General features: G+C 39.6%; 1 protein-coding gene across 1 annotated transcript; it reads right to left on the reverse strand.

The window, feature by feature from the left end:
- Positions 1–37651: 37651 nt before the first annotated feature.
- LOC148036791 (ras-related protein RABB1c-like) lies at positions 37652–57802 on the reverse strand. Its single transcript, XM_087675680.1, has 6 exons — positions 57492–57802; positions 57247–57386; positions 56809–56891; positions 56504–56708; positions 56320–56388; positions 37652–38004 (listed from the first exon to the last, which is right to left on the reverse strand). The coding sequence occupies exons 1-6, from the start codon at positions 57535–57537 to the stop codon at positions 37912–37914; spliced, it is 636 nt and encodes a 211-aa protein (XP_087531806.1). The 5' UTR covers positions 57538–57802; the 3' UTR covers positions 37652–37911.
- Between the last annotated feature and the right edge of the window lie 14287 nt (positions 57803–72089).

Below are 72089 nucleotides of genomic sequence, written 5' to 3' on the forward strand. Positions count from 1 at the left end.
ACCTTGATGGTAAAAATTGCACATTTTGGTGGTTACTTGGGGAAAATATTTGACCACATTTAGATAACACATTGCTAGAAGCATGCAATCTAGTGACACAATCTTTGATTACTAAGGTGGACTTTGTCATACCTTTAAAGATAGAGATTCACATACTTATGGTACAATAGATTAATATGCTTGAAACCATGGTCTTATATGTCATGGAAACAATATGACTAGAGGTAGGAGGAGAGCATAGTTTTGTGGTTGTGCACATGTTACTTATTGAAAGAGAGATGGTACATGCCATTGCTATGGATAGTTTGGCCACTTTGAGAGGGAATAAGAGAATCTATGTAGAGAAAGAGGATTGACTTAATGCAAGCATTATATGAGTGGCTAGGTGGATCATTCTCTTGAGGTTATCTTTTGCTATAGAGCATGTGCTTGGATGTATGATAAAATTGTCACAAGAGGATGATTGGTTTTTGGATTGAAGAGCTACAGACTACATGACACCTCATGTTGAATGGTTTACCATCAAATAGATGATGCAAATTAATAAATATGTAGCTATTGATGATGAAAATATGATTAAGATAAATTATACTTGGAGTGTACTACTTCTTACAAGATGATGTAGAGGATTGTGAAAAATATTTAATAAGTTTAGATGGTTCATTGAGGAATCCTATAATGGAATAATAGGAAGTATGATGTAGAGCATAATCAAGGTCAATTATTTTTCTTAGATATAGGAACTTCCACGATTTGATTAAGCATTATTTGATCAAGTATATTTGTTGAACATGTTGTTACCAACTTAAATGCTCCATCTAATATGTAGGCTAGACCTACATAGGTCACCTTTTTACCGTATAGACACATGGACCACATCCAATGTACAAGTCAATGTTTGGGATCACACATGACTTCTCTTTACAAAGGGGGTCTTACAACTTTAAGTTCCATAGATCATTGCTATCATCTTATTTTTCCATTGTATACATAACTTGAATGTTTTTGTAGTTCTCAAGTGTACATCTCTTAATTTTATAATTCTCATGTGTATACTTAGCAGTAAAATGTTTTTTGATTATACCATTGCATTGTTACATAAACAACTATGTTTTGATTACACCAGTTGCATTGTTACATAAACAATTGTATTTTCAAATGATGTCCCATATTATTTGACATTGTGAATCTATCAAGTCATGGGCTATTGTTGGCTTTGCCAAATTACTCTAGACATGTCGGTTTGTGATTATGCTAATTGAATTCTTAAATCATCCACCAAACACAAGAGCTCATCATTTTATTCTTCCAATGCAACATTGTGTGACAATACTTTCTCCACACTTTGTCCTTGGGATGCCAATGTTACTCCTTGTGTTGTTATCTTCATGATGTGCTCACATTCTTCAAGTACCAACACAATGGGTTTCTTTCTTAGTGGTTATGTAGATTGTTCTCTTTGTAGTTGGGCCTTGTTAGCTATTTGGCCTTGGAAAATGTCCATGTTGGTTGTCTTTTTGTTCTAAATTCACACATATTTGTAAAACATAGTGGTGGACATAGCATTGTTGCACAAAGTAGATGGCCATTTGGTTGTTGTTCGGGACATTAGGGAATTTTTGAGGCCTTGAAAACGCTCTCTAAGGGAGTTTGACCTAAAGTATTTGAGGCCTCGAAAATGCTCTCTAAGGGAGTTTGACCTAAAGTATTTGAGCCTTATCATGATTTAAGTTGGGATCTTATACATTAGGTGCTATTATGACTCTTGAAACATCTTCCATGATCTAAAGAAATAAATGATAATTTCCACATGAGTATATTGAGCTAAAATCATCAATTCACTCAAGACTAAGTACATAAAGCAAAATATATCTCAATTTACATTTACTTGACATAAAAGACCAACATATCCAATAAAATAGATAGGTCCATAAGAATAAAATCATGAGGAAAACACAATATGATAGACAAATTTATCATTTTATTAATCATTTTCTAGACATAGCCAATCAATTTTTACACAACTGGAATGCCCGCTTAGGGTGCTATGGACAAAAGTGATAATAAGTCCTTCTTATGGAATTTGCCAAAGAATCATTATCTAAACACATTCTAATAAATGACTAGATCCTTCTCACAAAACCTTGGTTGGTGTTGGTCCTGGGGGGGGGGGGGGGGGGGGGGGGGGGGTGAATGTTGTTATAGCCAATGGACTACATACCTTACATTATACATTTGTGACTTTGGACAATATGAGATTAGCTCTATTGATAGAGAGCACTCAAGATTTTAGTCAAAGGGACTAGCCCAAAGGACTCGCAAAGGATCTAACAATGGAGCATGAGAGCCCTTCGCCTAATTTCTCTTAGGTACTTGATCCTTTAACTCTTGGACTGTGTGTGAAATCCTTGATAACTTTGCTCCCTTCCTTATATAGCCTAGTGCCTACTATGACATTCTCTCTGCCCATGTGCCATGCCAGATAATCTTCACTCCTCCTACATCCATCGGCTCATTAATGCACCGCTAGCAGCTCCTAGATTTAAAGGCCACTACCTACTACCACCTATAATAGCCATTTTAAGAAAGAATGCTACCATAAATAGAATGCTTTGTCTAGAGGTTGTGGGAGGACTAAGTATGGTCACCATTATGCAAGTGTTTATTTCTTACAGAGGTATAAGTTATTTCTCTAGATATGGTTCATCACCTAGAGGTCATCTTTTTTCTATGGAGTATGTACTTGGAAGCATGACACATCCTGCTAGAGAAGATGATTGATTTTTGGACTTAGGAGCTACAAATACTATGACATATAATGTAGAATGGCTTGATAGAATAGCATATTAGAGAATTTGGGAATCTCTCAAGTCCCATTTTCAAATAAGGGGTAAAGATTTGGCCATGTGGCTAAATCTTAGCCCATGCTTCAAAGTGGGACTTGGAAAGACAACCTATGTAGAAATTAGGGTAGAATCCACTTTCAAGCAAGAGAACAAGATTTGACCATGTGACCAAATATTAACTATATTAGGAATTCCCAAATTCCCTAATATAGTGTCATAGGAAGCAAAAAATAAAAAATGAAGAGTATGTTTCCATGGGAGATGATATACTACATAAGATCACTCATATTGGTAGTGTTCCATTAGTTACTAGAGATAGGATGTAGAATAAACTTAGAGATATGTTGTATGTTCTACAAGCACTAAGATTTTGGCATTGGATTGTAGACATAGATTGTTTGCATTGGATGCAAGTACTCCTGTCATACAAAGTTCTATGTATGTGGAAACTAGACATCAATAAGACAAGGATGTTAAGTTATGGCATAGACAAATTGTGTGTGTGAACTTGCAAAGGTTGAAAAAATGCAATCTAGATAGGTTTTTTGTGGTCTTTTTCATTTTGCCTATCTTAACTATGATCATGTATGTGAGGCATGTGATTTTGGCAAGTAGTTTAGACTCCCATTTCCAAAGAGGTGGAGAATTAGCATGTATACTTTGGAAATGGTACATTTGGACATATGAGGTCCATGTCAAAGTATGTCTTTAAGTGGGAGATGTAGATTTTACATTACTTCATTGATGATTTCAACAAGATGACATGGATCTATTTCTTGCAATATAAAAGTGAGGTTTTTGATAATTTTTTGGAATTCCAAGCTATGCCAAAAAAGTAGTTTGGAAGTTACATAAAGTGCTTGGGATCAAATAATGAAGGTGAAAACATGTCAAATGAGTTTTCTAAATACTTGAGAGATCATGGGATTAAGAGACAAGTTACATGTAGATATGTAGTACAACAAAATGATGATGTAGAAAGAAAGAATCAAATCATTGCTAAAGTTACAAGAGCACTAATGAACCAAATGAATATGCCATTGACTTATTAGGCTGAGGGAGTACATACTAAAGTTCATATAATGAATAGACTCCTACAACATTGACTCATCACATGGCATCATATGAGAAGATGTATAGGAGAAGACCAAAAATTGCATATTTTTTGTTTATGCTATGTTCATGTTTCTAATGACTTCATGAGAAAAATGGAACCAAATGCTATCAAATGTATTTTCCTTGGCTATTCAAATGAGAAAAAGGGTTATAAATGTTATGAATATAAGCATAAATGTAAGGTTTAGCAAATATGACTCATGATATAGACCTAAAGCCACAATTGAGATGGATGCTTATGAGAGCAATGATGATGACAATTATGAGAAGAAAATTACAGGAAACAATTCTCAAAGAAATCAACTTATTGAAGATATTTCTAGTCCTCAAGACAATGAAAAAAGTAGTGGGGGTTATAGCTCATGTAGTGACAGGTTGAGGAATGAACAAAACAAGGCAGAAATACCAAAAGGAAAGAAGCCTATGGATGAGAGTTCAGAAGATGATTCTATGGATGACGAGTTTGGAGTACCTCATGTTAAAACTTTAGGCATAAAAAGTGCAAGGAACTATGTGTCATCACATGCAAAAATGGTAGAGACACATAGTGCACCTCAATTGAGAATATGAGAAAGAATAAGGCATCTAGTTGACAAGTTGACACACAATGGCTTTATGAAAATGCATTATGCTTACATGGTATCTTATGTGTGCAATGTGTAGAGCCTACTTACTTTGAAGAATTCATTAAAAATAAGGATTGGAGAGATCTAATGGATGCTTTGATGAAGAACAAGACTTTAGACTTAATCGACTTATATTATGGAAAGAAAGAAATTGGATGTAAGTGGATTTATAAGATCAAATGCAAGTTAGAAGGTTCATTGGAAAAATAACAAAGCAAGATTGGTTTCAAAGAAGTATGCACATAGATATGGATTAATTCTCTCTGGAGCCAGTGTTTTGAGATATCATGGGCTAGTTGTATTATTGCACTCTCTTTGGAGTCACTACAATGAGTGGTCCTCCCAATGGAGTGTTAGAGATGCTCAATGCCCCATCTTTGTAAGGTGCCACCAATGATCCATGGTGCTTTAAGTTGTAAGGCCCCCATTATGAGGAGAAGCTATGTGTGAGCAGAGACATTGGGTGGGTCATGACTTGTATGTCAAATGAGGCCTATGTAATCGGATGGCAAAAAGGTGACCTTTGTGGATCTAGCCTCTCGGTTAGATAGAGTAGTTACATTGGTAGAAACTCGAGGCACAATGCATCAAGTTGCGGGATGTGGGACTTATCAGAGACCCATATTTTGGGGTTTGGGGACCACAAAAGCAACCCCTAGTGGCTGGGCGGGTCTCAAGGGGACATTATCATGCATGGTCGGCCACCACAAGCTTGTTGTACCAAGTTTTTGACTTGCAGTGCAATGGAGTTTGTTGTAGTGAGTCTTGACTCGTGATACACGATCGAATCATCCTAGAGGAATCACTTTCATTTCGGATGGAAGTCATCACCCACTAATTATCTCATATCCCTAACGGTGCCATGTTATCTTGAAAAGCCCATCCTAATAATATATGAGCATGGCAAAATAACTTTATTTGTCAACAAGGAGGGTGTCAATATAATATCCTACTTGGTCAACCTTGGATGAGAAGTGCATGACTAATCAATAATTGGGGCCTATTTTGTTGACGTGGTGCACATGCATTGGCCACTATTCTTTCGCATTAATACACTATCTTTTAAGAAATATTCTCTTGTTCAACACCCTTATTTCTCTCCAATACTTGTGTGCAAACCTCCTTTTCCTCCTCTTGCATTCTTCATCTTGCTGCCCTCCTTCCATCTCCCTGGCTTGGCATCCTTCCAACTTCTCACTAAGGAAGTTACACCCCCTAGTCCTAAGGGTCTTGTAGATGCCAAAATGCAGATCAAATCCTTGCATCTCACCAACTTCATCACCCTTCCATGGAATGCTACTCTAGTCCACCCTAACACCCAAACCATCCTAGACCAGCTCCTTAAGCTCCACTATTCACATCTAGGGCCACAAATGTACACTCTCTACAAAGAGAGTACAAGAGAAGCTATGCTTTCCCAACCATGGTGAAGCCAACTTGCCAACACTCCCCACCCCATTCTCAACAAGGAGTATCGCGGCCAAGTAACCTTTTTGACAACCACAAATGCAAGTTGGATGCCCTTAGGTTCTTACTCAAGGCCCTCTACCTATAGGCCAAGGCATTTAACATCTCCAAGAAGGTAGCCTCTCTTTTCTTCTCTCCTTTTGATACCCCCATCACCTAGGTCCATGTATTGTAGGACCCTGAGGCGAAGTGCCTATCCCACAGGTCATCCTCTATCAAAACCATAAAGGATATGTGTGGATATCACTTCACCATGCCCTTTTTCCCACTTGCCCTTATCAATCCTCCTCACCAAATTTCCCCACTAATGGTGGACATCCCTCAGTCTCATCTTGAGACAAGAACTATGCTAGAGCCCACCTCTAACCCCACTGAAAGCCCCATGGAGAGAATTGAAGACCAAGTCCTCAAAAATAAGGATTAGCACCCCATGGGGAGTGTTGAAGACCAAGTCCTCAAAAAGAAGAATCAACTTGCCAATAGCACTACCCAACAGCCCATTGAACAAGACCCACCACCTGAAGAGCGCCAATCTTCTCAGTCCCCCAAGAAGTCCACCTTTGCCACCAACCTCTCTGTCAAACTCACCCTCCTTAAGTTGAAGGGCCAAAAGGGACAGTGGAAGGTGAAGACCATTGATGACAAGTCCCATGCTCTCACTTCTACCCTCACTAATCCAAATGGCACCTCCTCTCTACGGCCATGCCCCTCCCTACCAACTTGTCATAAAAACTTGTGCTGATTCTATCCAAGTTCACTTGGAAGATGGCTCACCAATCATTTTGCTTCATCAATAGGTTCTTGACTAGGCAGTAGCATTAACAACAAGACCTCACTACCTAGGTGGATTGCCTCAAGTATGCCAACATTGACCTCTCTGATCAACTCCAGCAAAAGGATGCCACTCTCCGCGAACATTGCCAAAGGCTAGAGACATGCCGGCACGTATAGTTGGCCTTTGTCGAGGATGTCAGGAGCAAATCACAACTGTTGGAGTAAGAGAATTTTTTTCTCCAATTGCATGTGATTGGAGTAGAGAACCTAAATGGCATGAACCTGCTCTTCTTTGAGGTAATTGAAGAACTCCATCACAATTATGAAGCGAAGTGGATTGATAGATGAAAAATTCTCCAATGAGAGCTCCCAGACGCCATGACCAATCCCTGCTCCAAGCTTCCCACCTCTTCTTGAAAAATCGGATGAGTCAAACTTTGACACTAAGCCCACACCCCCTACCCACTCTACTCTATCCACACACACACAGCACATCAAGAATGTACTTACAAACTTTTCTCCAGTATTTTGGCATATTCTTTTCAACCACCATCAATGCCCCTGCAACTTCTGCAATATGCCTATTTTTTCTTTTGACAACCCCATTTAGTTGTGGGATATAATTGCTAGTAAACTATGTATTTATCCCATGAGACCTCAGAAAGTCATTGAACTCATTAGAGAGATACTTTCCCCCTCCATTTGCTCTCAAGCACTTAATATTCAATCTTGTTTCTATTTCAAAAGTAGCCTTGAAAGTTTTGAAGTGCTCAAATACATCACTCTTTTCTTTCATGAAATATATCCACAGATTTTTTGAGCAATCATCATAAATTTGACAAAATATTTGCTACCACCAAGACATATATTCTGTGTAGATCCCCAAATATATGTATACACAACATCAAGTATATTTCTTCTCACATCTCTATCATGCAAAAAGGTTATCTTGCCATGCTTACCAAATTGACATGCTTCATAGACTTTATGAAATTCTAGAACTCTAAAAGTAGGCAACCCTTTAGATTGCATTAATTTTAGCCTTTGCACATTTGCATGTCCAATACATTTGTACTATATTTCAATATTTGTAAAACTACTCCTTTGACTTTAGCATACATGGCAACATTCATAGTAGGAATTCTAGCATCTAAGGTGAACATATAGCCAACTTTCCTTCCTCTTGCAACCAATCTATACTTATTGTTAAAATCTTTCACAAAGCAGCCTTTTGTATTAAAGTGAAATTGCAACCCTTGCTCTACCATCTAACCAACAAACACTAAATTCTTTATGATGGATGACATACACAATACATTTGATAGATTCTTTGTTTGACCATCATGCAAGGACAAGGAAACCTTTCCAATATTTAAAATTGAGTGATATGAATTATCATATGTCTACACATAACTTAGATTTTGTAAGTTCTATATCTCTCCAAACCATTTAGCATGATTGGTCATATGATTAGATACACCTAAATCAACATACGATATATCATCATGTGTCGCCTTTCCTATAACAACATTCATTATATGCTACATAACCAAAAAATGCTCATTTTTATCTTCATTATATTGTGAAGACAATGCATAGTTTCTTTACTATAATTTACAATTGTGAATATCATCCTTCTTAGCATAACAATGGGCTGAAATATGACCATAATAATGACAAAAAATACTAGAATTGTAAAAACCTTTGTTCAGCCATCCACTTCTTCCTCTAGAGCTCCCCTTGTCTCTCTAAAGCTTCCACATCCTCTTGAAACTTACATTTTACCAAACTGTTGATTTAACTTGTTTTGTTGATTATCACCAGCACATCCCATACTAAGGCCTCTAGGATCTTCCACATTCCCCTTCTTGAACTTGAGTAAAATACTTGGACCTCTTTACTACTTATTTTTTATGATTCACCCTACATGTTCATCTTTAGTGATCATGAGAGAGACCAACTCATCAAAAACTGGAAATAGCTTCCGTTTATATACAAAAGTGATAAATGATTTTTAAGCCTTCTCATTATTGAGGCCACCCAAGGTAGATGAAACCAAATCATCATCATCAGATGTTGCATCAATAGATGCTAAGGCATTTACAATGCTTCTCACTTTCAAAACATACTTATTTACAAATATCTTCTCTTTCTTCAAAGTATTCAACTCTTGCTTGAGTTCAATATTCTATGCCTTTGTATTTACTAAAAACATGTTCTCAAAAATTGTCCAAGCTACATGTGAAGCTTCTATATTTATTATATGCCCTGGCATAGTATTATTAATGACTGCAGATAGCCAATACATCACCTTTTTTTCTTTTACATTTCATTCTTTTCATGCCTTTAATGCAGTTGTAGTTGTAGAGTCACTCAACTCTAGCTCTCTTTTTTCACTTGAAATAAATTGAAAAATGTATTTTCCAATAAGGAAGTTTGTCATATAGAACTTTCATGATGTGTAGTTGTACTTGTCCAGCTTCTCAATGATCAGTTTTCCACTATTCTCTACCATTATCACAAAATTGATGCGAAATGGTATGTAAGTCTTCTATAACCTTAACCTTTTACAACAAGTTCACAACAATACACCAAGCACCCTTTTCCACATTGACTACTCAATAGTATATGTAATCTTCAGCCTATTTTGCGAATAAAACTTGTGCCTACTTCTTGGTAAATACCTCAAGACTTACAAATTCAAAATCATTGTTTGAGAGGCCCGAAAAGCTAGTTCAAGGGCATTTAAAGGACATAGTTTCAATCTATTCATGCTCTTGTGCACACACTTTTGGTCAACACAACTGAAATCATAGTATATCCTAAAACTATTGTTTGCAACCTTGTAGCTCTAAAATGGGGCCTCAAATGGCCAAAAAAGCAATGAAAAATCCATAAAGGCCTTATCTACAGAAAACAAAAAATCTCATAGCAATCTAAGATGCTTACTCTGCCATGCTTTTGGTGCCTCCATAGGCTCTATCCAAGAGAAAGAGTGGAAGAATGGGAGAGCTTCTTAATTGTTTCTTGCTTGCTCGAATCCTTGCTTCTTCTCCTTCACTTCAACCTTCAAAACTAGCCTCTCTCAGTGGCTACTCTCTGATCCAGTGTTATGAGTTGCATGGTAGGGGGACTTGCTTGAGCTTTTGCACCAAACACACACCATACACACAAGAGGAATCTAGCTCAATAATATAAGAAGAGAGATGAAGGCCAAAATGTTTTCTTGGTGGTTTCTTCTTCTTCTTTTTTTCTCACACAATACAATGTACACAAAGTATAGATATGATACAACATAAAAAAAAGTGGCCTACTAATTCAAACAATGTGTAACTAACTATACTACTTGAATAGTGCTATAACTATGCCAGTTGTAGATAGATGCATGGGGGAGATCCCACACATCTTGGTGTAGTACACCAACGTGATACAAACATAGAGACACTCCTCTAGTTGAATGTCGTGGCCCACTACAGCTCTCCTACACCTTGGGGATTGGCCCCTCAATGCGCTGCTCTAACATAAAGCACATTACGAACACACTTCTCTCTTATATATTTCAAACATTCTAGGATATATTTCCTCACTTGACAATTTCCCAAAGATTTGATCATCTAGCCTACAACTTAGGTTTCCTCACAACTTAATGTAGGTCACATAATTGACAATCAATTGCTATGCATCCAAGAGTTACTATGTGATATGTATAATGCAATTGTGGATGACACACCTCATGCTCAAACATTTTATGATAAAAGAACAACAATGTGAGGTGCAAAAATAATCATTTAATGATTTCCAAACTACTCATAATTGCGGCATTGCTAGAGACTAGTACCAGAGTTTCCTCGTACTACCAGTCTCTCTTAAATTTAAATGGTGATTGGCCTATATGCTATGCATAATCAAATGAATCATAATTTAAAACATTTTCAGCTTTTTACAACCCCTCTTTCCTCCTACCGTTTAGGTTTTGCATTCCTTGGATAGGTGTGACGTTCATTTTTATGCAGTTTTTCATGTAAAAATCTATAAAAATATACTCTAACATAGAAAAAGGATTGACTGAGGCTTATCCCTCATGCTCTAGCCTTGTTATACATTCACAAACATAAAATATATTTTTTTCCTAATTTTTTAGGTGTAAAAAGTAAATTTTCTCTATTTTTTCTCATTTATTTGTTAAAAAATATGGTATTTTCTAATTTATGTGTCTTGAATGATCATATTGACTGAACATTGGGGTTTATCAGTTTTTTATCCCATATGAACTTCATTCCCCTACCTGAAATGAAAGAAACCCTCATTTTCCCTCTTGAAAACTACATTTCGAGTTTAAAATTATTTATTACAACTATGGGTTCTGCATTTTATCATGTGCAGCCCTCAAACATACTTCAAACATAATTGATTTAAATTTTCTTTGCATGCACACATCATTAAAGCCATCAAACATCAAAACAATGAAATTTTCTTTGTAAAAATTGAGCATACCGCTTATTTGCGTATTGCGTGGTTTTCTAAAATGGTTTCGGGGCAGCCAACGGACTCATCATCAATTCCCCAATAGTGCTGGACATTGCCTCTTAGCATCCTTTTGATCTTGTAGCAATCTGAACAAGCATCCTTCATCCCCCTTCCTTCTTGATTCTTTGCGTGGATTAGCCTCTTAGAGGAGAGAGGAGGAGAGAGAAAGATTGATTTTTAATCTCTGCAATCGGGCAACCATTATGTGAATAGAGACGCGGGTGAAGAGAAGCAAAAAAATGGGGGAATCCATTGCCTAGATCTATTATAGGGGTTGCTTTTAGCCAGCATGAGCCCCTCTCCATCAAATCGATGTGAATTTGGGGGGCAGCAGTCATGCCATTTAAACCCCCCCCCCCCCCACAAAAAGAAAATTTTAGGGGGGCCTAAGGCCTCCCCTTAAAGGCCCATGCCCAAAGTTTTAAAACATTGGCCCTTTTTTCCCTTCTTCTTTCCAGCTTGCGAATCTTGCCCACCATCCGTTGTCCAAATAGAGTGCTGAAAATTTCTACCAATTCAGTTCGTCTTGAGTCCCGAACTATCAATCACTTGCTCTAGCTCGATTCAATGTTTGGAAAAATTATGAAAAATCCACAAGTGCTCTTCGAAACCACTTTCAAATCATGTCTTTCGTAGCTTGTGAAAATTGGCAAATCCGTCTTTAGTGCTTCCAACGAGGTTCAATTCCCGCCTTAAATTTGCACTTCTCTGCTTCTTTTTTACACTTTAACAGGCTTTAAATTCCACTCTCATAAGCCTTATGTTCCTATGAGTAACTAATAAAAACAACCTTCAATGCTTTTGGATCAAGTTTCTTCTATTTTTCATTAGGTACATGCACATATGCAATGCTACCAAATACTATTAAGTATCTAATGTTAGGCTTATAACCATAAAGCTGCTCAAATGGTGACTTCTCATGTATGCTAGCTATAGGTGTTCGATTCATGACATAAACAACAAGTAGAACTGCTTTAGTCCGGTAAGAAAGAGGCATATCTTTCTCATTCAACATTGCCTTGTGACTGCTTCCATAATGACCCTATTTCTCCATTCAACCGCCACTCCATTTTGCTATGGAGTATAATTGCATGTCAACTACCTCTTGATTCCATGCTTAGTCAAGTACTCGTCAAACTCCTTTAACACATATTCACCACTACCATCAGACCATAAACATGATACATAACAATTGAACTCTTTTTCTACGTGACATTTGAAATCCATTGAGCTGTCCAAACCTTCATCTTCATATGCTTTAGAATGTATGCCAAAGTATACCTATTGAAATCATCCCCAAAGGTCACATAATATCGAGGCCCTCCAAGAGATACATTATGTGCGGGTCTCCATACATCCAAGTTAATAAGCTTCAAGGGTCTATTGATGTTCCATGTATGTTTGACAAAGGAAAATCATGCTTGTTTTCCAAACTGACATGGTAAACATATCTATCCCAAATCAAAATATTTGGATTTTGGCATACCCAAACCGATCTCCTTATGTCGCATATTTTTCAACCTTTTAAGATTGATGTGTCCAATGTGTTTATGCTAGATATCTATGTCTTTGACACTTGCATTATCATGAGCAAACATTGCAGTTTTCAGCTCAAGAATATTTGCATCTAATGTAAACATTCTACCATGTCTTTTACCCTTTGCAATTAGCTTGTAACCTTTGCCATATTCCTTTATAAAACAGCCATGTTTGTTAAAGCATACCTACAATTTTTACTCACAATAGATAATAAATTCTTCGTGATTGATGGAACATGCAAAACATCATATAGTTTCTTCTTCTTACCATCAGGCATGACCAATGGAATAACTCCTATATGAGCTATGCCATGTTAAGTGTCATCTCTAGTGCATACATAGCCATTTGTACCTACTTTCATTTCATCAAACCATTCTCCATGTGGTATCATGTGATTTGATACTCTTGAATCAATATACCATATGTCATCTGATTTCTCTTGTTGAGTAGCCTAGATTTGTACATAAGGATGGCAAATAACATCTCAACACTCTCATGCTCTACATGACTGAACAAAGCATAGTGACCCTCCTATCTACCTCTTTGATTGGCTTGCTTTTTCCAACATTCTTTAGCAATGTGACCATATTTCCCACAATATTTTCAATCCTTATCTTTCTTTGCATTATCATGTGTACTCTATGACTGCGAAGATCCTCCGTCTCTAGAGTTGGATCTCCTCCTTCCTTGGGAGTATCCACCGCCTCTAGTATTATGAACTTGCTGATTTTGTATATGCTAAGATGCATTTTGTTGGGTCCCTCTACCATAGAAGGAATCCCTACCACAATTTCCACCACCTTTCTAATTAGAGTAGAAAATTGCATCCTACCTTTCGAGCTACTAGAGCTAGTAGTCAAACATGAATAAGCAATAAGACTAAACTCATTAAAGTTTGGCATTTCAAATCCCACTAAGATAAATGTGTCAAATGACTGATATTTAGGTTCTAAACCATTCAAGCTCATTGCAACCAAATCCTCATTCTCTAGTTCAATTTTGATAGTTGCTAATTGATCTACAATGGTTTTAATTTCTATTACATGCTCTTGAATAGAGCATTCTTTCCAATCCATATTATTGAACGTCTATTTTAAATGTATCTTTCTTGCACTGATGGTAGTACCATAGTATCACATCAGGATAGTCCATGCATCTTTTGGTGTCTTGCAGTTCATAATTTGCATTACCATGGCATCTGAAATACACAATGATAGCCAGTGTAAAGCTTTGCAAGACCTTTACATCCAAGCACGATGTGCTCTCAACTGTTTAGTAGTTGGTTAAGTCTTTTTAGAAAGCTTGGGCTTAGCTTCAACACCTATCAGTAAATCCCAGTAGCCTTTCCCGATGAGAAAGTTCTCCATATGGAATTTCTAGATAGCGTAGTTGTTATTATCCAGCTTCTCACCCAATATATGAGTGATATTGTCTAACCTTTCAACATTTGTTATAATGATAGCTCTATGTATTCACTGTAGTCTTAAACTATTAGTCCTTGACTCCCTACAAGAAAAGTAAATCTTCCATTGATTAAGATGCTTGTGTAGCATCCAAACAATACAAGTACATTAGTTTGCATTGTCGAGACCTAAAACAGGTCCAAAATTGCCTCTAGGGCTCTAACCGAGCCTCCTATACTCACCAGACCACCCTCATGGCCTCAGGGCCAGAAGCATCTTGAGGTTACACACTACTCTAAATCTCGATTCACATACACAAAGAGCTCCCTCCAGTAGAATGTTATGGCTCCTATGACTCTCCTACACAAAGAGCTCCCTCCAGTAGAATGTTATGGCTCCTATGACTCTCCTACACAAAGAGCTCCCTCCAGTAGAATGTTATGGCTCCTATGATTCACATACACAAAGAGCTCCCTCCAGTAGAATGTTATGGCTCCTATGACTCTCCTACATCTTGGGGATTGGCCCCAGGATGCACCTTTTACACATAGAACACAAATGCAATAGAACACTCTCATAATATAAATGTAACGATCTAGGAGATTGTATATATTCCTCACTTAATTGATTTCCTAAGATATTGTACTACCCTACAACAAACAGAAATTTTACACTCTCAACATTGGTCATCACCTAAACATACAATTGTAATGCGTCCAGCCAATGTGAAGTGCACAAACAATCTTTCCATGGTTTTCCTCTACTAGTGTCGTACGTTGTGTTGCTAGGGAACAGGACCGGGCTAACCCATGCTACTGAACCTCTTAAAACTTATATAAACCATGGCCTATATGCTAAGATATGGAAAGAAATTAGCAACTTAATCAAATATCTTTCCATTGTAGCCTCACACCCCCTACCGTTTAATTTAGATTGCTTCCATAAAAGTAGGGAGATTTCGTAATAATTTTCTATTAAAATAAGCTCTTAACATGCACTTTAACATATAAATAAAGGAAAACTGAGGCAAACCCTCATGCTTTACTTTCATTACACAATCACAAATATTTTTTTGATTTTTAAATAATTTTTAACATACAAAACTCATTTTTTCTTAATTTTCCTCTTCATTTGACTACTTTCCATGATTTTTTCCATTTATTTAAACATATTTTTCTTTTTTTGAGTTTTTTAATTTGTATGCCTTATGTGAAGTGTAATCCATTAGTATACTTATTTTCATGCCATATGAACATCATTTGATCCCAAAAACTCTGAAGAATGCCATTTTTTCTTAAATCCCATGTTTTAGATTTTGCGATTTATTATTTTTAATGTCATAACAGAAAATGAATGAATTTCTAAAATTGTAGATATCAACAAACATGTTTCAATCAGTTCCAATCATCTCTCCATCATATACCCTAACTATTCATTAAAAATTAAATAAGAGTCACTTACTCAAAAATTTGCATATGTGCATCTCGTATTTCGAGAAATTAGAGTTGTTGATGCTATTTTCCAATCGTGACATATCCAAATTACCCGATCTATGTGCCATTACACTTCCAAATCATCATCCATTACTAATTCATCATATCAACCCTCCCTCTCTCTTATACGTAGCCATATGAATAAGGAACACAAAGGAGAGAGAAACATGAGAGAGAAATACTGAAAATAGATCTCTTCATTTGCTACATCTTTTTGCACAATTTTTGGAGTGACGGCTAGCAAAGAATTGATGAAACTCATAGCTTGGAGGATGGAGAAGATTGTTGTAGTTCTAAAAATGAAAATGTTTAATGGAAGGAACGGGTACCAAAAAAATGTGCCCCTTTCCCCCCTCCCCCTTGCGCCCCCATCTCATTTTATTTTTATGAGTTGTGTGGCCTTAAACCACTTAACCACTAACTTATCTAGTTCAAATTCAACTTTTCACTCTTGACCCGAAGTGGTTTTGAGTCCGTCGAAGGGGCAAACAGCCTTGAAATCGCGATTCAACTGGATGAGTGACTTTTTGGCATTGAAATCTATCACCATTGTCAAGAATCACGTGGTGGGGGGACTTGCTCAAGTTGCTGCGCCGAACACACACAAAATGCACAAGGAGAAGCTCACTCAAGAGACAAGAAGAGAGATGGAGGTCAAAACGTTTTCTTGCTGATTTCTTCTTCTTCTTCCACTCTCTTTTCAATGTACACAAAGTATAGATAAGATACAACATAAAAGGAAAGTGACCTACTAAGTCAAACAATGCATAATCAACTACACTAGTTGACTGGCGCTATAACTATGCCAGCTGTAAATAGGTGTAACAACCTGAATATAATAAGTAATGAGTCAGTGGTCATGTGAGAGTTATAATGACCACCGACGTGCTAAGTGTAGACGTGTGGACCCATCTAACTAGGTGGTCCATCATCAATGTCCGCATGTGTTGAGCTTGTCATCTCAACACTCCCCCTCAAGCTCAACTGCATCGCTGCAACTCCAAGTAAGCTTCGAAACTTTTGAAGCTTCTCTGTACCCAATGCCTTCATGAAGATGTCAGCTATCTGATCCTGTGTGCTGACATACACCAAGTCAATCTCACCTGCTAGTACCTTCTCTCTCACAAAGTGGTAGTGTACCTCAATATGTTTTGTCCTGGCATGGAACACAGGGTTCCTAGCCAACTGTATACTGCTCATTTTGTCACAATAAATGACAACTGGACCTTCCACCTGCACATCCAAATCAACCAATAACTTTTGCAGCCATACTACCTCACATGCTGCAATAGCAGCACCTCTATACTCAGCCTTTATACTCGACAAAGCAACTATAGATTGCTTTTTGCTGCTCCAAGCAACCGCTGCACTACCAAGAGAGAACATGTATCCGTTGGTAGATCTTCTGTCAGACATACTACTAGCCCAATCTGCATCTGTGTATCCAAACACCTGTACATCTGTACCTGCCTCATAGAAAAGTCCATAATGTAATGTGGACTTCACATATCTCAATATGTGTCTGACTACATCCAAGTGTGGCTTTCTAGGTACTTGCATAAACTGACTCACAAGACCAATAGCGTAGCTCAAGTCTGGCCTTGTAATGGTCACGTAGATCAAACTCCCCACTATCCTCCTGAACATAGTTGGGTCTTCTATCTCATCCCCAACATCAGCACTCAACTTTACATTCTGCTCCAACGGAACTGAAAGTGGTTTGCGTGCTGTCATACCATACTTGGACAACATATCCAAGCCATACTGTCTATGGGACAGCCATATACCATCATCACATCTGATCATCTCAATGCCAAGGAAGTATCTTAGCTCAGCTAAATCCTTCATCTCAAACTTCTTCTTCAAAGAATCCTTGACTTTAGCAATCCCACTATCACTATCACCTGTAATAATCAAGTCATCCACATAGATGACTATGATGACCAAACCTGCATCTCCCTTTCTCACATAAAGTGAGTGATCAGCATCAGGAACATAAAAGCCAATATTGACAAGATATTCTCTGATCTTGTCATACCATGCTCTAGGTGCTTGCTTGAGCCCATAGAGCGCCTTCTTCAACCTGCACACATACGTGGGATGCTCTAAATCTTCATAACCTGCTAGCTGATCCATATACACTTCTTCCTGCAAATCACCATGCAAGAAAGCATTCTTCACATCCATTTGCTACAACCTCCAACCTTTGACTACTGCCAAAGCAATCACACATCTGACAGTTGCCATCCTAGCAACTGGACTGAAGGTTTCATCATAATCTATGCCATATGTCTGGGCATAGCCTTTTGCAACTAGCCTAGCTTTGTACCTACTAATAGAACCATCTGTATTGTGCTTAATCTTATAAACCCACTTACATCCAATAGCTTTCTTGCCCTTCGGCAATGATACTAGATCCCAAGTCTTATTGGCCTCTAATGCAGCCATCTCCTCATCCATTGCTACATCCCAATGAGTATGACCAATAGCCTCCTCAAAGCATGTGGGCTCAACATCCTCAACTAGTTTCACCATATAAGCATAATGGTGAGCTGCATAACCTTCAAAACCAAATCTTTTAACAGGGTATCTCACCCTGCTAGACCTGCGTACCACTGGATCACTCAATGGAGTCTTTGCATTAACGCGTGCTCTCTGCACACCTGGAGTCCTCACTGAAGGAATGCCAAGCTCATCATCCAAGCTCTCTGAGCCACTGGAGTCTCCATCAAGAACTGCATCAATGCCTTCTGACACTTTATTCTTTCCTTTGTCTTTACCTGTAGTGCTACTAGATGCACCCGAAGATGTAGAGGTACTCCTTAGTCTCCCAGACCAAGGACTACCAGATGATGTCTCTGGTTCACTAAGAGTTTGTGATTCTTGCTTTTCAGCTTGCACATGAGTGTCATGATCATCATCATCATCCAATGCATCACTACTAGATGCATACCAACTGCTCATTTCATCAAAGATGGCATCCCTGCTCACTCTGAACTTACATGTGACAGGGTTATAATAGCAATACCCTTTCTGCTCTAAAAAGTATCCAATAAAGACACACTTTTCAACCTTTGGATCCAGTTTCTTCCGCAACTCATTTGGCACATGAACATACGCAATGCAGCCAAACACTTTCAAGTGTGAAACATCAGGCTTCTTACCTGTAAAACATTCTTCGGGAGTCATACCATGAACTGCAGCTGTGGGAGTTCTGTTCATAATATAAACAGCAATATGAACAGCCTCAGACCAGAAATGCTTAGGCATATTCTTTTCAGCCATCAAGGCACGTGGAACTTCTGCAATATGCCTGTTTTTCCTTTCTGCAACCCCATTTTTCTATGGGATATACCTGCATGTGAACTGTCTCTTTATCCCACGAGACCTCAGAAAATCACTGAACTCATTTGAGAGGTACTCTCCCCCTCCATCTGACCTCAAGCACTTTACTTTCAAGCCTGTTTCTCTTTCAACTGCAGCCTTGAAAGTTCTAAAGTGCTCAAACGCTTCACTCTTTTCCTTCATAAAATATATCCACAGCTTTCTAGAACAATCATCAATGAATGTGACAAAGTATGAACTGCCTTCAAGAGATACATTTTGTGTAGGACCCCAAATGTCTGTATGCACAACATCAAGGATATTTCTGCTTACATCTCTATTGTGTGAAAAGGGTTGTCTTGCCTGCTTACCAAACTGACATGCTTCGCATACCTTATGAAATTCTGCAACTCTAAATGTAGGCAACCCTGTAAAACCAACCCTTTGGACTGCATTAATTTCAGCCTTTGTACATTTGCATGTCCAATGCGTTTGTGCCAAATTTCGATATCTGCAACAACACCTTTTCCTTTAGCATACATAGCAGCATTCATAGTAGGAATTCCAGCATCCAGAGTAAACATACGTCCAACTCTACTTCCCTTTGCTACCAACTTACACTTGTCATTGAAGTTTTCTACAAAGTAGCCCTTTGCATTAAATCTGACTTGCAGCCCTTGCTCTACCATTTGACCGACTGACACCAAGTTCTTTGTAATAGATGGCACATGTAAGACATCTGAAAGACTCTTTGTCTTACCATCATGCAAGGACAAGGGAACTTTTCCAATGTGTGAAATTGGGTGGCATGAATCATCACCCGTCTACACATAACGTGCATTCTGCAAATCCTACATCTCTCCAAACCATTCTGCATGGCTGGTCATATGATTGGATGCACTTGAATCAACATACCAAACATCTTCATGTGTTCCCTTTCTTGTAATAGCATTCAGCATATGCTGCATAACAAACAAGCGTTCATTTTTGTCTTCATTCTGTCGTGAAGACGATGCATAGTTTCCTTGCTGCAACTTACCACTTCGAATATCATCTTTCTTAACATAACATTGGGTTGCAATATGACCTGTTTTGCCGCAGTAGTGACACACAATACCAGAGTTGTTAGAACCTCTGTTCTGCCATCCACCTCTTCCTCTAAAGCTCCCCCTGCCTCTAAAGTTACCACGACCTCCTGAAACCTGCATATCGCCAAATTGCTGATTCAATCTGTTTTGCTGATTGTCACTACCACGTCTTGTACCACGGCCTCTTGAAGAGAACCTGCCACGTCTCCTTCCTGAACTAGAGTAGAAAGCTTGGACCTGTTTACCACTTCTTTCAGATGTCTCACTCTGCATGTTGATCTCTTCAGTGATCATAAGGGAGACCAACTCATCGAAATCTGGAAATGGCTTTCTGACATATATGGAAGTTACAAAAGACTTCAAAGCCTTTTCATTATTAAGTCCACCCAAGGTAGACAACACCAAATCATCATCATCGGGCATTGCATCAATCGCTGCCAATGCATTTGCAATGCTTCTTACCTTCAGTGCATACTCATTGATAGACATCTTTCCTTTCTTTAAATGTGTTCAACTCTTGCTTGAGTTGAATCTTTCGTGCCTTTGTATTTACAGAAAATATACTTTCAAGTATGGTCCAAGCTGCATATGAATTCTCTGCATTTCTGATATGTCCCAGCATATTATTGTCAATTACTGCTGATAGCCAATACATGACCTTCTTATCTTTTGCATTCCATTCCTTCCGTGCCTTTGTCTCTTCTGGCATTGGAGGATCACTCACCTCCGGCTCCTTTTCTTCACCTGAAACAAACTCGTAGAGGCCTTTTCCAATAAGGAAGTTCGTGACACAGAACTTCCATGAAGAGTAGTTGTTCTTGTCGAGCTTCTCAATGATGGGGCTTCCATTGTTCTCTGCCATTATCACAAAATTAATACCAACAGCAAGCAAATCTTCTGCAACCCTCGACCTGTAGTGCACAGCAATACACCAGACAGCCTTTTTTACTGTCTGCTCAACAATACATGCAATCTGCAACCTGTTTGCAGATAAACCTTGTGTTTACTCACTAGTAAACACCTTTGAACTTACAGATCTGAAATCTGTAACCTGCACACCCACTTTCGGTCAATACAGTTGAAGTCACAGTGTACCCTGAAACTGCTGTCCGCAACCTTGCGGCTCTAAAACGGCCCTGAAACGGCCTCAAATGCCCAAAATAACTGCGAGAAACCCCTAAAGGGCTTAATCTGCAGAATACACAATGCTCTTTGCGCACACCAAATCTCACTGGGTTACCAAAGCAATGTGATGAGGAGGCAAATATAGTTGCATATAGTTATAAAGGAAGGATATGGACATTTGGTAAATTTTCTCACAAAACGGAAGAAATATGGGATGAGGTCAAAGTGTTGGGACAAATAGAGTCAACTATTGGGTTGTTTAAGATGGTTCTATCCTTATTAAGAGTGTCTTTGACAAGGATGGGCTTGTTTCCTGTGTGTGGTTATTCTAGTTCTTGTAAGGTCAAGAAAACTCTTGTGAATTCTTCAAAAATGCTTGAAATATCATTTCATATTCGAAGCTCTTCAAAAATTTGAAATCCCAATTACTTTTATACCTAGATATACCATTGCATGATAGAATCCATAATCCTTACCCATCTTCTTACCATCATTATAATAAATTGTTACTCGGTTGGGAATCTTGGTTGTTGATCTTGAAAAGTTGCTTTCTTGGTCAAGAACTTGATCTGTCGAGGTTGTAAAGATCTTTACTTTGTATCTTTGGTCTCCCTCCCTCCCTTGCAAAATAATAGCAAGCTTCCCAGCTTGGAAGAGAAGGTCACAGTGTGTGCTGAATGTTTTTAATTTTTAAGGTCCATAGTTTTATTGGTATGTAAAATTGAAGGAGTGGTTTATTTATGTATAGTGGGAGAAGGTTCTAGAATCCACCAACCATAAAAGTTGAGGTTATACTCTAGGTTGGTGAGAGCATCCAGATCAACCGATCAAGGATGAGTAACTCACAAAGATATAATGTGAGGCCATCCAAGAGTAAAGGTCAATTGAATCAACTTGTGATGTGTAGCTCTTCCTTGATCAACAACTTGTCAAAGAGTGGTGATGTAGTAGCTATTTTGGAGGCATCAATGCACGAGATTCAATTATCGCCCATAATGAAGATATCTTACAATGTCGTGTCATATTTCAAGAGTTTGTTACAATCTTTCTATGTTTAGCAATGGTGACCACTTTGCTTCCTAACATGACAACCTCATAGAAAATTGTTTACCATTTTTTCAAGCAGCAAGTGGCCGAGTTGCAAAGTTGTTGTAAGCTATCGACATAGGAGTCTTTAAGGATTCGAGTTGGTACATAAGGAAGGATTCGGCATGCTTCTAATTTCTTTGGTGGTATCTCTTGAGCCAATTAGTCCAAGATTGTGAGACTTTTATGGAAGAGGTACTAGTGTTCTCCCTCTGGTGATGACCATCATCCTCCTCTCCATTGCAACTTGCAAAACACAACCATTTTTGCCTTTCTGTTACATAATCAAAGAACATTTCCCTCTAAGATCTCTTCATTAACTAACCTAGAAATTCTCACCATTTACATTGGGTTCTTGACACCTATGGCATGAGTGCCATGGGATTGGCACTCTACTAGGAAGGCTACAAAATGTTAACAATATGAAGACATAAAGAAAGAAGAGAGTATGGAAGAACCACAATTTTAATTGGTATGTTTTATCATTTTATTGAAAGATGTATCGAGAGTCACGCTCCATGTCGTGCAAATTGTATTGATAAATGAGTAGCAGTTGAGTTAAAGACATGTAAATCAATAGCTCCATGTCATACAAGAAGGAGTGACCAATCATTTTGCCAAAAAGAGAGCTGGAATATCCAAGGGGGATAGAAAAATTCTAACCCTAAACACTTGTATAAAGAATGGAACACACTATTCTTGTGTGTGCTAACTTTTGGCTCTTGCATTCTTGCTTTTGTCTTGTGGGAGAGAGAGTGAGAGAGAGGTGTTGAGATTGAGGGAAAGAGAGTGAGAGTGTGTGGTGAGGGACTAAGAGTGAAGGCATCATCTCTTTGGGTATACCCTCTCATGCCTTATCCATGCTCTCCTCTTGCATGATGAAGGTTGTAGAGGATTAAAGTATCTAAGGAGTGCACCTTGGATCATGGGGTGTATAAGAGTGTTCTTCATGCATGGAGGTATACCTTGCACATTCACTACAACCGGATGTTGATTCATATGCAAGAGACTATATGAAAGGTAGTCATCAGCATAGTGGTTGAATCTCTTGAATCAATAAGAGGGTGTTGAATGTCCCAACATTGAGTGTGTGGTGCCCAATAACACACGTGCATACGTACATGTGTATGTGTGTATGCATATTGTGTGTGTGTTTATAGTATGTGTGAATTTGTGGATGTTTTAAGAATATGTATAGTTTTAAGAATATGTAAACATTACATGCACATATTCAGCCATTAAACTATATTCTCATCCCATATGTTCAATCTAAAAGAAAACTCATCTCTCCCTTTCATGTGAGAGAGAGATGAACAACTTTTCACAGACTTACCTTTCTTCTTTTAATCATCATATCATCCTTCAAAAGAAACCCCTCTTTACTTTTTGAATAGCAAACCTCTCTCTGTCACTTCCTACAAAAAAGGATATATATATATATGTACTTTCTAAAGACTCACCTTTCCTCTTTTCCTTATTATATCACCCTTCCAAAAAAGCCTCTCTTTTATTTCTTCACAATACCAAACCTCTCCTCCTACAAAAAAATTATATGAATCTTTTCCTTATTATATCACCCTTCCAAAAAAACCTCTCTTTCATTTCTTCAATACCAAACCTCTCCTCCTTGTACCACATAGGCTCAAGATTCTTCTAGTTGGTTCAAGATCCCTAAGGTAGAGCTCTAAATAATGTATGGTTTAGATAAGATCACTTATAAACTAATTTCTCTAGTTCTTAGCAAGACAAAAAATCACCCTTGTTCTTATGAATCCTAGTCGACAATACTTTTGAGAACCACATTGAAGTAGCAAACCAACACTTTGTTCAAGCCACTCAATAGTTGTATAAATCCAATCTAATTTTTTCCCAATTACTTTGATTTGAGACCTATGATTCAATCTCATAGCAATCAATCTTGACTCCTCACTCCATGCTCCAACAGTGCTCACAATGTGATAAAGAGTGAAATATTGAGGGAGGAGGAGATTGAGATTAAGATGGGTGAGCTGAAAAGCACAATAGTCTACTTTGTTTTGTTCATTCTTCATTCTCAAGTCATGATTCTTTCTTGTATACGTAATAGAGATGCAAAAAGATGATAATCATTTCTTGTTGACTTCTATCCTAAAGTACATTCACACTCAATGCTCTTTCTTCTTATTCATAATACTCATAATAGTGTTGGTAATGGTGGCGGTGGTATTGACACTAGTAATGTGGTGATAATATCAACCATATCCAAATCTACAAGCTTAAGGAATTTCTTAAGGACCAATTGTAAGAGAAAGAACAAGCTTTATTGTAACATTTGTGAAAGAGTTGGTGTTGATGATGATCAAACCTATTGGAATAATGAAAAACCACAATGTAGTTAGTGTAACAAATACGGTCATATTGAGGATACAGTATTTGAGTTTGAGCTTAATTTGTAGTTGATTCTCAAAATGAGGACATTGCATACACTCTATGTGGAATAACTAGATAAAGGCTAAGAAAGTTTCTTTTTTTGGGGGAAGAGAGAGAGAGAGAGAGAGAGAGCATGAAGGTCATGTAGGAGTGGGCCTTCCAAATATTGCACCCTAGGAGGCTTCCAAATAAGCTTCCACATGAGGGCACCAAAATTTGTGGACTAATTAATGGTTCTAGTGCAACAGCAACACACAACTCAAACTTAAATATTGCACCCCCAAGAGGCTTCCAAATAAGCTTCCACATGAGGGCACCAAAATTTGTGGACTACTCAATGGCTCTAATCCAACAATAACACACAACTCAAACTTAAATAAAGATTATGCCATGCATTTCAACCTCATAAAGAAATGGTTCCCTAGATTTTTGAACTTCCAATTAAAAAGCACCCTAGTTAATGCAACCAAAGCTCATCTCCTTGAGGTGAAGGATTCAACAACTACCCCCTCCAAACCAATTGGTCATTCTTGTAACCAAAGTCAATGTGCTTCATTGTCTCCATGATATTTTCAATACTCTCATGGTTGCATCATCTATTTAAATTGTCATTTCAGTCCTACCATTGATAATTAATCACAAGAAGGATAGCTTATTTGACCACCACATGGGACATGTGGTGCTACAAGGAGAATGGAGATTGACGAGAGAGAGAGAGAGAGAGAGAGAGAGAGAGAGAGAGAGAGAGAGAGAGAGAGAGAGAGAGAGAGAGAGAGAGAGAGAGAGAGAGAGAGGACACTATGTTTGTGGTGCCTCCAAAGAGCTCTATTATGAGCAACCCCTTATTGCCTTATCACACTCAAAGAATAAAGAATAAGTGTATACATTGCCATTAGGGTTAGTGAGAAAGATGGGCGACCATCCACATTAGCCTTTACCCCAACAACTTCCAACTTAAGGGCCATTGTGCCTTTAGGTAAATATATATAAGTAACCTTACCCAATAACCACCAACTTTCTACAATGTGAAAACTTTTCAGAGAACATACTCTTAGTGAGAGAGTTTACAAGTGCTTTCTTTTCACATGAAACACAAGATTCTTGGCCAACATGATGGCATTTTGACTATCACTACGTAACAATGGCATGTCTTTGCCAAGGCAAGTCTCATAGTAGAGACAAGTTAGCCATATGGCTTCTTTGTATGCCTCTATGGCTACAGTATATTCCGCTTCAGTGGTAGATAATGTCACATATTTCTACAAACGAGAAATCCATGAGATTGCACAAACATATCTTGTGGTTGACTTGCTACTGTCAATATTCTTGCATTCACATATGAAGCCAATGGAGTAGTAACTGACTCTCCCCGTCCATATTGAAATGTTGCAACACTTTATTGATGAGAGAGAACTCCAATACAAGATTGTTTTGACTAAATACAGTGGGCATACCACTCCTTAGCAATGTAGATAAATGGCTACATTGCAAAATTATGATTTTGGCATCACTCATATCAAAGGCAAGGATAATGTTGTGTCCAATTATCTCTTTAGAATGTGGGCATGCAGGGTTTTAGCTATAACTAAGCTTCATGGTGATTGGATTAAAGAGCTCCAAGGTGCCTATTTGTTGGATGAATAATTCAACTATGTATTTCAAACATTATAGCAAGGGTTAATGGAGGAAAAACCTCAATTTCAGCTCTAAGATGGCCTTTTTGTTCCAAGGTAAGATTTAATCCCCCTACACTTCTCACTTCAAGCAAAAGATAATGGAGGAGGTACATTCTTTGCCTACAACCGGTCATCTAGATGTCTTTAAAACCTATGATAGAGTCTCTAAAAGTTTTCACCTGGAAAGGCCTATGGAATGATGTAAAGGACTTTGTTTCTAGATGTGTATGTACTATATCAACAGAACAAGGACAATACTCTTGAGTGAGGAAGTTTGTTGCAACAAATTTCTAGATGTGTATATACTATATCAACAGAACAAGGACAACACTCTTAAGCTAGGAGATTTGTTGCAACAAGTATCCATCCCTGGAGACAAATGGGTGTATATAACCATGGATTTTATTACTACCTTATCTACAACTAAGAAGGGGTGGAACAATATATATGTGGTGGTGGATAGACTCATCAATGGATCCCATTTTAATCTCGCAAAGGCTTAGTTTGCAGCATGTAGCCAATTAGTTTAGAGCATATGTTTAAGTTGCATGGACTACTCCACATCATAGATCATGACAGGGATACCAAGTTTATGGGAAAATTTTGGCATGAGATTTTCAGCTCAATGGGGACAATTAGCTCCATCTAAAGCATATCTTTCCCAAACTAATGGGTAGACAAAAAGGGTTAATAAATGGCCTTAGATCTACCTCAGACAGTTTTGCCATGATGTGCAACATGCATGGGATTTATAACTCTGTTTAGCTAAGTTGGCCACAACCATTCTACTCATTCCAACATAGGAGTTTCTCCCTTCAAGCCTTTATATAGGTATAAGGTGCCACTTCCTACAGTCATGTTCAATGAAAATATAAAATCCTTAAGGAAAAGAAGAGTTGGATCATATACAAGCCCTACTTCATCAATGTAAGGTGAATCTTAAGAAATCCCTAGACCAAATAAAGCTTTAGACTAATGAGAAAAGGAAACCCATGGAGTTCCAATCAGTTGGCCACAACAACTCTACTCATTCCAACATAGGAGTTTCTCCCTTCAAGCCTTTATATAGGTATAAGGTGCCACTTCCTACAGTCATGTTCAATGAAAAGATAAATCCTTAAGGAACAGAAGAGTTGGATCGTATACAAGCCCTACTTCATCAATGTAAGGTGAATCTTAAGAAAGCCCTAGACCAAATAAAGCTTTAGACTGATGAGTAAAGGAAACGCATGGAGTTCCAATAAGGAGAGTGTACTTTTGAATGTACCCATGTCATGGTATTCTACTCTCAAGGATAGCTCAAGCAATAAGTTAGCACATAGGTTTTATGGGCTATACAAGATCACTAAGTGTATGGATGACTTGGCTTGTTGCTTAGAACTCCCTTCCTCCAAGATTCACAATGTTTTCCATGTAAGTCAACTCAAGCCTTTTTTTAGGACTTAACTGGATTATGTGGAAGAGTTGCCACCCATAGATGAAGAGGGAATTATTCAATACATTCCTAAGGGAGTCATAAGACAATGTAAGAAGAAGCTTGGACTCCAATCAATCATTGAGTATTTGATTAAATGGCAGGGTTCACCCTTGAAGTAGCCTATAGAAAGTTATTTCAAATTTGATTCAATGGGGTATGTACTAGACAACAAGTTTTCTATTGCTTATTGCAGTGTCCTTTCAAGAAAATTTGATGGCCAAGACTTCAATTTAAAGATTTCCATCTGGTGTATATATAAGAGGTTTACTCTTTAGCTTTGATTCCAATCAGACTCTTTCATATTCCCTAATATTATTTGTATCTTTGTAATGCTAAAACTGAGTAGTACTCTGTCATTTCTACAACTCATGCCATTGTAATAAATCCCTTCTTTGTTTTTTAGGGTAAAAATCTTTAGGTGGGAATGTGATGCCAGGAGGCATATTCCATGGTGGATTCTGTGAGGTCTTTTTGTAGTGGATTCCGTCAACTTATATTTATTTTCCAGGGCTCATACACAAGGTGGATTCCTTGCGCGAAAAGTCGATGGGGATGCCTCTCCTTTTCGGGAGTCTCATTAATTTAATGTACAAATGGGTGATTCCATAGAGAGTGATTCCATAGCGAGTGATTCCGCAAAATACATATTTAAATTAATGGATGTTTATGAGTTTTGAGTACGCACTCGTAATAAATTAAGGTTAGGACTGAGTTTTAACCTATTTATTTATTTTGTAGTTGAAGATTGCTAGGTATTCACTTTTGTCAGTTTAATTTTATTATTTTTAAACAATTGTGAATGCTTCAGTTGATGTGTAGAGCAGGTGGCGGTGGCACTGGGAAGCACTGGGCGATAGCATATATTCAAGCTATTAAGAAGAAATTATCATTTTTTATGGACGTACATCTTAAGCATGGTGCCAATATTTATTTTGACGCGCTTATTTATTAAAGCGCTCGACATATATTTATTATTTTGTATTGTATGCGCATGGGCGCACGATTTAAATATTCGTTATTTGACATTATATTTGGGTACAGCCCGACTCTTTGGACGCCCAACCGCTTTATTCTTTATTTGGACAAAAGCAAACACAAAAGCTAAAGCGTGGTAATTGTAAATTTGGGCTATTTTTTAGCTTGGAGATGAATAATATATTAAATACATGCTTTGTGGAGCGCTCACACACGGCATGGGGGGAGATTGTACCCAATTAGTCTTCTTGCTTCATGTAGTGCAAATTTTCTCTCTTGGTTTTTGAGCAAAAAGTAGAGTTCTTTGTTCTTGGAGACCTTCCGACGCTCACTACGTACGCATACAACATCCGATTTGCGCATCAGTGGTATCAGAGCGAAGCTAAGATCGAGGGCTTCCAATCGATTACCATCTCGCGCGAAGGAGAAGCTCCTGGAACGATTGAGCTCTACAATCAGTCTCGCAACAATCCGTCAATACCAGCGCATTCTTGGCGGTGAAGAGCCCCCTGCTACACACTCATATCACGAATAACCAACCTCTACAGGTGGAGGACCACCAGGGAAGTTTCTTTGAAAAAGTCATCTTTCTTCTCAGAGACAGAAACTTAAGAATTTTATTAATACTAAGCTTAAGACTTAACAAAAGCTTAAGCGTCCCTTTTTCACTCTAAAATTCATCATCGACAGCGAGAGTATGGGTTTACTGCAGTCGATGTTGACCATTTCATGCCACCGTCCTGTTGCGTTTATTTCAAGGAGATCATATTTTCTTTTCTATTAAAGACTAAGCTTTACTAAGCTTACTAAATCTTAAAGCTTAAAGGTTACTACTTTCAAATTTTCTTATTAGCCGGTGTTCACACTGGTTAATCCTGAACCGGTTTTCAACCTCCCTGTAAGCTCCCATTTGCACCTGCACTCTGGCAGAGCCAAAATCCCAGCACACATATTGCTATACGCAGTCTAAACGAACGAAGTATCCTCTTGGAAGAAGGTCGACATTAATTTCCATAGCCGTGAAGAAGAAAGATCATAAAAAGCCACTTTGTTTTTTAAAAAAAGCAAGCCTTGTAATCCCGAACTTGAGCTATGCTCATCCCACTAACAGGATTTCGAGTGTGTGAGGTTGTTTGAAATTTTGCAGGATGACTGATCAAAATATGGAAGATTTTATGGTCGAAGGTGATTTACCGGAACCAACGATGGAGCAAAAACTGGACCTAATTATGATGCAGCTTCAAGAGGAACAAAGAGCATGTCAAAAGAAACAAAGATAAGTAAAAGAAATTTCAAATTTCGTACTTTCAATGGGTCACGCAATGGAAAGACTGTACTTGCTTTTATCAGCCAGTTTGATGATTATTTTCATGAACAGTATGCTGAAAAAGAAAAAATTAAGTGTGTCACTAATCATTTAGTGGACAGAGCATCCTTATGGTGGACTGTTGTCCGCAAAAGCATTGATTGTCCTACTACTTGGGAGACTTTCCAAAAGAAATTTTTGTAGAATTTTCTTTCACCCCAATTCCACGAAAAAGCAATCAAACAGTGGAATCTTCTGCAACAAAGAGATCGCGAGCCTATTTCCCAATATACCGAGCGTTTTTGGAATACTTTATTGCAACTATGAATGCTCGAAGATATACATGAGGCGACTCATAAGTGCAAGTTTATGTCTGGGTTACTTGGTCACTTCTATGCAGAAGTGAACATGTTTAAGCCAACGACTCTTGAAGATGCAATTTCCTTGGCCCATGATACTGAAGATAAGATTCGAGGACGAGAGAAGCGACCACACCAATTTTCAAACAATGGTAACTTCGGTACAAAATAATTCAATTCTAATTTTCAAAGATTCAATCAAAACCATTTCCTTCCATCTTCATTTCGTAAATCTTGGACACGGCCCCCTGCTTTACCATCAAACACAAATCCAAATCCTAACCCATCTCTTCAGTCAAATCCCAACATTCCTAAACTTTCCGCTATTACCAATAATGTGTCTAAAGCCAAATCCATAGTCTGTTACAAATGCCATCAATCTGGACATCTAGCGGCAAATTGTCAATCCAAAAAGCCAACTGTTCACATCAACTATTTGGGAGTAATTGAAGATGAAGACCATGAAAAAATGCCAAATTTCACGGAAGCCGATGACGATAACAACACTACTTCAGATACTTTACCAAGTATACCAAATCCCCATTCTTTATTAATAATGAAATATTTTGTGCATGGTAAAGGAAAGACTGTTTTACATTATAATGGGAGTACACACGACTTTATTTCTGTAAAATTGGTCAAAGAATTGAAATTACATATTATTTCTACTCATTATCGCATCAAGGCTGCATTCTTAGGCACTAGATACAATGGAACACAAAAAGTATATGATTTAGAAATTAAAATTGGTGATTATGTTGAGCGTAGAAATTTCCTAGTTATGCCTTTGCAATCTAGTGACATTATTTTAAGAATGCATTAGCGTCATCAGTATAATCTCGATATAGATTATTCTATGCATTCAATGAAGATTCATTCTCATGGGAAACAAATCACATTGCCTGGTATGCATACTTTTGATAATTTTCCATTGCTTAGTCATACACAGGCTAAACGTGTATTAAGAAAAGATAGCAAATCCTATTTAATTTGGGTGAATGAAATTGAAGTTAAGAAAAATAAGATGCATCCTAGGCACACACAATTTCTTTCACAATTTAAAGATTGTTTTACTATTGACTTACCACCTAGTTTACCACCCATACGACCTGAAGATCATAAAATAGACTTAATTCCAAGTTCTCAACTACCATGTAAAGCACCTTATCGACATAATCAAATTGAATAGAAAGAAATTCAAACTCAAGTTGCAAAATTGTTAACTCGAGGACTCATTAGACCTAGTAGTTCTCCATTTGGTGCATTGATTATCATGTCCTAAATAAAATCACTATCAAAAATAGATATCTATTCATATTCGTTTGATGTACATTGATTATCAAGCCCTAAATAAAATCACTATCAAAATAGATATCTAATTCCTAGGGTAGACGATCTTATGGACAAACTACAAGGGGCTGCAATATTTAGCAAAATAGATCTTAAATCTGAATACCATCAAGTACAACTGGATACATCTGACATTTTCAAAACTGCATTTAGAACTCAATTTGGACATTGTGAATTCCTAGTTATGCCTTTTGGATTAACTAATGTACCAGCTACATTCAATCGTATGATGAATCGCATCTTTTTGAAGCACTAGCGTTGTGTCATTGTGTTCTTTGATGACATATTGGTTTTCAGTAAGAATGAGAACGAGCATTATGAACATTTATCTTTGGTTTTCAAATTACTGAAAGAGAATCAATTATATGCTAATCCTGAAAAGAGTGAATTTTTTCAAACACAAATTAAATACTTATGACATATTGTTTCATCTGAAGGTATTAAAGTTGATCCTAAAAAGATACAAGCAATTTTGAATTGGCCGATACCTAAAAATATGCATGAATTATGTTCTTTCTTAGGTTTTGCTAGCTTTTACCAAAAATTTGTGAGAAATTTTTCATTGCTTGCATTACCTTTGACAAAATTATTAAAGAAAGGTATTGTGTATCATTGGTTCGAAAATCAGCAAAAGTCCTTTGATTTACTGAAACGTGCTTTAACTCATGCTCCTGTATTGCAACTCCCTGACTTTACTGGACCATTTTTCTTAGTAGTCACTGATACTAGTGAATCTGGAATAGAAGCTGTCCTTATGCAAGATTCCCATCCCATAGCTTACTCCAGCTGCAAGCTTAAAACATCTGAACTAAAGTATTCTACCTATGATAAGGAATTGCTACATGTAGTACAAGCTTTACGTCAATGAAAACACTATTTAATAGAATCTGAATTCATGATCAAAACTAACCAACAAAGTATTAAACATCTCCTTAGTTAGCCACAAATATCTGACCGACACATTAAATGGACTGCTTTTATTCAAAGTTTTCATCTACTTATCCAATATCAACCTGAAAAAGAAAATGTTGTTGTTACTGATGCCTTAAGTAGAAGACCAGTTATTCATAATATCTCGATGATTGATTCTCTTATCCCTATGAAAGATATCTATGACCAAGACCCTAGTTTTCAAGATGATTGAAATAAATTAATTACCAATAACTGAATTCCAATTGATTCATTGTCTTATACTGATGGATTTATGTTTTATGAGAAAAGGTTATGTGTAACTGTTCCATTTAGATCCTTTTAGTTGCACGAAATTCATTGTCCCCTATATCAAGGCCATTGAGGTATTATTTCTACTTTACGTACTTTGATTGAGGATTTTTATTGGCCACAAATGGAATCCAATATTTCTAACTTTGTATCTGAGTGTCTAATTTGTCGAAGAGTTAAGTGACACCGTGGTAAGCAGTATTGTTTCTTAATTCCTTTACCAATCCCTGAAAGACCATGGGAGCATATTTCAATGGATTTTATTACTGGTCTGTCTAACACTCAAGCTAATCACGATATGATATGGACTATTGTAGATCGATTTAGCAAACAGGCATATTTTATTCCATACAAGAAAACATTAACTGTATCTCAAGCTGCTCAATTGTTTCTAAAAATTATTTTCACTAACCATGGTTTACCAAAAGTTATTATTTCTGATCGAGATTCTAAATTCTGCAACAATTTTTGGACTACTTTGTTTGCTAACTTAGAAACGATATTGATTTTTCATCTACGTTTCATCCTGAAATAAATGGGCAAACAAAAGCTACAAACAACACAATCTTAGATCTTTTATGTGCATACACAATTTCAAAACCACAAACCTGGGATACACACTTACATTTACTTCAGTTTGCATACAATAATACACCACATATAGCTACACGAAAAGCACCTTTTGAAATTATTTATGGATAGAGATTGCCTACACCTCTTACTTCATTCTCAAACAAAGTTAAAGCTGCTGATTATATTGCCCACATGCATGCTATTATTTTCGATGAAGTTAAAGATATGATTGCAAAAGCCAAGCAATCATATACTAAACAAGCAAACAAGAAAAAAAAAAGCTATGAATTTTACAGTTGATGATTATGTCTGGTTACGAATTGAAAAGCGAAGACTACAATGTGTTGAGAAACACCCTGTTGTAAAGTTAGCTCCTAGATTTTATGGACCTTTCAAAATCATTCACAAAATCAATGACAATGCCTTTAAACTAGAACTACCCCAACACTGAAAAATCTACAACACTTTTCATATTAGTTTGTTACAACCTTTCAAAGGCCAATTACCTGTCTATCCTGTCTATGAAAATTCTCCTTTGTTAGAAGAAGAAACTGAAATCCTTGAACCTGAGACTATTCTAGATACCAACTTTATGACCACTAGAACCGGCCGTAAATATTCTAGATATTTGGTGAAATTTAAAAATCATCCCGTTGAAGCTAATAGCAATTGAGGACAATTGCTATCCCATCCCAGGGGTATGATGCCAAGAGGCATATTCCACAGTTGATTCCGTGAGGTTTTTTTGCGGTGGATTCCGTAAACTTATATTTATTTGCTGAGGCTCGTACACAAGATGGATTCCTTGTGTGAAAATTCAATGGGAATGCCTGTCCTTTTCGGGCGTCTCGTTAATTTAATGTGCAAGTAGGTGATTCCATAGCGGGTAATTCCGTAAAATACATATTTAAATTAATGAATGTTTATGAGTTTAGAGTGCGCACTCGTAATAAATTAAGGTTAAGATTGAGTTTTAACCTATTTATTTATTTTGTAGCTGAAGATTGCTAGATCTTCACTTTTGTTGGTTTAATTTTATTATTTTCTAACAATTGTGAATGCTTCAATTGATGTGTAGAGCAAGTGGTGGTGGCATTGGGAAGCACTGGGCGATATCGTGTATTCAAGTTATTAAGAAGAAATTATCATTTTTATGGGCGTGCATCTTAAGCATGGCACCAATATTTATTTTGACGCACTTATTTATTAAAGCACTTGACATATATTTATTATTTTGTATTGTATACGTATGGACGCACGATTTAAATATTCGTTATTGGACATTGTATTTGGACACAACCCGACTCTTTGGGCGCCCAACCGCTTTATTCTTTATTTGGACAAAAGCAAACACAAAAGCTAAAGCCTGGTAATTGTAAATTTGAGCTATTTTTGAGCTTGGAGATGAATAATATATTAAATGCATGCTTTGTGGAGCGCTCACACAAGGCATGGGAGGAGATTGTACCCAATTAGTCTTCTTGCTTCATGTCATGCAAATTTTCTCTCTTGGTTTTTAAGCACAAAGTAGAGTTCTTTGTTCTTAGGAACCTTCTGGCGCTCGCTACGTACGCATACAGCATCCGATTTGCGCACCAGAATGGAATGTAAAGAGTAGAAATACAAGTAGAAATAAGTATTTTTTTCTTCGTAAAAAATAATAAAAATACTAGTTATGCTCGCTTAGTATAAAAGGTGTAAAAGACTTATTTTTTTAAACCATTTAGTAACAATACAAGTCTCTTCATCTTCAACTCCTTGTACATAGCTCCCATGGCTTGCATGGTTGTTTTCTCTCTCTTCTTTCTGTCTTTCTCTTCTTCTACTCTCTCTTTTGACTTTTTCTCTCTTATTTCTTCTCTCTCAGTTTGTTTCTTGACGGTTTCTAAAAATATGTCACTGATTACCAATGTAGTAATCTATATGTAATGTTTCTACACACACTTTTTTTTATAGTGAACATTGTGAGCCTTAACATTTTTTGGAAGTTCTAAACAACTTATTCAAAATTATAGAAAAAGACAAAATAACCTATGCAATACTTACAAGTCAAAAATGGAGCATTAAACAATCTTAGATTAAAGTAGATCGTGAATGTCAAAACCCAAGAATTTGTCAACCTCTTAGTGCACGTCAAATCTCATCTAAAATGGAGATAGTGAAGATTTCTATTGGTAACATTGATTGGAGACTCCCACTTGCTCTAATGTGAGGTGTTAGAACTACAAGAGAATGCATATCACACACACGCACACGCACATACACAAAGAAGATATGTTTGTGGTGCCTCTAAATAGCTATATTGTGAGCATCACCTTATTGCCTTATCACTCAAAAAATAAAGAATGAATGTGTGTGTATATATATATAGTTAGGGTTAGTAAGATGGGTGACCAACCACATTGAACTTTATCCCAACACGTCCAAGAGAAGGTACAATTAAAAGGCTTTGTGATGCTCTACTTTACCCACTGTCGAATCCTAGTAGGTCTTCGCTCATCCTAATCCTCCTTTGAAATTTACAAGTTTGTCTTTTGGTATGGGGACCAAGAAGGTTATGACCCTCGTAAGCTCTCATAACCCCACCAGAATACGTTGTCATGTTTTCACCTTTTCCATTGACATTGTTGGCTAGAAATTGTTAGAGAAACAACTCCTTGATGAGATGTGTTAACTTTTTGTTATCCTTATAGTCGTTTTATCTTACCTAATATTTTTGCACCAAAACATTACATTCTAATCCATCAAACCTCACAATAAAGTTTTCCCAACTCTTCTACATTGCACTCATGATTATTAATAGAAACTGGCCATCCACATCATAGCCAAGGAAATAGATAGAATCATAAGCATTGTGTTGTTTTCCATGCCTTCTATTAACACTTTTTAAGGCCAAAGGCCTATTACAAACTATAATTGAATGAAAAGAATGAAACTTTGCAAGACTTACTAGAGCTCGAGAATCCATGTACATGGTGAAACTTGTGGACCACCAGAGGGGTGCTTTGTGGAGTCACAATAGAGACTTCATTTTAAGGAGAGAGAAAGTACTTCTAGTAAGTGGCATGTATCCATAGCTATCAAGATCACAAGATCTCGATAAGTGATGAGCCAAGTAGTCTGAGGAGGACTACTACTACTGCTACAAGGTATGCTAGCTTGTAAGTCTAACATAGCTATGGCCTTTTATTATGGTTTCCTCTCCTTGATGTATGTGCTCGTGAATCTTTAAAAGCATCCAAAACCATGTAGTCCTATTTCCACTATTGGTTTCTCTCTAAGACATCAAAACTCTATCACAATAAACACAAGATTTTAGTAGCCTAAGAGCTCTAAGTGAGACCCAATTCATCTCTAAATAAACAATTATATATCTCTTGTATCTCATAGTATTTGAAGTCACCCAATACTATGCATTATTATATGCTCTCACGGATTGCCTCCGCTCAACCAACCTCAATCCTCTGCATTTGCCCTAAAGCCTAAGAGGGCTACTCCAGCACCTTACCCCTACTACGATATCCTTCATTGTAAATTGAGCTTTCTAAAGCTAAAGCTGGCCAACCATGTGTAGAAATACACAAGCGAGCAATGAGGTTGCGCCAAACATGTTATCAAAACAATTGCACGCAGCTGAGGTGAATTATCACTCCCAAAACTACAATCACTTCACAACCTTTGTAGAAGGGGGTTGCAAAATCCAAATTACCTGGCATAATGGAATGTTCGACCATATTATGTGGGCTAAGCACCCACATATTCATTAAACAGTAGAAAATAAATATAGTCGTTTTTTTATTGTACGGAGTAACTACAATCGCACAGCAGGCTCGCATCCATATACACCAGCAAAATTTACAACATTAAGTACCATATCAATAAATGGACTACACAATTTACAATTTAACTCTCTTTTTCGAGACAAGCCAAGAGTCCATTAATACTTGAAAAAATGCACTATACACTGTTGGGGCGTCCAATGCTATAAGATTAATGCTCAATGAGAGTCAAAGGGCTGCTGATGCCGCATCATCAATCATAATTGTACAAGCAATCTCCATTAGACATTTGCACACATTCACAGGAAAAACGATCTGTAATCTTCCTTGCTGCACAGTAATTAAGAAAATTAATTACACCCAGCAACCTCCTCAACTGCAACAGCCACTGCTGGGCACTATAGAAGTGTCGCCCCTTCCACCACCGCCTGGGACCCCTCCAGGTCCAATTTTGATCCCGCAAGTCTTTACATAGCAAATCCACACAGCATTTTAGACAGTTGCTCAAAGCCACAACCTCTCTCTCTCTCCACTGGATGCTACATTACATTATATCCCGTCATACCCACTGGATGGAGTTACTAGGGAGGTGCTCTTGGAGATAAATTAGATAAGTCTTGGACTTCTAACCAAACGACACAGGTGATGTTCAGGCATACTATGAAAGAAGCACATTAGAAAACACCCCAAATGAGCAAGATTAATTTCTGCAAGTGTGGACCCCCCAAAATGTTTTGTACCCATTACCCCACTTCTTGAACAGCAGCAGGTACTCTGCTCAGGGTTCAAAATTCAAATCCAGGTCAGAAAATATCTTCAGTGGTGCCAAAATGTTAAAGACTATTTTGAATTTATGTGTTGGTGAAGGATCCACCCAGTGAGAACTACTAAAAATCATCCAAACGGGCAACTTCACGAGAAGCTTGCTTTGCAGCAGAGGCCTCCATGTGCACTGCTTTCAAAGAACAACTCTTTTGGGGTTATATACAAGTTCAACAAGCTCCATAGAAATAAAGGATGCATGCATACCTACAAACTCACACAGACAGAGCTGATAATAATAGAGGGAGAAAACTAATCTGAAGAGTGCAGAAAATGAGCTGCAGAAGAAAGGAAGACAAGTTCAGTAAACTCCATGGAAATGAAGAATCACCAATGCACTGCATGCGGGTGCACACATCGACAAACTCCATACCCAAAGAGAAATGACTCCATCTTGTAGGGTGGATCTTCCAGCTAGTTGGAGATCTCCCTCCAAACTGCATGTACAGCTTTCAAGAGGGAAAAAACTTATCATTGCAGTTAATAGCCTAGAAATCAGGCTGGCACAGCAGAAAACTATACCACTAGCAACATGCAGCTCTCAGATGCCCCCCTTCCCCCGAACCAAGGGGGAAAGAAACACTGCACACATGCACATACTCTTCCAAACAATCCCCTTCCTTAATAATAGAAAACTCTTGCAGCTCATAATTGAGATTGATATGTCGGATTCAATCTCTCGCCGCATAGCGGTCAAGGAGATGACTCCAATTATCAGATGCTAGGGGCAAGTGCTATAACCAAGAGTGAAACTCAAGAAGTAGACCCTACATTACCTCCTTGTTGACATCCTTCCCCCTAGAACACTAAACAAATTTTGGGGATATATATGAAAATAAAATAAAAAGCAAAGCCCATAAAGAATAAAGTACTAGGGCTCATGAGGAAAGATAACAACCCCTTTGTAGTCTCTGTAGGTTCTTGGGCAACTAACGTGCATCCATTTACAAATGCCCTGGCTACTTTTGGGTGGAACCTCTTGGGGTATACTAAACTTTCTAATCACCTCTATAGTCCTGTAGGCTAGTGGGCAGCCAACGTGCACCCTTTGTCCAATGCCCCGGCTGCTTTGGGATGAAACCTCTTGGACAAGCTATGCTTTGTGGTTCTCGAGTTGAGATGGGGCGTTTACCTACAAAAGGTCCCCTTTTTCAGCTCATTAAAATATCCCAAAAACTCAATATTAAATGTCCCAAAAGTATCTAGACACCCACATTTGATGCACCCAAAGTGTTCGAGCGCCAACGAGAGTGCCTGGGTGCCACCCTAGACAATTGGGATCTAGGCAGCCACTTTGCACATCTTGCAAAAATCATTCTACAACTATTGCACCCTCATTCTTACTCTCCACCTATTGCTGTCAACTGCTCCATCTGCCACCAAGCCAACTACCTATTGAGCTAAAAATGCATTACAAACTGACTAGCTCTTTAAAAGACACCCAAAACATGTAAATTACCAAAAGTTTCATTAAACAGTACATCGTCTTAGAGTGTTTCCAAGTCCCACAAGTAAAACCCTAATTTGGGAGGATCCTTCTACATCTATAAATAGACGAGCTGCCCATCATTCAATCTATCTAGCAAGTTTCAGCCATCAGCCCTCTTCCATTAGCTGTCCAGCCCCCAACAACCATTGCTACATGGTCTACAGCTATCGCCCAACCTCCCACTATTGCCAATGATCAACTACCATCATCTTCAAGTGGTTACATTGCTGCATTTACCAGTTCCAATCCCAAAGACTAGGGTAAGGGAGCTAGTTAAAAAACGGGTACCAATAAGTTGACACTTTTTGGTTTTGAGGAGCTCTAGTAACGTAACATGGATGTTTGGTTTTGTGGCTTATGTTCAAGCTTTAGAGGTTACTGATTTGAGTACACAGGTTCAAATATTGTCATGCTTCTGGGGAATAGTTGTTTTTCTTTCAAAGTGCCTTACTGTGACCTTATAAAATGACTTTTTTGTTAGTAGCAATTTTTCTTTTTGCATTTGCCATTGTGGCATAAAGCATTTGAGAGAGAAACTTTTTGTTCTCCAAGCGTGCAATACATGAGCGGCACTGCTTAGTGAAAAAAAATTGTCGTTTGCTATGGATTGACAAAGAGTGATGCATCATTACTTGGAGTGTCACATAACTTGCTCCGCTACCCTACTGCATTATGATTTTCAGCATGCTGTCCTTCCATTTCCAGCAGTGGCCTAATTTGTGTTTGCGTTTATAACAGGTCGTTTTTGTGTTTTCAGCACTTTTCTTCATCAGCCTCTACTCCGATTGGTGGTTGCTAAAGTCAGGATCCATCTCCAGTGGACGACACATCGACATCTCCCTCAACCCGCTCCCACGAGAGCAAGCTCTTCTTTTCTCTCTCCATGTTCGTGTTTCTCTTCCGTTACACACTCAGAATGGCAACATATGGCACATACTTCCATATTTTCTTCATCACTGGCACCTATGACTGGAGGTTGGGATAGCTTTCTGTTTTGTGATGTAGGATCCCACCATCGTTTCTTTTTTCCCATGGACACAGATACTAAAAGAAGAAAACAAACAAAACACCCCAAAAAAAAAGAAAGTTCAATGCAATTTCATTGTTAGCAGTCATGTGCATCATGCACAATCATCTCCTATCTATGAGCCTTAATCTGAGTCAAACAAGGACATTAGGAGCTCTAACACTCAATTTATCATGTGTTTTGATGGAGGAGACAACTCTTTCTAGAGTATGCATTATAGTGCATTTCTTTTCTAGTGAGTTTCAGGTGTGTTCACATTGTTAGTAGACAGTTTCCAGCCCTTGCATTTTTTTCAGTGGTTGGAGGACCTATTCACAATGGATAGGTGGCGATTCGATCGTACAAGCTGTGTTCAGCATTTCTTCTAGCAATCATTATTTTATCCTCCAAATGCAAGTTGGTCAGCATTTTCACACCCTCTTTGAACAGGTCTACCAGTTTTGGGCGATTTTCCCTATCTATCACAGGCCTAGTCAGTTGGCTAATCATTCATAGGTTCATCCTTTGCAAGTTTCAGCGCACACCCACATATAGGGACTCTTCTCCATCTTCCAATGCTAGAGGAGACTCTTGTTTCTTCTCAGAAGGGCAGGCAAGGACAAGGCAAGAGACCTTAAGATCAAAACCAAAGACAAAACCAAGGCACTAATCCTAGTAGCATGTGGGATTGTTTTGCTTGTTTTATGAAGGTAATAGGACTATCAATCCTTATTTTCTCATACTTCGAGGCACAATGGCTCAATGGGACAAACACTTGTTTGCAACTCTCAACTTAATGCTAAATCTTTTGAACAAATTACACCAGAAGCCCTCAAAAATAGTAATAATAATAATAATAATAAAAGAAAAACACAAAGTCCACTGTTGATTCCATCCACCTTTGTTGAATGTGGTAGACCCCTGGGCAACCAACGTGCACCCTTGGTCCAATGCCCTGGCCTCTCTTGGGTGATCACTTGGACTCCCTTGATAAGGTAATCATCGTCTCTATAGCCTTGGTAGGTCACTCGGCAGCTAATATGCACTCTTTGCCCGATACCCTCGCTGCTTTGGGGTGGAATACTTTGGGATAAAAGAAAATAAACATCAAGGGCTTATTTCTCATAGCTAAGTTTTAGGCCTCAGAGAAGGTATTGAGCTAAAGATGCATTAGCTTGACTTAAACAGCCACAAAACACACTTAATTAATGAAGAAACCCTCTTATTTTAAAAAGAAACATGATCCTAGAGAGTTACTATGTCCCACATGCAAAACCCTAACTTGGGTGTCCCAAACTTTCTATAAATAGGCATGCAACCCACCACTCTTCTTCAATCTCGTTTTTGCATGTTTCAAGAGCTGTATCTCTATTGGCCATTGTCGCCATCAGTCTAGAGTTTTCGCCTTGATCTTCTCTCTCCTCCATAGGCTACATTTGCACATAGCAGCTGTCACCCAATTTTTCTCTCTCCTCAGGTACCTGCGTTTTTAGTCTTTCTCTATCTTGCATTGCCGTTTGCATTAGATCTAACCTTCCTTGGCTGCGTTTGCTAGTATATGATACACGGTGTTGGGAATAAAGGCTCACCGGGCCTTTTACAATGTTCGGGTGTGAACGCACCCTTACACTCTTGTACTTTATATATTATCAAAACCTAAAAAGTGGTACACTCGTCTATGTACCGAACATCCATTGTGTCGTGCTTACACTACTCTCTACCGATCTCTACTCTGTGCAATATTTGACGCTCTCGCCCTCAGCTCACTCACTTCAAATCCGTCAGGTTCCCATGAACTGGTATCAGAACGAGTAACGAGTATCAAAGCCGCAAACAGGCGAGTAGGAGGAGTTGCAGGTGTCGCAAGCGAGCAAGAGTTGCACGTGTCGCACTGCATGTCAATGTTGTTGCAGGACTCGCATGGTCGCAAGCACACGACAAGTCACGCAATAAGTCGACAGGGGGTCAGGCAGCTGACGCACAGTCAGGTGGACAGGACCGGCGACCAGGACCAATCACCATGAGATTAGTATGCGACGACTAGTCCACGGTGGCCAAGCAACGACCGAGCGACAGTCAACGTTTTTTTAAATCAGAAATATTTTTTTTTCCCTCTCTACTAGGCGTTCACATGCAAAGGCATAAAGTGAAATTCTTTCCAAGAAAATTGGGGCTTTTCTCCAATTTGGAGATCTCACCAAGGGACAAGACAATCCGACTCAGAAATTGCACACGTGGTACACATCTGCCCGAGAAATTTCGGGGATTCTCACATTTTAGTGGAGTTTCTACAATTTTACTAAAATGTGTGCACTCTGAATCCATAAAATTGGGGCTTTTGCAAAATCCCTTCAATCTGTGCAACAAATGTTTGGTGCATGCACTTGGGTACATGTATTGATGCAATCTAGAGAGATTACGCTCTAAAATTTTGGAGCTTTTGATCAAAATTGTCAAATTTGTGCCCTAGAATGCCTTTAAAGCAGAAATTGCAATGAAATTTTGGAAATTTCACATGTAACTGGTGGCTTGGTCTCTAAATGTGTCAGTAATTGCTTGAGGAGTGCAGTAATAAACACCTTTTAATTCTGAAAATCTATTTGCATATTTGAAATTTCTGCAATCTCCGGAATTTCATTGCTGGTTGGTACTTTTGTGTACCGTGGTTACTTGCGTCACATTTGGGCTTGCCTTTGGTGACTAGTTAGCCAATTTGGGACTGCAAATTATGGCTAGAAACAATGACAGCAGTAATCTTTTGCACATAAAGAAGCTTGAGGGAGCACATAATTTTGCAATTTGGCAAAAACAATGCTACAATGTCTTGGTGCAGAAGAAACATGTAAAGCCCATCAAAACAAAGGGAATCAAACCAACAGACATGAAACAAGACGAGTGGGATGACTTGGACAAGCTTGCTCGCTCTACCATTGAGCTCTCCGTGTCAGACAACTTGCTCTTTAACATTCAAAAGCTGAATTTGGAATATGCGATGTGGCAAAGGCTTGAAAATTTGTATGCTCGGAAAAGTGCAGCCAGCAAGGTTTATTGACTGAAAAAATTAATGGACTTTCACATGAAAGAAGGTATAGCCATGTTTGTACATTGAATGAGTTTAACTCAATTTTCAGTCAGCTGACAGCTTTGGATTTCCATATTGATGAAGAGTTCAAGGCTACTTTCTTGCTATGCACTTTGCCTGAAAGTTGGTTTACTTTCAGGACAGCTTTGAGTAATTCGAATGCTCAGTTGTTATACTCTGATGTGGAGAGTTCTTTGTTGATGGAAGAACTCAATAGGCCAAATAACTCAGCAAACAAGTCTTCTAATGCATTGCACACTAGAGGCAGATTTCAGCACAAGGGCAGTTCTGAAAATAGAGCACAAAGCAAGTCTCGTGGAAAAAATGTGTAGTGCCATCATTGTAGCAAAAAAGGGCACTACAAACGGGACTATTTTCGATTGAAGAAAGAGAAGGGCAAAAACAAAAACACTAAAGACAACAAGGCTGAAAAAAAGGACAGCTAGCCTGCAAAGAAGAGCAATGTGAAAATAGAAGAGGTTAATGTAGTCACTCATGATACTGACAATGATGGTGATGTACTTCTTGCTTCTTCTTTGAGTGCACATGCATTGATTGCAAATTTTGAGGATGATATGCACACTTGGATACTTGATTCAAGTGCGTCCTTTCATGTCACACCACATCATGAGTGTTTCTCTGACTACAATAGTGGTATACATGGTGTTGTACGCTTGGGGGATAACTATGCATGTAAAATTGCAAGCATTGACAGTGTGAAATTGGAATTTCAACATGGCTCTGTATTTGTTTTGCATAATGTGAGACATGTATCTCAGCTCAAGAAGAGCTTGATAAGCACAGGGCAACTAGATGATGAAGGCTATCACACCACCTTTGGGGATAGCAAATGGAAAATCTATAAGGGCTCTCGCATTGTAGCCAAGGGGTCCAAAAGTGATACCTTGTATCCTTTGCATGTATCTAGTGTGCATGACCATGTAGTCGCCATAACTGAGCATTTAAATGCCTTCGCTCTGACAATGGTGGGGAATATGTATCCAAAGACTTTCAGGACTTTTGTGACAGCAAAGGGATAAATGGGAGCTTACTACCCCTCATAATCCGCCCCAAAATGATGTTGCAGAGCGTATGAACAGGACCATTCAAAACAAAGTCCATACAATGCTGTCACAAGCTACTTTACCCCATGGATTTTGGGCAGAGATTGTTATGACAGCTATACACTTGATTAATCGATCACCAAACAAGTCTTTTGGGGGGGGTGTCCCTCAAGAAGAGTGGTCGGCAAAGCCACCTTCGTATGCTCAATTGAGAGTGTTTGGCTACGAGACATTTGTGCACATTCGCAAGGAAGAACGCAACAAACTTGAGCCAAAGTCCTATAATTGTATTTTCCTAGGATATGGTGATGAAGGTGAGATGGGATATCGATTATGGGATCCCGAGAAAAGAAAAGTAGTACGCAACAATGATGTTATCTTCCGGGAAGATCGCATGCAAAAACAACTCGAAAGAACAAAGGAGGTTAGAAGGGTTGTATTCCGGGAGAATGTACCAATAGGACAGCAAAGAATGCCCGTTAGACAGCAGCAAATACCTGCTATAAATGTCCCTGAAAATGCAGGGAATGATGCTGAAAATGATCAACAGGATCTTGCCCATGATATCCCACAAATTCGGCAAGACATGTGCCTTTGGAACAACCTGAACCTACTGTACAGCATGCTGAACCTGCAGAATACCAAGCTATTAATTCAGATTTGCAGGTTGAACAGCTAGCAAATCTTGACCATTGGGTCCGTAGGTCGATGGAGTGCAAAAACAGCCAAATAGATTTGTTCCTGGTATAAACTATGTGGCTGATTATGTCATGTTAACAGATTGTGGTGAACCGTCAAGCTTCCAAGAAGCAATGGACAGACAGGATAGTAAGAAATGGCACAAAGCAATACTATCAGAGATGGAATCCCTCATGAAGAATGACACTTGGAATTTGGTGCATTTGCCAAAAGGACAAAAAGTGCCATCTTGAAAATGGGTTTACAAAATGAAAGTCAATTCTTGTTCTTTGCCAAAGTACAAGGCAAGCCTAGTTGCTAAAGGGTACAAGCAAGAACATGGAATTAATTTTGATGAAATCTTTTCTCCTGTACTCAAAATGACTACTTTGCGAACCATCTTAGGCTTGGTTGCATTTGAAGACATGGAACTCATACAGATGGATGTAAAAACCACTTTCTTACATGGTAATCTACATGAGGAGATCTATATGTGGCAGCTTAAAGGTTTTGCTACAGATGGAAAAGAGCAAATGGTATGTAAACTCAACAAGAGTTTGTATGGGCTGAAGCAGACACCTCAAGAATGGTATCATAAATTTGATACATTCATGCAATCTCAAGGATTTCATCGTTCTCAAGTTGATCACTACTTATATACCAAGAAGGCAGTAGATAGCAACCTTATTCTCTTGGTTTTATATGTGGATGACATGTTGATTGCAAGCAAGGATATTCATGCCTTGGACTCCTTGAAGTAGAGTTTACACAATAGCTTTGATATAAAGGATCTTAGTAAGGCCAATCACATTCTTGGCATGCGTATACTCAAAGATAGATCAAAGGGTTTTCTTTATCTGTCACAGCAGGAGTATGTCACTAAAGTTTTGTAGCGTTTCAATATGGAGGTGGGGAAAGTTATTAGTGTACCATTGCCTCCATATGTGAAACTTAGTGCAGATGACAGCCCTGAATCAGATGATGGAAAGGCTGAAATGGCCAAGATACCTTGTGTCTCGGTTGTTGGTAGCTTGATGTATGCTATGGTTGCTACATGTCCTGACATTGCATTTGCGGTGGGAGTGGTTAGCAAATACATGGCATATCTAGGCAAAAAGCATTGGAAAGCAATGAAGGATATCATAAGATACCTTAAGAGCACAAAGGATTTGTGTATTTATTTTGGTAAGCAGAAGTCATTTATTGTTGGGTTCATGGATGCAGACTATGCTAGCCATCCTCACTGCAGGAAGTTTACTTTAGTATATATGTTCATGTTCATAGGTGGAGCAGTCTCTTGGATATCTAGGCTGGAAAAGTGTGTCGCATTGTCTAATACAGAGGCAGAATATGTGGCTGCCACTGAGGCATGCAAAGAGGCTTAATGGCTTTCACATCTGGTGAGACAACTTGGTATTACAGAGGTTCCTATCCTCCACTGTGACAGTCAAAGTGCTATCATGCTAGCACAGAATCTTGTCTTTCACGCAAAGACAAAGCACATACAGGTGAAGTATCACTTTATTAGGGATGTACTTGACAGCAAGGGCATTGAGCTTGTCAAGGTACATACAGATGATAACCATACAGACCTTCTCATGAAGGGTCTTCCAACCGACCGGTTTGCTCATTACCACCAGATGATGGGGATTGGATAGTATATGTGTCTTTTAGCTTTGTACATACATAGACTTAGTTGATTCTTTTCTCTACCTTCAAGCACATTCCCTTTAGGTGGGAGGTTGTTGGGAATAAAGGCTCACCATGCCTTTTACAGTGTTCAGGTGTGAACGCACCCTTGCACCCTTGTACTTTATATATTATCAAAACCTAAAAAGCGGTACACTCGTCTTTGTACCGAACATCCATTGTGTCATGCTCACACTCCTCTCTACTACTCTCTACTCTCTGTGCAATATCTGACGCTCTCACCCTCAGCCCACTCAGTCCAAATCCATCAAGCTCCAACACACAGGCTTTCTTTGCTATGATTCAGGATCCGTTAGGAGTACAACACACTCTATAGCTCATAACCTCTACCTTGATCCCAAAGATATGAGAGTTCGAGGTTCAACATTCACTGCATAGTGTGTTTGTTGCATGAGCACTATATATTAATTATACATTCACTTTATAATTCATTGTATTCACTGTCTCTAAGTTACCCTAACCCTAAACCTGACTGTGCTCTGTGTTTATCAGTCTATGCTTCATTGTACAATTGGTTTTGTGTTTTCTGCATTTAGAGCATTTATTCATGCGTACTACCTGCCACATCACCAAGACTGCTACATTTTGGAGTTTTTTATGTCGCTTGCCTCCGTACAGCTGCCACATCATCAGCATACATGTGTTTTGCTGAGCTACCCACTTTGCTGCCCATCTCACTGCTTGGACCTTCGTAGGCTGCATTTATTAGAGATTGACATTCCCTAGACAAGCAAGTGCAACAGGCAGTCCATGTGGCAGCTGATATCAGTAGGCGACAAGCTAGGTAGGAGACACGTGTCAGGTCGGATAGTGGGGCTGCAGTCAGACTGTGTAGGTCAAACAGTTTTTTATCCAGTTAGGTGCATTTAGCGCAGCCGGCCTGCATTATTAGCTGTATTTTCTATGGCCTATTTATTAGGCCCAATTTCCACACTCTTTTACACTTGTGCGTTAGTTTTCAGGCTGCAGACCGTGGAGACTGCCCTTGGGGTTATTGGAGAGTGAGATCTTCGAGGTGGAGATATACGCAGACATTCTCTCTGCATCCATGGATATATCTCCATCCTTATACAGCATTCTTCACTGCAGATTTTCTGTGTCTCTCTCTCTCTCTCTCTCTCTCTCTCTCTCTCTCTCTCCATTCTTGTCTTGGTCATACACTTCCGCACTGCTTCACTCTGACATGGTATCAAAGCATTGAAGGATTGACCAAGGACCTACCTTAAGAGGAGATTTCAGCACGACACAAGGCTGTGTTTTCAGCGTTCAAGAGCGAGCACGAGGGTTGCGCATTAGAACAAGGCTGAGGCGAGCATGGGCATGCGAGAAAGGACAAGATTTGATGAAGCTGCTGCTGTTTTTTTGCTGTTAGAAAAGGAAAAAGGCTGTGTTTTGGGCCTTCAAGTGCAGATTTTACCTTTTTATCCCCTCCGACGAGTGAAGGAGGAACAGGATGAGCGGTGAAGAGCCCTAGCAGGCTGCATTCACACACTCGGAGGGGGCTACTTTTTGTATTTTGTGCAGGCATTGCAGCTTCTAATGCCGCATTGCCGGCCCCATACACTGGAAAGTGGATTGTTGACAATGGTGCCTCACGGCACATGACTCTTTCTTGCGCAGGTGTTGCTCATTTGCAGCCTCATATGGCCAAATTCTCATTGGTGATAGTTTGTCTATTCCTATTCAGGGACGAGGTGACCTGCATCTTATTCCAAATGGGTGAGGTGGTGCCTATACAACGGAGGTGCTTCATGTGCCGGCCTTGGGATACCATCTACTTTTGGTGCACAAGATTTTGCCCTCGACCTCTTGGTCGAATTTGATGTGGATTCTTTTCAAATTCTTAATCATGGTGCGGTCTTCTTCTACCTTGACCTCTCTTCTTCTTACATCTTAAACTCAGTCCAAGCTTTGGCATGCTGGGTTTGGCCACCTCGACTATGACTACCTTCGAAAGGCGTCTAAGGGATAGCTTGTTCGAGGTTTGCCAGATATTGTGGTGAGCTAGCAGCCTTGTGTATCCTGCATCCATGGGAAGCAAACTCATAATGCTATTCCTAGGAAGGCTTCTATGCGGTCTTCAATACCCTAGGAGCATGTTTCTACTGATCTTTGTGGACCAATGAGGATGGAACCCCTTCGAGGAAGCTTGTATTTCATGCTAATTGTGGATGATTATAGAAGGATGACATGGGCTTATTTATTGAAGCTGAAGTTGGAAGCTTTCTCCAACTTTACAAATTGGTTACTCTCTGAGGAGAACCAATCGGCCCGGAAACTGAAGACCTTACGATCAGATAAGGGCGGAGAATTTTTTTCTAATGAGAGTGCTCGTTTTTGTGCAAATCATGGTATTCACTAGGAGTTTGCCAATACAAACACCCCTCAAGAGAATGGCATATTGGAGCGGAAGAATCACAGTGTGATCGAGATGGCCTGTACCATGATGGAGCATCATCAAACACCTCAGTGCCTATGGACTGAGGCTATGGCTACTGCAATGCACATTCTTAATCGATCCCCTACTTTCATTGTTATCGGTATGACCCCTTATGAGGCATACTTTGGATCTAAGCCAGAAGTTTCTTATTTCAAGGTTTCCGGGTGTGATGCCTATGTTCACATCCTAAAAACACAACATGACTAATTTGAAGCAACTTCCAAAAGACGCATGTTTGTGGGCTATAGCTCAGAGTCTCAAATCTACCGATTGTATGAGCCCATTAAGCAGGATGTCTACACGAGCCATGATGTTCGGTTCGTGGAAGTTCAGAGGGGGGTGAGGAACACTCTATTTTTGGAGATCCGAGTGATAGTTGGACGCCAGCAACTATTCCTCTCTGAAGCCTGTGCCTCTTCAGGACTCTTCTTCAGATGAGCAGCTCGGTTCTCAACCACCGGACTCACCGATTGCACCCCAGCCCCGTCGGTGAACCTTCCAAAAACTTCAGCAGATGGTGAGCGACAAGGCGAGATCCGACCTCCTTGTTGGGCTTGTAACACTCTTCATGATGCAGGGATTGAGGGGGCCCTGAGGAGTGGCAACCGCAAGATGGCCCACTACGTTCTTAACGAAACCAGGCATACCACACCGAGCTTATTTACACTAATTACTATTTGATGACTCGTATCATGCAAAATCAAGAGCCCACCTCCGTAAAGGAGGCTTTATAGCATGATCATTGGCAGAGAGCAATGGAGCAAGAGCTAGAGTCGATTGAGAGAATTGGCACTTGGTATCTTGTGCCAAAGCCTCCTCATAAGAAGATCATTAGAGTCAAATGGGTCTTCAAGACCAAATACTGCAATGATGGCATGTTGGACAAGCACAAGGCCCGCCTTGTTGCTAAAGGTTTTGCACAGTGCCCAAGCATTGATTTCCATGATTCTTTTGCCCCTGCAGCTCGGATCGCTATTATTCGCGCAGTTCTTGCCTTGGCTAGCCATAGGAGATGGCCGGTCTATCAGTTGGATGTACAGTCTGCCTTCTTGAATGGGGAGTTGAAGGAGGAGATCTATGTTGCTAGCTTCGGTTCTTCTAATGGTAAGGTGTACAGGTTGTAAAAAGCTCTCTATGGCCTTAGGCAAGCTCCTTGTGCTTGAAATGAGAAGATTGACTCATTCCTCCAAGAGAAATTGGGGTATCAACGTTCCAAGGCCGACCCTCAACTTTATGTTCACACCTCAAGTGGAGATCATATATTGTTTGTCCTCTATGTGGACGACTTGATTGTGACAGGTGACCATACTCAGATGGTCGAGCAGACAAAGGTAGCACTTCATGAGAAGTTTAAGATGACGGGTATGAGACTTTTTCACTTCTTTCTAGGTCATGAGATCTATCAAAATTCGAGGGAGATCTTTATTTCCCAGCAACGGTATGTACAAGAGCTCTTGACTACGTGTGAGATGGAGGGATGCAAGTCTCTTACAACACCTATGGACCCAAATTGGAAGGCTACAGCTCATTCCGATTCTCCTTTGGTGGATACTACCCAATATAGGCAGTTGGTTGGCTCCTTGATCTGGCTTCTTAATACTTGTGTTGACTTATGTTATGCTATAGGTTTGCTAGCTAGGTTCATGAGTGAACCCAAGATGGTGCATTGACAGGCTGCTCAACGGATTTTGTGGTTCCTACTGTGAGAGTACGCAACGGAAGAAGCAACTCGAACACAGAGGAAGAGAGAGACAATCTGCAGGAGAAGAAGAAAAGAAACCTGCACTAAACAAGGAACAAATGTTGAATATAGAAGGAGGACTGATCAATCCCTACAAGCAGCCCACAGTGTCAACGAGGGCACCAAATCAGGCTAATGATGACAGCAACGCCGAAGATGGAGGAAGATGACATAGTCGGAGTGTGCACCTACCAAGGAAGGAGGGAAGATGATAATCTAATTGATTACCAAGTGGGAAATGGCTATAAAAAGTAAAAAATCCCAAAAACTCGCCGATCTGAAATTTGGGGCCAAAAATATGTCCGACTAGCATTTAATGCTAGGAAAAATGCCAAAAATGCTCAAAAAAATGCTGAAAAGGGTGGACAATGTTCGACAGGTGAGGCAAGCTGAAGAATGTAGAAACTGTCCTGGGAAATACAATAAAATCCCGACTAGAGGAGAAAATGCACTGAAATACAATAAGCTAAGTGCTCTAGAATGAGTTATCTCCTCTATCAAAACAAGTGATAGACAGGTTAGAGCTCCTAAAGTCCTCGTATGACTCAAACTGAGGCTCACATGCAAGAGATGACAAGGCATGACAAACATGACTGCTAACATCCCCTCTCAGATCCTGGATGTGGCAGAAGGCCAAGGGAGAAACGAATCCTAGGGTGGCAAGAGAAATGCCAATGTCAAGGAAGTCCATCCATAAAGACTGTCGAAGAAGAAGCTCCTCACGATCTTGGGAAGCCCCCTCTAAAAAAATAGGAGCTAGAAAATCCATAGTCGCATCACTGAGATCGTTCCCCTCTGAAAGGGATGGGGGTTATGAGGGAACCACCAGAGAAGAGGGTGGAGGATGGGAAGGAACCTGTGGAAAAGAGGGTGCACAAGAGGGAACGGGTGTAGCGATGGACAACTACCTCAAGGAGGACACTGCATAAGAAAAGGGAAATGGAGCCTGTAAAGCCCGCTCTCCTACCAACCTATCGTGATAATATAGGCTATTAACAGCCCCTATAGAAGAATCCTCAATACAAACGGCCTGCTCATTGAAGACAGCCCGAGTACCAAGCCTTGTAAGGCCATAAACTGAGAGGAATGGAAAGCCCAAGTCTGTAACATAAAAAGCTTGTGAAAGGGAGCTCAACGCGCAGTCGGTAAATAAAGGCAAAGTGCCAATACCACAAATAGGCACCGAAACAATGTCACCAACAATGATTGAACTCTCAGAAGAGTATAGATTCTGTAACAAATCACCTCGGGGAGTCCTATGACTAGAACCTCCACTATCAACCAACAAAGGCCTCTCATAAGATGAGGCAACCACTGAAGAAGGCTCCTCCAAGTCAACAATATAAAGAAAAACTGACTCATGGGTAACCGCTGGAGTAGAGATAGAAGACTCGCATGTTTTAGCTCCATCCTTCGCTCCCGGACGAAGGTGAGGGCACTTCTTCCAACATTTCTCCTTTGGATGTGTCCCCTTCCCACAGTATGGGCATTTAGGCTTCTCCAAGAGTCGAAGTCAGAACCTAAAGAACTCTCCTATCTTTTAGCCTGTGACTTCCCTTTCTCCTGCGTCCCCCCTCCCGAACTGGCAAGAAAAGCTTTGGTGGAGGTGGATCCACTAGCTATCTCTTTGGCGCGCTTGTCATGCTCCAAAACAAGCAAGGCAAGCTCCTCCCATGGAAGCTTCTCACATGTCCTCGATGTAAGAAGATTGGTGTAGAAGACATAAAACTAGGGAGATGGCAGTTGAGTCAAAAGAATCATGGCCGTATCCTCTGAGGAGATCATCCTGCCAAGGGACGCAAGCTCATCCCTCATATTGTCCAACTTGTGAATATGGTCCTTCATGGAAGAAGAATCATTAACAACAAGTATCCATAATTTCTTCTTGAGAGTAATCTGATGGGCAAATGTCTTCTAATGGTACAAAGAAGCAAGCTTTGTCCACACTTCTGCTACTTCAAGGACCGGGGTAGAGTATATGAGTGGAAGAGTGTGTTGTACTTTGATGGATCTTGAAATGCAGTAGGCATCCTTCATATGTGTACGAAGATGTCTTACCACTAGTTCTTTGTTGATCATAGGATGAGGTTTCTGTTCCTTCCTTTGAGAGACTGAGAGATTTTCGTGCTAGTTTATGTGAGGATCAAAGGTCACCTAGCCCGTTTTTATGAGATCCCTCTCCTCCTTGTTCTCTCCAAGTTTCACAGAAGGCTCGTTTTGTTGGCCTTCATATGCTTTCCATGGCACCCTCTGTATAGGTGCGCATACTTCCTTCTTTGCCCAAAGAGGACTGGCTTGATGGTTCCAACTACTTGCTTTGGTTGTGTAAGGTGGAGTGTATCCTTAATACCTTCGATCTTTGGGAGTTTGTTACCCACCCTATTCCCTGCCCCGTAGAGGATCCCATTGTTGGATCATTGATGGATCGTGTAGCCTTATGGGATCGACTTAACTCGAGAGCTCGATCTTTCCTCTTTATAAGCTTACAAGATTCTATCCTAGTGCATGTTTGCAGGTTGCGGAACATGGGAGTTTGGGTTCAATTGTCACCTTGCATATTGTGTTTGCTGCATTGAGCATTGTATCGACTCATTTATTATTCAGTTTCTTTATCATTTGTGTTCATTGTATATGTACCCTAACCCTAACTATGTTTATTTATCAATCTATATGTTTGTCATATGATTGTGTTTGTATTCTATAGACGAGCATCTCTTTACAGGGGAAGTTCCTAAATTTTAGGATGTCTCTAAATTTTAGGAGCCACAAATTGACCTAAACATGCTAATCCTCAAGACAAAGATGACATTTTGAAAGTAGTAGATTTGTGTTCTAACAGTTCTTACTAGATTTAGTTGTTTCTATAATTATTGATTATCCTCAATCAAAAAAGGAAAGACATAAATAAGAGCCAACTATGAGGATACTTGACATTCAAGCTTCCAAGTATCCCACTACTTGTCTCACTTCATGACATGTGGCTGGACACTTATCTTGTGCTACTCTACTTTCCCTCTTTGCTTTAAGTCTAACTTTCTTCTATAAAAAGAGTTCATTACCTCCCATTCTACGTTAGATTTCCTTACTCTAAGCTCATGTACAACAGCTGCAGTAGCCAAAGTTATCCAGTCTCCACCATCATCCTCCACTTCATCATCAAGTCTCTCAATTTTTTTCTATTGTTTTGACGGGACAGCTTCATCTACAAGGAAGGGATCCAAGGATTAAGTATTGCATAGAATCATGAAGCATCAATTAAGGCAAGTGGAAAAATATTACACAAACTATGCTTTCATAGTTTTGGCCCTTTTCCCATCGTTAAAAAGGTCAATATGACTCATGAAGCTTCGACTTCCACCTAGTTGAAGATGCATGATGTCTTCCATGTATCCTAGTTGCCACTTGAGGAGATTCCTAATGAGCCCCAATTAAAGATAGTCGATGTGATAGAAGTTATTGTTTGCATACCTATTACAATTTACAACCCTAAACCTTCTATGAAATCCTTTGCTACTTTGGCCTTCAACCACACCCAAGATCTCAGAGGGGGTGTTAGCAAACATGTTTATCTATGTCTATGTCCTTGTCCATCTCCTACTTATGAGCCTCAAACCAAGTCAAAAGAGGACTTTTGGAGCTCTAACACTATCTTTGTCCATAGGTCCTCTCTATTGATAATTGCCTTTATCGTATGCATATCAAGTGGAGATTAGTTCTCTAACCTTCCCATGGCTTCCTCTGCCCTATCCTGCATCTCATGCAACCTTCTTTGTTCTCACCTACAGCAGGCAACACTTTCTTCTCTCCTGTTCATTGGCATTCTATGGATGGGCGGACAGTTGTGGGCATCGGGGCACTTTTGAAACAGGCAGGACAGTCAACCACTTTTGTTGACTTGTCAATCTGTTTCAGGGGTGTTTATTGCTTTGTCAGATGTGAGCTTTTTTTTCATGGATGCTTGCTGGAGTGTTCACGTTCTCTCTCCTTATTTTTGGCTACTTTTCTCCTGCTCCAGCATTGAATGCAGCCTCTTCTTCAGCCTCTCCTGCCATCGATCATCTTAAGCCAGCTGTCATCTTCTCTCCCTCCCCTCCATCTCCTGCCTCTCAGAGTTCAGTGCCCTCACTGACATACCAAGATGCACATGTAGGAGCTGCTGTATCAGCATTCTTTCCTGTTTGTTTCAGTCAGATTTGAGTTCTCCTTCCTTCATCATATTCTGCATTTTCTTCTCCCTGTATTCCTTACATTGCTTCCTTACCACAGTCACACTTATGTGGCAGGCAATTAAACTTGCAAAAAGAAGATCCACTGAGTGTTCTATTGGGTTGTTCCATGGATATAGATTCAACATTTGTGACGAAATTTGTCTAAAGACAAATAGCCCTACACACTAATCTTTGCCACCTAAAGAAATACCTATTCAGGATCACACCTCTTTTCAGATCATAGAAGATTAAATAGCAGCATGTAATAAAGATTACACTCGAAAATCTGGCTGCTATTTGCACATAGGGGAACTCCAATAGCCTGCAGGAAAGCTACTAGCACAGCTGCCTGAGACCTCCCAATATTTTCTTAAGCCTTTAACTACTACTAATAACTCCAAGACATTAGGAAGGAGAAAGCAAATAAGCTTCAATGCCATAACTAAGAAGACCCTTGTTCCAAAGGGTAGTCAATCCAAGAACATGGGAGCAGAATATTGGTTAGAAAGAAATGAGGAAACTAAGCATGCAGGGACTCACGTCATTGGATACGTCTATCACACCCTCTTCAATTTTCTGATAAATCCTTCCTGCTGTATTGATGAAAGCCTGCACAAAAAGGACAATACACTGAGCTAAAATGTGCAAAGCTGACATATCAATGGAAGCTGGCAAATAAAATATCATGCATTAAAAGAAGTCAGAAGAGGGAACAAGAACATACTTCCTCAACATTCTGAGCAGTCTTTGCAGAGGTTTCAATAAAAATCAATCCATTTTCCTTTGCAAACTGTGCCCCTTCTTCAGTACTCACAGCTCTTCTATGAGCAAGATCACACTTGTTGCCTATAAGCATAATAACCATGTTTGCAGTAGCGTGCTGCCGAGCATCCTCTAGCCAACTTGTGAGATGGTTAAATGTTTCTCTCCTGAGGTTGGCATCAACCCCACAGAAGCATAATCAAATCAACAACTTTAAATGAAAATTCAACATGGTTGAAAAAAATTCAAAGCAATCATGTTTTCCACCTGGTGATATCATAAACAAGCAATGCACCAGCAGCTCCTCTATAGTAAGATCGTGTGATGGAACGAAATGATTCTTGTCCTGCCTGAAACACGAGTAAGAATGAAGATCAAAGCTCTGTGTAAGCACTATGTTTGGAAACTAAATCTTCAGGGCCACAATTGTCGGTGAAAATTAATTTCGCTTATAAGCAAATAAAGTCAAAACCTTCCTATCGATGCTCTTCCCAACTTGACACTAGCTAATATTCATCAGAAAACCAATTACTACTCATTAGATCAGACAGAGATATCGATATGGAACAACAGGACGCACCACCCTTATAAGTCTAGTGTTCTAAGTTTGCAAGAGGATATTGGAAGCACAAAAAGCAACTGGAGTAACACTGGTGCAGTCTGTGATTGAAAGCAATGCAGCCTATAATTAAGAATCCTGCTTACCGTGTCCCAGATCTGCAATTTCACAGGTTTTCCTGAGATGTTGATCATGCGAGCTCCAAACTCAACACCAATAGTAAGATCATGGACAGGCTGAAACCTCTTATCTGTAAACTGCAAAAGGAGGCAAGATTTGCCAACACCTGTGGAAGATCAGAAAACAATCAAAAATGGCAGCGAAAGCATATAATCAAGCGAGAAGCAGCACAAAATAAAAAAACCTGGAAGGTTAGGGTTTCAAGGCAGACCTGTATCACCGATGATTATGTACTTGAACAGGTACTGATAAGACATGATGGCTCATAAACAGGCGAGGTAGCTGGAATGATGGAAGCTTCTCGCAGAAGGGGGGGGGGGCAAGCGAGCGGATGAAACTGCTGGGTCTTCGGGTCGGCAGACGGATGATGATGATGACGACCAGGATGATGCAATGGGCTTTTTGCCTTGAGGCTTGCTCTGTGCGATAATGCTGTTACGATGGAAGGAACGCAGAGGAATTCTCGCTCCTCGTGTCCGCCACTCCCGCCTTAATTTTCACTAAAAGTTCTGGCTTTTACCATTAATATAATGATTTTTTAAATGTATCCCCAAATTTGCCGAACCCTGGCAGGACTCCAAAACCGCTCTTTACACCGACGAGGCGTCGGGACGCCCACGTGTCACGAGCACTTGTCGATTTGTCCAGCGCAGTCCTCCGGAGTGCTGACGTTCACAGATCGAATGGAACATTTACATTGGAGCAAGGACTTGCCGTCAAACGTCATCCACATGGTACTTAGTAAGTACATGCTACACGAGAAACCTGGAGGCTGTACCTTTTGATGCGTGCCTGTTTTTTGGGAGAAAAAGCATTAAGATAATGTACTAATTTCTAAATATTAACAAAAATTATATACATCGGCATAAGGAAAGACTTGCTGAGTATTAGCCCTCGGGTAAATTTAGAGTGATTGTGAACCAACTAGATGCTTGCAGTAGCATCAACAAAGCTAGGACAGCAATTTTTGAGTGGCGTATAAACAAAGTTTATGACAGACAATTTCGAGTCAATATATACAAGGGCCACAGACAATTTCCAATGGTGGTGATGTTGAGGGAAGATTGAGAGGACTTGGTGAGGATCCCAGCTTAGAGACAATTCAATATTTGCTCACCACATCCTTGATGGCCATGACGATATTCCATAAGTCCTATTCTTCTGCAATCGTATCCAGAATGGCTTAAGCTTTAGCCTTCATTCGCTCCAGCTAAGTGCTACTTCCTCTACATTTACTTCCCAAGTCCATCTTTTTCTGCTTTGACCTACCACATAATATCTCTCTTAGTAGTGTGACAATCAAATGAAAATTTGCCTTTATATATTGCATCATTGCATTGTAGCCATATAGCCGCCCACAAAAAGTAGGCCTATATGAAAATCCAAATTTCCATTGGGAGGCCTTTAGCTCCCCCTATCAACCATTCCTTCCAAGTGATAGGAAGTGGGTGAAATAATTTAATCACTGCCTATAAGGTCAGAATTTCTTTATTGCACCTGCAGCAGTGAATAAATAGATGAGTTAGAGATTCAATTTCAATCTTGCATCTCGGGCACTTACCATCTCCAATGCCAAGTTTAAGCACACATTCACCTATCCATAGTCCCTAATGAATGATCAGCCAAATAAGGATAGATTTTTTTGCAAGAATAGTGAGAGACCCTAGAGGGTGGCAAACATGAAATTCCACTCGGTTAAGCTCTAAGTGAAGTGCCATTTACCATTGAGCTTAGTTGTGAGTTTGTGAGGGGGTGAATGGAGGTTAGGAATAGGAATTAGTGGTTGACCATTAGCCCAATTCAAAGCCCTTAGATCGAATTCCCCACACATTTAGATGGCTTGAGAGAGGTGTAGGGGTCATTTTGCTATTCTATCTAGAACCAATTCGAGCTCATCTCAAGAAAGCTTGAAAGAATTCGTAAGTGCTCTTGATTCCATCCATTGTCTCTACTAGTAGTCCCAAATATCCTCCCATAGTTGAATGCATTTCATATAGAGGTCGGATGCTAAAAGTAGAAGATGACTAGGGGTATTACCACAATGGACATTGAACCATACATAGTCTACTGAAACGTAGGTGAGTGTAAAGTTGGAAGCATAGTTAGGGTGGATATGAGGTTTGTACTTGAACCTAAGATTAGCATCACAAGCAGTTTGTAGAGTTAAGTTGAGCTTTGCCTTATTGACTATTTATTAGCAGTTGTTCTCAACACAATTGGACGTGTGAGGAGACTCAACTTAGCAAACTCTTATGCCTCCAACATAAGTCTATATCTATCTTTGTTTATCCATACCATGGATCAAGTTTACTAGATGGGCCACTACCTATCACTCATAAAATTTAGGTCAATTTGCAAAATTTCACCAGGTTTAACCTTTAGCGTTTCTATGTTGTCTCTCCCCACTATCTCATAAATAGCCACCTATTTTTACGTTTTCAAACCTAGAGATCACTCTCTTCCAAATGCGTGCTTAAACATTCACGTATGTTATTGAATAGCCTTTGTCTCACTCTCATGATTTCATACTTGAAGAGTCAAGACATGCATTCCTGACTAATCTTAAGGATTTACCATCATTGTTTGTTATGCCATTGGTATCATCGGTAAAGAGATTTAGGACCATTTGTTTTTCCCAATTAGGAGGGGTGATTCCTTTAACATTCCCTAGCTAGACTTTCTTTTGTACTAACCACCCTAAAGCATCAGCAACAAATGGCAAATGGGAGAGGAGCTAAAGGGCAGCCCTCCCAAATGGATATCCTAAGTGGGAAGGGATTGTTAGAGTACCATTAACAACAACCCTAGTTGAAGCATTTCCAAAAAGCATCATGACAAACTTAATAAAGTGTTTCCCAAAACCCATGTCATGTAGGGTCTAAAATATAAAATCCCATTCGAGCCTATCGTATGCCTTGTTAACAATTTAGTAGACCAGCCAATGTAGGGTCTAAGATATAAAATCCCATTCAAGCCTATCGTATGCCTCGTTAAAGGTTTAATAGACTAGCCAATGTTGCTCCTTTAGTTGAAGTATTGAATCTATTTTAAAGAAGATGAAATCTTGTTTTGATTCTTGTGCATGATCCATTCCCTCCCAAATTGCAATGATTGAGACTAAGACATAACAGCATTTAATAAAGCCTTTTTATTCCCTTTTAATCCATTGGTTCGTGAGATTCTCCTAATCAGTGTTTTGGCAAATATTGTATAGACTAAGGTTATAAGCAAGTCATTGGTCTCCAATTGTTGCAAAGAGTCTTGTCATCTCTCTTGTGAATTGCATTGAGGCAGTGGGTAAGGGCACCAAAATGTAGGGATTCATTCCATATATTGCAAATAAGCGGTCAAATTAGGGTGTCTTTTAACTCCTGATAGAATCTGTTGGGGAGGCCATCTGATCTAGGAGTCTTACCATTTTTAAGGTCATCAATAGTGTCATTGAGCTCATAGATAGTAAGATTCTAGTCTAGAATATTGGTAATAGATTGAGGAACAACTTTGGGCTTGAAGAGAGCAAACTTGGCTCTTGCATGAGTCTTGGCTAAAAATCTTAGAGAAGTAGTCATGGACCAAAAATAAGTTATCAACATCATAAATGATTTTTTTACCACTCTCATTTATAAGAAGGGGGAGCAATTCCCTCTCCTTTTTTTCCCTAATGATATGGAGAATCTCTTTAAAGGGCTGATCAAGTTTGCCCACCCACCATGTTTTGGTGAAGAGGATTGTGTTTTCAACTTCTAGTGCTTCATCCTTTTTAAGTTTAGAGTGTAAATTGATTAGTTCTTCTTAACCTCGAGAATGTCATGGTCTATTTGTGCTTCTAGGATCTCTCATTTAGCATATTTTTGTGCACCAAGTAACCTTTCGTGATGAGTGACTAATTATTTTTTAAGTACCACTTAGCATGTCCTGAGTTTGTTTGATAGCTTGTTCCTAAGCAATTGTAAGGGAAAGAAGGGATGAGAAGGCCCACCCCCAAATGTTTTCAATGCTAGACCAAGCAATATCCATATGGGTCAACATGGAGCCAATTGAACCTGATGAGATCAACTTTGTTAGATAATGTTAATTGGATGGGATAATGGTTGGAAATGGCCATGTCTTCATGGTTTTTATGTTGGCACTCACATATGTGGATAGGAGCTCCAAGGAGATAACTTGACTTTTGCTGAACTTTTGACCCTTTTGTTTGTTGGACCAAGTTAAGAGTTTTTTCACAATATACTTCAACTCAGCTATGTTCTACTTTTCATCTAGTCGAAGTTTCTTTTTCAAAACCCAAGATCATCTAGCCTTTTTTTGGAAATATGTCATTAATAGCTTCCACCATGCTAAAGTCCCCTATAAAAATTATTGGACATTTAAATTTCATTAGGGAATTCCAAATGGATAGCCTATTTGAAAACGAAAAATTGGCATACAAAGAAACAACGGCAAAAGCTTCATCTGCACTACACTTGAGAGCCACCCATTGATTTTTGTTATCATAACATACATGTTTGATTGAACTTACCCATTGCAAATGAATCCCAATCATAGCACCACCACTATGGCCTAAGTATTTGGTGAAGTGCCGTGAGTAGTCAAGTGAGATACTCCTTAAGTTTTTATCTAACTCATTGCCTCCCACATGTTAAAACATGGATCTAGGACATGGCAATGCGGAAGCTATGGAGGTTGGACTAGATGACAGCTATATCCACCATGTGGATAATTGTGATACTTCACAAGATACTTGGAAGAGACTTGACACTTTGTTTGATGCACAGTCTAAGTCATCAAAGTATGGTCTCTTGATTGAAATTTTCAGGCTTGAAATGAAGTCTAGCACATCACTTGCCACACATCTAAATTACATGGAAGGACTTCTAACCTAGCTTGCAGGAATCAATATTAAAATAGAAGAAGATGTTTGCATTGGTGTTCTGCTCAAAAGTTTACCTCCTGAATATAATAATGTGTCAACAACTCTAATCAATATGCCAAACCCTGAGCTTATTGATATCCAGGCATCACTGTTAGAGGAGGAAAAGAAGCTAAAAACTAAGGAAGAACCAAGCACATCTAGAGATGAACAAGCATTATATGTTGGCAATAGGGACAAAGGCAAGAAGGACCAGCCTTTCTGTGACTTCTACAAAAGAACCGGACACACCGAGAAGTTTTGCCACACCAGAAAGACGTCCTAAAAGGCCTATCTAGTTGCTGTTAAAGAAGAACAAGAACATGGACCAAAAGAAGAAGAAGAAGAAGAAGAGGAGGAGGAGGAGGAGGAGGAGGAGGAGGAGGAGGAGGAGGAGGAGGAGGAGGAGGAGGAGGAGGAGGAGGAGGAGGAGGAGGAGGAGGAGGAGGAGAAGAAGAAGAAGACCACCAGGAGAAGGACAAGCCTAATCAATCCTTCTATCCTAATAGAATTTTTTAGCCTTGTGTTGCCTAGCCCTAATGCTTCTGACATAAGCTTGTAAACTCCTCATGTAACCTTGTACTACAGCCTCTACACACTTTGTGAGGCACCTGTTACAGCCTCTGGATGTCCACCATGTTTGTGGTATCCACACTTAGCCTTTTCTGTGATAGCCTCTGTTGTCTTGTCATGTTTATGGTGTTCCCACACTTTCCAGGTGTTGCTTTGACTAAAGCCTCTATACGCTTTGTACTTCTGGTTGTGATTGAGGAGGGGTATTGAGATATTTGCAATCACACCTCCTTCGGTATCTTTGGAAGGAGCAATGAGGGCTCAGGACTAGAATCCCATAAGCACAGTAGGAGATGTGCTACCTAGACTTTCCTATAAAGCATTATACTTGCTTCCCTTTTCTTCAATGATATGAAAGTACTATTTTCTTATCAGTAAGTGTCTATGTCATAATCCACACATAAGATTGTGTTTATGAGTCCAAGTCTCAATCTTGGAATCTAAGTCACTTGTGTGACAGTTAGTCTTGTCTGTGTCCATGTCTTCATGATAATGGCCTGAGCCTTATCATCATTCTTTTGCCAAGTGCCTACAAGGTTCGCATCACAAGGCTTCTTCTCTTTGTCACTGGTGATGGCCCAAAGACCCTTCTTCATTAGGATGAGCTTGATGCGGGTCTGCCAGGTGCGAAACCTGACCCCTTTGAAGTGAGCTATTGGAGAGTCTTTTCCCATGTTGGATTTGCAGGGACAATAGCAAATCAGTACCTAAATTATCAGATCAAATCAACAAATGAGCTGATTGTATCAAAGGACATAAGTGACAAAAGTCACTGAATGAGTGTCAATAGACACTATGCTTGCATCTTCTTAAGTCTTTCAACAAACTTCAAGATCTTCTTGTTCGTCATTGTCATGACCAAGGATTAGTAGCAAATCAACTCTAGACTTCTCAGATTTTATCAGTGGAAGAGCAGATTACAGTGTGTTAAGTAATGACAGTGTGAAAACACACTATGTAAAGACTATATCTGAGTTGATGCCGAACTTGAATCTTCTTAGTTCAAGGTCGTCGAATCCTTCTTCGATCTTTTCAGGTCCTTCTCCTCCTTGATTTGATGCTGGGATAGTAGACCAAAGTGGCAATGGGTTACTCTAGGTGGCAGGAGAGAGAAAATGATGAGATTTTTGAGCTTAGGTGAAAATGGCTATTGAGTCACAGTTAGGGTTTCTAACAGTGGCCTCGTTTTTTTGACATTGCAGGAGCTATACTTGATTATTTTTAAAACTTTTTTAATGAAAATGAAGCTGACTTGATGGGCTATCAACGCCCTATGATGGTCGTCAACATCGTGGGTTGTAGGCACAGCATCAATAGTATGAATGACACCATGCGCATTCTGGGCGGCAAATTGTTGCAGATGCAAAGCTAGGCTTTGCGACAAGCAATGTCGAGCTTTGATGGGCTAGGGAGGAGCGGCTTGACCTAGGGAATGATCCTCTAGAAGAAAGCAAGAGGAGATATGCTTTGTATTGAGAGATCTAGGGACTCCAAGCAGGGTATGTCCTACAAGTCACAGTTGCAAGATATGGCAGTTGACTGAGATTTTTGACAATGATGAGCCTATGGTTGCTTATGTTAGTGATTGAGGTGACAAGAAGAAGCTCTGGAAGCAGGAGAACAATTTTCTAAAAGGAAGCTCCAAGAAATTTGTCCTGTGGAGTGAGATATAAGAGCTTCAAGTTAACAGGGTGCAGCTAGCCATGGTTGTCATGGGAGCTTAAGTGAAGGTAGAGTTGAGAGATGAAGTCATAGGCTGGAACTGAGCCGACCGGAGTTGAAAAGGGACTGAGAGAGAGCAGAGAAGAGCTAAGCCGAGCTGAGCCATGCCCGACTGGGGTTCTGATACCATGTTAAAAGATGGAACTAGGACATGGCAATGCGGAAGCTATGGAGGTTGGAAGACAAAGACCAAACTCATGAAGACATGGACACAGACAAGTCTAACTATCACACAAGTGAATTAGGTTCCAAGATTGAGACTTGGACTCATAAACACAATCTTGTGTGTGGATTATGACATAGACACTTTACTGAAAGAAAAGAGTACTTTCATATCATTGAAGAAAAAGGAAGTAAGTACAATGCTTTATCGGAAAGTCTAGGTAGCACATCGCCTACTGTGCTTATGGGATTCTAGTCCTAAGCCCTCACTGCTCCTTCCAAAAAGAGTGAAGTAGGTGTGATTGCAAATCTCTCAACAACACATTGACTTCTTACACAAGCGTATCACATCTAGTGAGAAAGAGTTCTAGTTCAATCATGATTTAATGGTCTTAACGTTTATTGGGTCAGATAGACCCTTAGTCTTGTAAGAAATTATTCTAATTGACTTATTCATAGCTACTTATTCTTTATATCATTTTCCTTTTGCGACTGAGAACTTAAATTGACTTTGAGGGGAATTTGTGTATCAATTTTTGAGTATTTGCATTTAGAAGCCAAATTGTTATCTCTAGAAGAGGGAAAATTTTGTTTGGAGATTTGTCTTTGGGAAGAGATTCCTCATCTACTTTGAGACATCTCGATCTCTTCTAGGGGACTATTGAGGTCAAAATCATTATATCCTTTCTCAAAGACTGATTCCAAGTCTTAAAAAAACTATGAACTATCCATGAATTTCTCCTCGTCATATCAAATGATAGGTCATGGACAATGGTTGGGGGGGGAGTATTAGCAATTTTTTCTTTAACTTTGGACTAATTGTCAGTTGGAGCTTCTTGTGAGACGAAGTTTTTAGGAGTGGCTAGCTCCATGAGAAAAGGTATGAATTTATTATGTGCTTTAGTCCTATGTTGCTTGCTTGCTTGGGGGCATTGTGCTTTTTTGCTCATATTTCTCCTAGTATTATTGATAGTTTGGAAACCATCATCATCAATATCTTGTATAACTTGCTTGATTGAGGATTTTTTGAGGAGCTCAGGGGGTCTAAGGTTACGACAATCACAAATAAAGTGGCCCTATTATTAACCTCTTCTTGAAAAGGCAAGAAAAGAAGTTCAAAAAACCAAAAAGTCAAATAAACAAAAGCACAAGGTGTGGAGGCTAACATGAAGGTGATTTTTGGACACTTATAATTTTTGAAAAACATTATACCGTAGTTTTAGTTTTTAAAAGAACTAGGCTCGCTCTCGTGTGTAATACATTTATGAGTGACGCATCAAAGGAATGGAGCTTCATCTCACTAAATTTAGAAATAATAATTAAAATTAGAAACCATGCACATTAAACAAGAGAAGTCTAGCTTTGTTGGGAGTAAAGGCACATGTGCTTATGCCACCTATATTTACTTTACACACCATGACCGTGCACCTGTATATTACAGACGACAGGCACCCATCACTGTCACTTTATTCTTTATTCTTTTAGTGACTATTGAATAAGGTAAGAAGGCCAATCACACATTGTAACTACGGGAGTTCCCACGTACAGTCTCTCTCTCTCTCCCTTGCTCTCTTGCTCCATTCGTCATAGCTCTTGCTTTGTTTTTGCTTCTGCTTGTGTGCTTCCACTCGGGCACTACCTTTCAATTAGTATTAGAGCAAGCATTCAAGGAGCTTCTTCATCCTTTGCTTTAGCTTGGATTCAAAGCTTTAGCTCAAGGTTTCATGGTAGCCATTGTTTCTTCCTCTCAAGGTATGCATTGAGTCTTCTCTTCTCCTAGCTTGTTCCAACTTGCTCCTAGCTTGTCGAGGAGTTCCCTAGGCTTCAATGAGCCATATTGAGTACTTATTGAGTTGAGAAGTAGCCACTCTATCCATTTTGAGTGGATACTGGGCATGCAACAGAAGTTGTGGATAGTTATAGTAGCTTGACAACACTTTTGTGTGTATTTTAGCCATAACTTTTGCATGTGATATCGGATTCAAGTGTTCTATAGCTAGAAATGAAGAGCATGATGAGAAGTAAATGAAGTGTATGACGAGAGCTACATATTTGAGCAGTTACAAAGTTTGATTTTGTGTAGTTTTTAATTCTCTATTTTACACAAAACAAAATAGTTTTGATTTGGAAAGCAAACAATAAATTCCATAATGCATGTTTGATGCTTCAAGGATACTATTTTGATGCTCGGATAGTATGATTATGCTTTGGAATGTTACTTGGATTGTTTAGAATTCATTAGCTCAATTTTGCAAAGGCTTATTTCTATCATAATAATTTGGATAGCAAGCATACAACAATGAGCTTCATGCTTTGAATGCCTACATGGTATTTTGGGTATGCTATATATCTACATTAATATCTAGCATTATTGTACGAACCTAGATATGGTTATGATATGCTTTGGCACTTGGATTTGAGCTACATTTGATGTACTTGGGACTTGGTCAGTTGCTTCTGGAAGTGGCCTTTGCCTTTCAGCTTCACTCCTAGGCTCTTGTGGTTCTCCTTCCTTGAAGCTTAGTAGGTCCGCCTCTTCGACCATTAGCCCTGCCCTTACCAAATAATCCCTTTTCTCTTCTCGGCTTAGGCTAGTCCCTTCTTCATGCGGTTTAGCACACAACCCATACCTTATTGCTTTGTGGGTGATCTCCAGTTATTTCTTTAGTAATTCAATGGCCTCCTCCTCCTTTGACTTTGTGACATCCATCATAGTGTTGAGGAAGGCACGTTCTTGGGTGGCTTCTAGCATTGTCTAAGTGGCCTTTGCCCTGCTCTCCACTAACACTCTGTTTCTTTTTGCAAGGGCCAGGTGGCTCACTAGGTTTTTCACTCTTTTCTCACTCTTTGTCACCTATTCATCATGACCCTTTGTTGCATCCTCTCTAGGCTCTCATCCCGTCTTTGCGCTAGGGCCACTAGGGTCGATTCTTGCGATTTCCACTTTTCAGTTATTGTCTCCTTCTCCTTCTTCAAGTATTCAATATCTCTCTCTAGCCTCCCTTGCTCTTCCATTTCCATCATTAGCCTATCCATCAGGTCAACTATTTGTTTTTTATGCTCCTCCCCTTCTAGGACTTTCACTGCTTCTTTTGCTGCAAGTTGATCCATGGCTTGTTGGATCCTGTCCATTCCCCCTGTCAGTTCTTCATTCTGCACTATGAGGAGTTTGTATTGCCTTCGCAGGTTGATCAACTCCTGATGCTCTTCCTCAAGCCCCTTTTGCTACTTATCTTCTTCTCCTTCTTTAGCCTTGAGCTCTGCTTTTAGCTCACTTATTTCTTTTTGGTAGCTTTCCACTTGGTGTGTTTTCTCTATCTGAAAGGTTTCCATAGCCTACTCTTCGGCCTCCAACTCAGCAATGGAGTTTTTTTTTCTTTTGCCCTCTCCAGGTGTGACAGGAGCCCCTTGTCATATTCATCGTAATTTGTAGACAATGGCAGTGCGGTGGGAGTAGTTGTCATGGATGCTTCTACTTTCTCCCTTTTGGGGTCTTGTTTGGACTCCGCATCCGCAAGCTACTGGTATTTTTGTTATCCCACTTCCACCTTGAACTATTTCTTTGTCAACTAGAAACTGCACCTAGGCCACAAGGTTGCTAGCATCCACCATGGTAGAAGAGCCTTGGGTGGGCGCAAAGACTAGGGTGGTGGGCACCAGGGCAGGTGGGATGGGGTTAATTAGACCCTTTCCCTTGCCCTCGGCTACTAGGGGTGGCATCTTCTTGGGTGCTTGGGAGCTTGTATTGGGGATTTCCTCTTTGTGGGGGCTCATGGCTGCCAACTCTTCTTCCCTTGAAGGCTGCTCCATTGAGAGGTGGATGGCGAGGGCTACGTCTTCTTCTTCCTTCCTACTCAACTCCTCGGCTTCTCACTTTGCTTTCCTCTTCCGCTTTTATTCTTTTCGTCTTCGCCTTTTCTCTTATTTTTCTTCTTTCTTCGGCACTTTTGGACTCACTTTGGGCTTTTGTTAGATCAACTTTTTCTTTATTCTTGCTCTCTTCTTCGACCTTCTTTTGTGGAGTATTTTTCTTCGACTTCTTGGCCCCTCCTTAGCTAGATTGTGCTTGCTGCTCTTCTTCTTCATCACTCACCGTGCTTTCGTTGGATTGCTCCTGTTGGCGCGAAGGGGACTTGTTTGGCATCTTGCCGACTTCCTCATCTTTTTTTGTGTTTCTCCCAAGGCTTCTCTGATGATGGCCGTGAAGACCCCTTCAAACCCAATGGTAGAGGCCTTTGACGATGACGAATTCCTAGCTTTGGAGGCCGAGGATTCTCCCCTCGTGGGTCTTTCTCCTATGGGGCCAATGCCTTCACTCTATCATTGTATCTTTGGATGGAGAACAAGGCATGCACCATTTTTGCCTGTAGTTGGACTTTGGGTTTTGGGATGTTAGCTAGGTCAATGCCATCATTGGTATGGACCATCACTTTGTCCATTCCCAACATGCTGTACACATCCCTTTTTGGTCTCTTTCAACTTTTTTGGCTAGGCCCAATGCCCTCTCCACCAACTCTAGGGTTAGCTCAATTTCTATCTCGTGGGCTTCATTCTCTTGACGCGCCGTGATAGTGCCACGGTTCCTATTGAAAGTCCAGAGGAATTCCACGCACTTCTCGTAGTTCCCAGCTTGGCCTACCTTCTCCACGTACTTCTATAGCTTACACTACTTCACGAGCTGCTTGATGATTGTCTCCTTCATTATTATGTCTTTCAAATTCAGGATGTGCCTAAATTTGAATTGGCTCAATTTCTATCTCGTGGGCTTCATTCTCTTGACGCGCCGTGACAGTGCCACAGTTCCTGTTGAAAGTCCAGAGGAATTCCAGGCACTTCTCGTAGTCCCCAGCTGGGTTAGCTCAATCTCTATATTGTGGGCTTCATTCTCTTGAGGTGCCGTGACAGTGCCACGGTTCTTGTTGAAAGTCCAGAGGAATTCCACGCACTTCTTGTAGTCCCCAGCTTGGCCTACCTTCTCCACGTACTTCTATAGCTTACACTACTTCACGAGCTGCTTGATGATTGGCTCCTTCATTATTATGTCTTTCAAATTCAGGATGTGCCTAAATTTGAATTGGCTATAGGCCCTTTTTTCCATTGTACTTTGCTTGCTCTTCCTTTGAGAATGGCAGCTTGTTGGTTTTCTCCTGTCTTGCCATTGTAGGTGCGTGTCATGAAGCCATAGCCCACCATTAGTATTCTTTAGATAATTTTTGTGTAGGAAATGGAAAAAATGCTTATGGAAATTGAAATGCTTAGGTAAAGAAATATAACTTTTTTCCTTAAACAATTTATGCATTTCACAAAAATTTCTAACGATTTTCCTCAATCATGAGTTGACTTTATGCATTCTTTTCTGTTTTTGAATGTTGATTGAGGTTTTAGGGTTTGTTTTTATGTTCCACCCTTTTATGTCCCATTATTTTCCGCACCCTTCATTCCATTATGTTTCACACCATTATATTTTACACCCTATCCCCTCCTCCTTAGAGATGAGAAGAACCCTTCTTAGGATTAGAGGTTGAAGGGTAGAAACCATTCAGCGTATGCTCACCATGGGTCATTTTCGCATGAGCCAAGCATAGAAGTTCGGGTTGTACTCCATTTGAGCATGATGGTACATGTTAACAAGTCGGATAATTACGTGGGTGAGGTAAGTGAGGACATTCGTGAGGAAATCACCGGAGTCCATTCGACTAGCAATGTGTTAGAGGTGAGTCATGATGTGCTCTTCTAGGGGCCGATTGCGTATATGATGGTCAACACTCTATAAGAAGTTGGGGCTACATAAGTTGGGTCATGTTGTGAGATCTTGATTGCATGCTCAGCGTTGGTCATGATTTGGTAGCCTTCTTGCTCCCATTAGAGTCTGAGAGCATGCCATTGGCGCAAGAAAGAGAAGTCATTTTAGTAGCCAGTTGTTCCAACTTTGCAATTTCCTGGTCAATGGTAAGGACCGTGCCCTTGGCGTAGGATGTAATGAGGCGTTGCTTATGTGCTTGTTTGTGGGAAATCCCGGTGTCTATGAGTTTCTCAGCTACTTGGGGAGCCTTGATGGATAGATTCTTCTCATGAGCAAGGTAGTGTGCATACCTCTGTTGTTGTTAAAGGCTTGTCTAAGAGACCTAGGCCTAATCGGTCATAGCTTTTAGCCAGTGTGGTGAATGTGGCATCCAAACGCTGAAGGCAACCAACTAAGTCATCCCTCATATTTTTAGCTAAGTTTGCAGCCATGATAAGAATCTAACATCATTCATAAGAAGGTTTAAGTCTTGATGGGGGCTAGGGTTTGACTAGACTCAACAGCTCAGGGCTAATATCTACGTTTGCGGTTGGCTACTCCAGAATGTGCGTTTTAGTCTCTCGTGCGCTATGTTTGGTTTGGGATTTTGACTTTGTGCTGCTAGATGTCTGTGAGGCTTGAGTACACTAATGATGTTGGGTTGAGTCAGATTGGAGTCATCAAGCTGTGGTTTCGAGTGATAGACTAATGATGTTGGGTTGAGTCAGATTGGAGTCATCAAGCTGTGAGGCTTGAGTACACTAACGATGTTGGGTTGAGTCAGATTGGAGTCATCAAGCTGTGGTTTCGGGTAATAGACTCGTTGAGGTTTTGGGTCAATGGTGTTGGGCTCTATGGGCTTTGCAACTTGAGAGCTTTTTATGGCCTTACTGCTCGATCTGTCGTGCGGCTTTGTATAGTTGGGTTTGAGGGTGACGTTTAAATAGTGCTATTGGCCAACTTAGCTTTAGGCACCCATATCCAAGCATTGCCCTCGTAATAGCCTTGCGCTTGTAATATGGTCTTGGGGACCCATCACGGCTTGACCGTTCGTCGATGCCTATAGTTTCTTCTTTGCCTTTTAGGTCTCGAGTATGAGTTCGTAGACTTACGAGGTCATGATTGCATGCTCCTAGGCGGCAGTCCCTGATGTTTAGGCACCCACTTGAGCTTTGGTTCAGGGGCCTTATCTTTGATCTCAATGGTGTGTTGACGGTGTGGCATGGCGAGTTGTGACAAGTCTTGACCCCCTCCTTGGACTTGATGGTGGGTTTCTCTACAGTTGGCCTCACAAGCTTGGATGGAGCCACGCTGCCCTTGCTAAAAGCCATGACTATCCTTACATTGCCGATAGCAAGGTGAATACGCTGTGACTCATAGTCGACATTACAATGTTCTTGCTTTTTAAATGAACATCCTAACAACGATTCCTGATCAACATCTTTTGTGTTTGGCAACATGTAAAAGATTATGGGTATGCTTTCAGACTCGATAGAGGCTGCTACTTTGCATCTTCCTAGAAGGGCATACGATTGACCCCCAAATGGGCTGAGTTTGGCATTGGTAGGTTGTAGTTGTGGGTGGAAAATTTGAGTCCAATGATCATGAGTTAAGATATTGAAATCAATCTCCTCATTAATCAATGCATCAAAGGTATGTGT

Source organism: Lygodium microphyllum, chromosome 4 (assembly GCF_053477565.2).
Source record: "Lygodium microphyllum isolate KBCC chromosome 4, Lygodium_microphyllum_v1.1.10, whole genome shotgun sequence".
NCBI classification, from domain to species: Eukaryota; Viridiplantae; Streptophyta; class Polypodiopsida; order Schizaeales; family Lygodiaceae; genus Lygodium; species Lygodium microphyllum.

Bases quoted from the DNA above. Each gene is read 5' to 3' on its own strand.
- LOC148036791 (XM_087675680.1), bottom strand. From the start codon at position 57,537: ATGTCTTATCAGTACCTGTTCAAGTACATAATCATCGGTGATACAG. The intron at 56,709-56,808 runs GTGGAAAACATG...TGCCAACCTCAG, and splicing joins CTTGTTTATGATATCACCAG to GAGAGAAACATTTAACCATC. The intron at 38,005-56,319 runs GTGAGTCCCTGC...TGCTATGTAAAG, and splicing joins TGATAGACGTATCCAATGAC to ACTTGCGGGATCAAAATTGG.